Source organism: Dufourea novaeangliae, unplaced genomic scaffold (assembly GCF_001272555.1).
Source record: "Dufourea novaeangliae isolate 0120121106 unplaced genomic scaffold, ASM127255v1 scaffold177, whole genome shotgun sequence".
Classification (NCBI taxonomy): domain Eukaryota; kingdom Metazoa; phylum Arthropoda; class Insecta; order Hymenoptera; family Halictidae; genus Dufourea; species Dufourea novaeangliae.
This window is the reverse complement of record NW_015374070.1, coordinates 3,352,887-3,424,975: the sequence shown is the minus strand read 5'-3', so window position 1 is coordinate 3,424,975 and position 72,089 is coordinate 3,352,887. Positions and strand designations below refer to the sequence as shown.

Below are 72,089 nucleotides of genomic sequence, written 5' to 3'. Positions count from 1 at the left end.
TTGTGAAGAAGGGTATATAAAAGGGTGTTGAGCGTTAAAAGTGTAAAAAGCAATTTAGGCTTAAGAAACCGGAGGCGCATTTATGACCAGTGCCCCCGATCAGAACAATACAGCGATCGAGGCACGCGGGCCCATTATAACTCTAACTTTATTAGCGGTCATCGGTCATAACCTGGGATTTTTGGGACAGCTGCTCACCACGTGTTTGTCACCTGCAAATAACATAATTATATCGGCCTCAACAGCTAATTTCCAGGAATCCCAGGACACCCTGAGAAAAGGAAGAAAAATGACACTCTGTCTCTTTCTACTAGCGCGCCAAATTTCGACACACCCACTCCAACAGCTACAACCAATCACACTCAAACACACCCTCTCCGATACTCACTGCATTCCATATAAAAAGACATAACTCACACAGACTTGTGAGAACACATTCAGACCACGTTCACAAGACATTCACATCACTGTAATATTATAACACGATATATTTTACATCTGGTAAAATAAAAACTCAGTAATACAGCACAAATATTCTATATTCGTTATCTCTTCGATCCTCCGCTCCGAGTATTAGTTTACTCTGAGAGCGCGACACATCCGAACGGTTGACTTCTTAACCGATCGTCACTTTGCGTCGCAACAAAGGGAGAATAATGAAATAGGTAGATTATTGACAAGAATCAAGAATTGATTGGTATTTTAGTTTGCACTGGAAACCGTTGAAACCTGACTACTTTCGTAACTTGAAAATAAAATCGAACCAAACCGACGTTCATATACATATGTAGATACTCCGGACCAACGACGGTTCATTTCCTCCCAAGTTACCAACAATTAAGGACGTCGCCAATATTTAATTATTTCTAGAATCATTCATTATTTATCTCTTCATCTAATATGTCTCTGAAGAATCAGTACATTTAGATCGCGTATATTTATCCGGAAATTTTCAAAGTAAAACCTAGTGAAAAACACTCGTTGTTTTTTCCACCGAAATAAGAAACCGGAAGTTATAGCGAATCAGCCTGGCCAAAAATCTGTCGCAGTATATCCGAGCTGGAACAGAGTTTCACGTCGAGGGAAAGGAGCCGCATCGAGTGGGGAAGGGGATTGGTCCTGGTGAATGGACCGGTCAAAGAGCCAAGCTACATTTTACACGGTGCACGACTTTTAGCGTGTTCCGTCTACTCGCGTCGCATCCGCTGTCGAGCAGTCATCTAGCTGTGTATACACGCGGGTCCCACCCCCACCTACCACCGCAGGCAGCCTCGTGCGCTGCATCCATCTGCCCTTTCAAGCCTTTTATCTCCGACCCTCTACCTGTTCAGGAGAACTTTTACCCTCGAAGTATTCAGACACCTGTACACTCTCTCTCTTCCTTCGCGTCGAAAACCGTCCTAGTTACTTCTTCTTCCTCCTTTTTTTTTTGTTCATCTTCTTCTGCTTTTCGCTTCCGCTACCGTGGCCGTTCCACGGCTAAGAAGAAGAGTGGCAAACACCGTTAAAAATGCATGTCCCCGGAAACGAAAGAAATTCAATTGTCGAGAGGCGAGCGTTGACGTTCACGAATCGACAGACCGCGCACGAGTTCATATACACGTACACACAGAGACACATACATTCCGTTGCCATGACTTGTGTATCTTTCACTTTGATGTTGAGATTGAGTATATACAGCGTTGTTATAGAATCAGTAGGTGCCTTCTGTTTGATTGTCGGCAAAAACAGTCACAGGGTTAAAATCTTCACGCTATGACGGGGGACGAGTGTTATTGTTTTAGTTCATCGTTTTGAAAAGTACCCTGGTAACTGTACCTGTCTTTTGAATAGTACTACGTGTGTATAGAACTTTAAGAAACTTGGTTCTCGAAACTGCTCTGTTGGTGGATGTTTCGTGTTAAATGTTTTGAACACTTACAATATACTTTTGTTAGTTTGAGAAGAAATAGAATTTTTTTTGAAATAGTGTTTCATATGACATATGTAGCCTCGAAAGAGAAATTACAGAATTCTAGAGTTCGAAGGTAGATTGACGAACCAAGGCTACAGTAAATAAGTAATTTCTTCAGTATAAACGAGTAATATTTGGAGAATTCTATTTCGAATCCAATAATTGGGTGAAGTACTTTAATTATGTTAGAGTGTGTCACTCGGTATGTATATTGTATATTAATCGCGAAGTTAGTTTTCGTTATTCTTCTTGTTGTGCGTTATCAATTATTCATTCCGAGTTGCTACTCTGAGTTGTCGTGTTGTGTTATTAAAATCAAATCGTGTTCGTGCTATTATATTTAAAGCGTTGTAGAAGTGTTGTATTTAATTAAAACATCTACTCATTAAATCCCACAATTATTATATTCTTCAACCTAAATAAACGCCCAGTACCTCATAGAGAGTGATGTACAGCGAATACGCGAAATAGCTTGTACGTACATACATGAATCATTAAAGTAATTTGCCTTTGCATTCGCAATGTTCGTTTCGTCAAAGGATTTGAAATATCCTGGAATAAAAGGTAACACGAGCTGCTAGCGGCGGCCTTAAATGATTCAATTTAATTTAATTCATCAACGCCGATCGATAACAACGTCAATCTATCCCACCGTTGCATCGACGCGCAAGCAGAAAAATTCGCCGCATTTTTGTGGTCAATCGTAATGGGAATTTTTCACTCGGCAGAGTACATTTGGTAAGAAATCAGGAAGGTGTATTTTCGAATGCGACTTTCAGTGAATTTTTCGTCGTTTCGTGCTTCGTGCAGCCTGGTTCTTTTAGACCTTTTATTTCGTTCTGATACACGTTCGTTCAAACCTTTCATCGGGTCTGCGCTACGTACGCTATGAGCTTGACCCAATTCCACGGAGCATGATACACGGTACAGGGATGGATTCGTCAAGGAAAAATTATGTGGCATTTCGGTTCGGCGTTTTCGGTGTTAATGCAACGGAACGACAGTCGGGGTGCTCGATCCAGAAATATCCGCACGGAGCGCGAAAAATCCCGAACGTTCTCTCGTTTCCCTCATTCCCGAATTGAAAAACCAGGAATATCGCGAGTAATTTTCGATGCTGCGATTTCATTTTTGTAAATAATTTTCATTCAACCTTGTTTCGATCAAAATGTTATTTATATTTTCTGCAAAAGTGATTAAAACCGTGACGGGTAGAAAAGAAGCGTAATCTCGTATATTTCGTTTCGTTTCTACTATCTTTTTTAAGGCGTTCAAAATACGTTGCTGACAGCGTAAACTGTATCGAATCCCTTTTCCCGTTGAAACAAACTGTTAAAACTCGTTTCACAATTTTCAATCTGTGGAACGAGTTCTGAACCGATTGGTTTGGGGACATTTGTTATGATGAGTAAATAGAAAACCGAAAAATTTTAAGAGATCACTATTCCGCCATTTTGTTTACTTGTTTGTCGGTTCTGCCGAAACTATTCTATAACTGTTATATCTTCTGAAATATTAAAATAGTATTTATGTATGTATTACTAAATATCTAATCACATTTAAAAAAGAAAAAGAGGAAAATTTACAATTTCTCAGCAATGACACAACGATGTGCTCCTGTTATGTACATGTTGTAGCGATAACATGTTTCGTTATACGTTCTCTGACAAGTAAACGATGAACGCTTGAAAAACATATCGATAGGTTTCCGAGAACAGCAACTTGGGTCTCGTTCAATTCCGTTATTTACGTCGCGATGTATATTTCCTTGTGTCATTGTACTCTAGACTGGAATGACGCAACGTCTCAATACTTGTCAGCATGGAGGTTTTTTCCCGATGCTCGCATTTTCCCTTCGCCGATGTTATTCCGCTTATTTCTTATTTCGATCGCGACGAGACTCTGCTAGTAACTAGTGAATGCATGCGCTGCGTGTTTACAATTGGCAGTTTTACGGTGACTTCTTAAAGCTCCGCTTTTTCGCATTCACCGGTTTCTCATTGCTCCTTACGGAATTGCCTTTCCACTTATCGGAACGGCTGCCCTCCACCCCTCCCCCCTTCCTAGCCAGTCGCAGCTTAAAAAGCGACGATTCTACCTTCTGATTTCCCTCTACGCCTTTCTGGTCCAGCCATGTTTCACGAATTCCTATTTCCTGTGCAATACGAGAATTTTCAAACGCGTTTATAATGCCCCGATGGCGTCTACCCGCTTTACATTGTTTCGCAAATGGATCGTTTCCGGTTGTAATAATGTTGCAGATGTGAAAAGTTAAAGTTTAGCTGTTAAAAAAGTCAACCGTTGTTCGTTTCCCACGGGGTATACCTAAATTTAGGAACCAAAACGAATTGTTAATACGCGTGAAATCAATCTCTTTCAATACACTTTTAATGAGATGCATTTGCTCGGCAATTTATTCATAACTTGGAAAATATTAATATTAAGCCGATGAGCAGAAAATACAACGTTATTAAAATTTCATTACTAAAACCGTTTGAGACATTTTTTTTTTAAATTCACATAACTGAATCAAATATGTATGTATCCAAGCGCAAAGTATAAAATTAATATTTTCAACAATTTCTCCTAACAAAATTCCCGAGATGCCTCATTCTTTTCGTATCCCTGCTCCTGCTTCCCTCTTAAGTATGCGCCTCATAAATCCTATAGCGTACCTGTACAGCGTATCCTTTGTATACGCAAAATTAAGGTATGAAAAATTCTACGTGTTTTAAAACCCACCTGATAAATTTCATATCATGTACACTTTGAGCACGCGAGTTAAAGGTATCTATGTATACAAATTCTGCACATTTGAAAAATTCAACAAAAGTCAAGAATTCTTTCACGATGAAAATCAACGTGTCTTTATCCATTAAAGAAGACAGGTGGAAATCGAACGTAAGAGAACACCGTACGACAGAAAACCCGACCAAGGATATAAACTGACGTCCGCTAGTAACCCCCAGGTAATTACTAACCGGCACCAGAACCGGAGGGTTGTCCAAGGGGCAACTGCGACTTGATGTTTTCCCAACCGGGGGGCGGGTCGGTTCGATCCGTGCTCTCTTCGCGCAACGACAATTACTCCGTACCTACGCAAGAACAAAACCAAATGTGATCCCGAAAATTCCGTGCTGCCCAAAGATCCGGATAGGAAGACCGCGGGAGCGGTAACTGCCGTCACTAACGGCCGCACTATACACGGACGGCGAGGGGGGTGCTCGTTGCACCGTGACCACCCTACCTACTCACCGCATTGCACCGCATCGTGCCTCGACGAGAGAAACCCGAGGAAAGGGTGTACCGTTCAACAACCTCCGTGCTGTTTTATCGTTCCTGAACCGTGGCCTCTCTTACTCCTCTTTCGCCTTCGTCTCCACCTTTCTCTACCCCCCACCCTTTCGCCCCTCTTCGTTCCGGCAGCCTCGTTTTCTTTCCTTTTCTTTCCACACCACCAACCCCCGTTTACGTTTTCCCTTCCCTTTCGCCGTTCCATTAGTAAATTTCTAACGTTCATTGCTCATTCGCTTGTTTTCTCTCCCCATCTTGTACTGCTTCCCCTTTCTTATCGTGCGTTTTATATTGCGCGATACTTAACCGGGACTGTTACCCGCTGCATCCTCCACCCTCCCCTCGCATTTGGCACGGCGGAAATCTTTATTTTAACGTGGTGTTATTTGTTGCAACGGAATTCTCGCGGTTTCCTGCTGTTTTATATGGATTTTGTTTATGTTTAATGTTAGCGAGTGGAGAGCAAGTTTGATGGATGTTTACGGTGGTGCACTGGCAGAGTTTGTAAGTAACGTGTAGTTTTTAATGGAGAATTTTTTTCGAAAAAATATATTCTTATGTGTATTTTATGTAAATATTGCGGTGATAAGTTCGCGATTCAACATTGTTTGTTGATAAATTGATATCACTGAGCTCGATGGATGATGGTGGGAAATAAGAATGCTGATGTTACGTGATTTTGAGGGATTTTTCACATCTCAAAGACACCACTAAACTTGTCACCACTGACTTGTCGTCCGAATCTAATGAATTTTTTTTATTTATACCCACTATTACTAGCAATGTCCAATTTATCGGCATCATTGCACAAAATAAGGTTTTAATTTAACTTAAACACATAAAACAGTTGTCATTAACACATCACAAAAAACGCACAAACGAAGATTAACACGAAACATTCTGTCGCCTGCATGTAAAGTGTTATTAAATGTAACAAATGTGGATTTATGTGTAAGCATTTGTGTACTAGTTGTGTTTGCTCTGAATGATAGATGTGTTCTCTGAGTACTGAATGTGTTCTGTCAAATATTTATACGCGTGGTCGCTTGTTGGTACGGATCAGTTTGTGATTGGTTGTATAAATGTACGTGGTGATGGAAATGAACAGTTTTTGTTGGTGCATGTTTTATGAATATGGTAATATCAGGTAGAAGAAGTTGGGCTGGCGTATTATTTTTTCCTGGAAGTCAGCGCCAGGATATAATAAATCTCTTACGCACGTAATATGCAATTATCCAGGAATCCTCGTACATGACAGTTTGCAAACCGTATTAATGGACCAAAACGCGACTATCGTTTCAACCCTTCATCTACCTGGCGTTAGGTCACAAAAGTAACCGATAAGATATTTTTAATTCACCTTGTAAGGTTGTTATTGCAAATAACAGTGGTGCGAATTGTGGTCATGAATATAATACGTCAATTGATGTATAAGCGATAGAATTAGATACAAATAATATTTTAATCTATGTACGCCCGCCTGCATTGGATCGTGCATCAAAGCTAATTATTTTAGTACGATAATTCCGCAACGATTAGTACATACAATAGTGAAGTGTTTCGGAGTCGTTTGGATACCGCGTACGCAACTTTAAATTCATTTAACATACCCGGACAATGAATCATGTTCTCGTAGCAATTTATATGGAAACGTAAAATCAGAATATATATTAACAATTATCCGCGGCGGCGGCGGCTGGCGGCGTATCATTCGCCGGTCAATAAAAGCGCAATCAGAGACACGTAGACGCTGCGGGGGTGGTTATTTTCCGCTCACCGGGAATTTCGCTTAAGGGGGTGGCGATCGTTCGGGATCTAAAAATTTCAAGGGACACGCGGTAAATCTGCCAAATAATTTCCCCAGTTTTCGAAGGTGTTTAATTACCGCAGCCGTGTAATAAATTACAGTCGAATTCCTGACGAAACGGTCCACTAAATGTCTCGGTTCGTGCGACCCGATGAGAAAGATGCACCGCACACCGGGATGGTGCTTTTGATTCGGTCGCGCGCTGCTTGTCCGCGAAATTAAATTCTCCTTTCCCTCTCCACCTCCCCCTTTACATCGACAAAAGGCTTAACCTGGCTTTAAAACCATTTCCGCGGAAGTTTAATTAACATTGACTTGGCTTATTTTTTAACAAGGTTTCGCCGCGTGTCTCTTATTCGACATTGTTCGGCTGTAATCGCGAAATTTCATTAGCTTAAGGGGATTCTGAAATAAACTTCTCCCGTTCCGTCGTTGCGTTTGGCTACACGCGTTACACGATCCCTAAATCTGTCCGGTTATTAGCCCATTATCCAGGGAGCAATCGTGCCGGGAAAAATTCTACGGAGAAAATCTTGCGGCATCGTCTACTTCCTCCAGTTTCTCCTTCCGGTGCACTTACAATCTCGTAATTTTTATGTCGTGCATTATAGAAAGCGTTCCATATATTGTTTGGCCAATCCTCGCTCGACAAGCTGCTTTAATATGATAGATGAAAAAGTTTCGTAATAACTGTAGATTCACAGGTTTTTCTAATTGATTTGTTTAATCTTTGTGTTTTGATCTAAACTAAAATCAAATTAAAGAAATGTACTTATATGCAGAGTTCAGCACAATTTTCTTCGAATAATACGTATTGAAAAGCAGCAGTAGGTATGCAAGATCGTCATCCGGACCTTTAAACAGTTATTGAGATTAAATAATTGTTTGCCAAGTGGCTGCTAATTCAAGAAGAAATATTATTTTATTCTAAAAATTGGATTTTTTATATTTGATCAATCAAAAATGGCGAAGTACTTTTTTATCATTTATTCGTTACTCAAAAATCTCTACCTGGATAACGAATTTGCCCATCTCTGCTTCCATATCGCTTTATCGTCTACCAGAAAACTATTGATTAACTCATGTAATGTAATGAATTATTCAATATCAGACCCTTCAGAAAATATTAAATTATTCTTCTGATACTTTTTTTTGTACGTCTAGTAAAATCGTAATTATTCAATATCAGACACAGCACAGAATATTAAATTATTCTTCTGATAATTTTTTTTGTACGTCTAGTTAAATCGTAAAAAGGCGTCAGTGAAGAATTATGCTTTAACCATGTTTATCACACAATAAAAAGAGAAATTTTCACAGAAATCCATGAGAAGTTGGGTACACCATTCACCGAAAGCCGCCCGCGGCCCTTCAAATGCTCGAGGACCGGATATCGCTCCCCGTTAATTCGACAAGCATAAAAATATTTGCGCGTTCGCAAAAGCAAACTCCTCGTTGCGCGAAGTTACGTTTTTAATTAAAATTCTCCGCGCTAATTATAGCTGTATGTTCCGTCGTAGACCGAAACGACGGTTATACAGTCAGACGATACCGTTACTTTTTATTATTTTATTCCTTTTTTTCAGTCAATTTATATATTTTGCAAGACCGACCCTTTGCAATTTTAATTTCGTTAACACAAAGAGAATAATAGACAAAAGAAGCGAACATTTGGTCTGCAGTCCGCCACATGCGCTCGGTAACCTGGGACCCATCCGCGCCGGGCCTTACCGGGGCGCGCTGACTCGCAGACAATATAATCATAAAACCCTACCGTTGAGAGACTCGAAAATTCGTCGCGGTCAACTCGCACCGCGACCACGTGCGCGATATTTTCCTGACGTCCGCTTCGCCCTGAAGGAGAGGTATTCCACCTCCGCGTCGCGTGAAAAACCCGAGAAATTTGCCTTCCCCTTCAGGGCATCACCAATAAGGAGGCGAGTTTTGGTCACGCCTTCATCAAACTTTGAGGAAGCGCGACGTCACACGAAACTCGAACAGACAGTCGAAAAGATACACACAGTCGAAAAGATACATACAGTCGAAAAGATACATTCAGTCGAAAACATTCAATAGAAAACACTCGTTCGCAAACACTCGTTCGCAAAACATACTCGTTACGACTAGAGTCACACGGACTCAATTCATTCGCATTAACTCGCAATCGAACAATCATTCGACAACATTCGCATCACGATTCGCCAGCTCCAACGGTCGAGCAATTATTCGTTTTTCTCACTAAAGAAATTGAAACAGTTGCCTAATATTAATTTGGCGGGCAACAGTTCGCAACCGGACGCGTACCACGACGGTCGAGCCTGGAATTTACAACTCCAGGCGGATTCGAAAGAGAAATCCACGCGGACGGACGCGACACTGTACAATTCTTTTTTCGCGTGAACGTCAAAATAAATCACAGCGTTCGCTTGTATTTCATCGGAGTATCCCTAACGAAATGCCATTTAGAATCCCCGTGCCTTTTGAGCGGAAGAAGAAAATCCTGAGGCGTTCCGTTATTATCCGTTATAATGATCCGTTGTAGCACAGGTTGTAATTGTCTCGAAGAAGTGTGACAAGATTCATATTTTCTACATGATTTTTATTTTGTGGTCTAGTTCACTGTGACGTACCTATGGTCATTCATGATTTTAATAGTATCGTGAATAATATAGATTCTGAACTGTACATATGAAAAAAAAAATAGTAAAAGGTGGATAGAAACCTACGCGAACATTTTAAATGGAAACACGTCAGTTAAATGTAAATTGGACTGTCAGCAGTTTAAATGTGTTTTGTAAATTTTAATTAATTTCCATTTCATTTCAATAGATTTATAAAATATACATCTTAGTTTTAATGAATAATTTCTTACAATTCTGAAAAAAACCAAATGACAAGGTGTACCTACTGTACATACTTACTTTTTCTCGGAATCCATTACTTTTCATCAAAGCCATCTCAAATAGATATTTACGTTCTGTGTATTCGTTAATCATTTGAACAGCAACGAAATCGATTAAGAAACTTGAATATTCATTCGTTCGAGTAGATTTCTCTAAAGTTGAAATCACTTTTCGGGATTTTGTCGGTGACACATACTGTTCATGTTCTCTGTCGCGATACACTTTCGACCCTGGCGAAATCCAATTCCTGTCATTGTTACGTCGGGACAATAATTGTCTGGACGTATTACACAAGTAGTAAAGCAAATTAGTCGCAGACGTGACTGGCGTATATTTAGATCGGATATGTGTCATTGCGTCAATTGGTTTGCAGCCACAGAAATGGCGCCAGTACGATTTCATTAATTACAAGAGCAAATTGAAAGGTAACGAGTTTGATGAAACACTATGGGGTTCTAATAGTCCGACGAAATATTACATGTGCACAAGGTTCCTGTCATAAAATGAATGTCGAGTTTTAATATAAATACCAATCGGTGACAGAACCGCATTAACTTAACTAGAACAATTAACAGAATTTACAATTGTAGGTATTCCGAGCAATACGAAATTAGAAGTAATTATATCACTAATGAGATCCTTTTAGAACCTCGATACTATTTAGTGATATATTATAAATTAATTCAAATTAGATTTAAACAGATTCACCATTTTACTCGAAGTTCGTTGCAAGTATAGAAACACGTAATTGCACCTCGAAACCGGCTGTGCATTATAATACTTGGACAAATAACTGGCAAGCTAGAGAAAGATACGGCTATTTGCCTTTGGGTTTGTAAGACGACACCCTTCATATTCCTCCTGAGTGGCACTTCCCCTTATCTCTCTCACGTAACACAGAAGTTTCCGTAAGTTGTTGGGGGAATTATGGTGGAAGTTAATACGAAATTACGGCGAACCATTGAATCAGCTTGACAACCGTGCGTCCCGTGTGGTTTCGGGTGCCAGTTTAATAACCGGCCATGCTGTTTGCAATAATGTCTTCCTGGGGAAATACTATCCTAGATACATTCCGTCAGTTTCACGACGATATCGTCAAGAATGAAACGAAAAAACCCACCATCCCGCACTAGAAAATGATTAAAAAACAAGTTTATAACAGAAACTCCCTAATGGTTCCAAGAAATATTAAAAACCGATAAACATTGTTTTAGTTAAATAAAATAAATAAAAATCTCCAAAGTCTTGAAGTTGTCTTAAAATGTAAAGTATTTCGAAATAATCACATTTCAGCTCTATATTCTTCTACGTGAAGTTACATTCTTTCAAAGTTTGCGTTGCCCATCCTGAAATTATCATAAAACATTACCAATTCTGTATATCATCACAGAAAACAGAAATGACTAAGTATGTCAGAATGTTCGTGTATGTAGGGAATACGCATAGAAAAATAACGCAGGGGTAATAAGACTTTAAATTTATCAGGGAACCCATTAGCCGTGAGTTATCTAACGATTTCAGGTGTTGAAATTAATACCTTGCTCCTTAGCTCGAGACTGCCTCATTTTTTATCGGTCCCAACGGCTGCGCACGCAAGATGGCACGGTGGGAAGATCAAACAATTTAAAACCCGATGTATCTGGTCGTAGGTTGTAGGTCGAGCCACGATCGGACGCCGTGATTTTAAGCTTCGTTCGATGAAAAATAGTTACGCCGCTCGCTCTCCGTGCAATTACGCGAGCTTTTCAAAGGCTTTCGCGACGCCCGGTTAACGAGCAAGACAGAGTAATTATCCCGCAATCGGGACGGACTGATAGTTAAGTCCGCGCGAATTGCGCCCCGGCCTGATTGCCTATCGGAAAACAATACGGCGTTACAAGTAGACGCATTACTGCTCGCGGATAATCATTCTGTTTCTCTGTTTCTCTCGATCGCCCCGTATACCCTCGTGAATCGTGATCATCTTTTGCTCCTTCGTATCTTTCAAAAATGTTCAGAAATTCTGCCGGTTTTCTTCCTTGCTTTTCAACGATCAATACAGCGGTATCCGGATAATGTTTCTATACACGTTAGTCATTTTACAATTAGTAAAATCATAAAGATACTTTATATTTATAGTTACATCACGCTATATCCTGTTATATTGAATTGTATATTATAAATATTAATATATCGTCGCTCGAGTTCTTAGCTGTTGTAATTCTATTTTTCAAAAAAATTTAGTTAATCAATGTACGTGCGTCTCATTGAGTTAAAAAATACAAATTCACCATAATATGGAAAAAAGTCAACCTGGAAAAGACGAAATATTCTTACAAGTCTTAACTTCGAAACTTTGAGATTCTTTTTCTTAATAGTTGTATGTCGAAATACTAACAGTTCAAAATTTATATTATTAATAAAATAAAATTTGGTTAAATATTGTAACAGAAAGCTATTCAGTAGATAATATTATAGTGTGCTTGATTATTTCACTATTTTCCCTCTTCCATAATATTAAACTTCGCGAACTTTAAACTCAGTTCTCTCAGTTTAGAAACTAGTGGAGATGGAACAATTAATATTAAGTATACATTCAGTACTGGCAGTTCTAGTATTAAGGAAAAATTCGTATTGTTATTAATTAAGATAATATTAGGAAGGAAATATTATTCTTTCATGAATCAATTATTGTTGGCAGTATACTATCTTTACTCCGGTTTTAATCATTTGTAATTTTAAGACATGAGTCGGAAGTGAATCTATGTTAATGCAATCTAAGAACAGTTCAACAATAACGTAATCAGTTATATTTTCGGATTTTGGTCTGAAGCTACAAGAGTTTGACGGAACTCGAATCCAATTAAATCGCTGATTTACAATAGACAAATTAACTATTTTAAACAGGTCACGAGACAAATTTCGATCAGTCGGTCGACTTCCAAAGCAGAATATTAAATAACGATAATTTTACGACTGAACCGTGAATAGAAGGGAGGAGGACCGAGAGAACTTTTTCGGAAGTTCCACAGCGAGATCAGATAACCGAATACTTTAATACTCCCTCGACCGAAGTTAAAATTCTTATCGGATAAGATATCTCGGCAGCTCTCTCTTTGGACGGCGAAGAGATAAAGGGAAATCCAATATAAAAAGATGAAACGACTCTATAGAACCAAGGGGGTGGGGGGGTTGAAACTTAACATTCAATACCCGTTATTCACAGACGATTCTCTTTTTGCCGTGCACAGACCCGGTTTGTGTTGGTGGAGAGCACGGTGACGCGAATGTGATGGATGAAGCAGTTTAGACAATACAATTTCAATTCGTATCTTTCGCCATTTGGGGGACGACGACGGTTCGATTTGAAAAATGATTGTCAGCCAGGTCGAGTTAGTTTTAAAGCCTGTTGACGCCGAAAGAAAAATTAACGATCGATAACGTGGTACGTATTTTGTCTGTCGAAACGAGAATAACTCTTTACGTAATATTATTGAATTGCAGAAAACGTTTTTCCGTTATCTATGCGATGTCACTCTATCAACCTATTACATAATTAGTTATTCTTTTGTTTCAATAATCTCATCTTTAGTATTCTATTAGATGCTTTCTCTGCAATCTTCTTTTAAACTTCATAGTTTTTTCCTTGTCGCAAAAATGGTCAAAAAATTCCAATTAGCTACTACTAATAGAAACTTTATAATGTATTAAACATTTCTGGATATTCCAGTCTAGAACGAGAATAGGAAGGCATAAGGAGATTCAGTTGTATTTCTATCGAACTGCGCAAAATTTCAGATTGAGTAACAAGTTACATTCCCAAGAAACTCGGGCAACAATATCTCACGTAACGATACTACTATCGTCCATCGAAATTCACATTAAGGCAGCAGGTCTATCGTTCGGAGTTACTTCCGGCGAACTTTACAAGTTCCTCGCGCTCTCGCAAGGCTAAAGGGAACAGGGTAGAGGCTGGAGTCGGGACTTTATCTTAACCATTCCCGTCGAATTCGATAAATCCTATCCCGGCTTTCTTTCTTTCTCACCGGCTGGCAGCCGCTTTTCGCACCTAATCGATGAAGGAACATCGATTATCACTTGTCCTGGCCGACTCTGCAACGAGCCCAGCACATTCTTCCGCGGAGATATCCCAACCGGAGCCTGTGGAATAAACCCTGGATTTCGAATTCTCTCTTATTGTAATAAGCGACCGGGTCCAGAGAAAGATTACTGGCCGGCTTTGACGGTGAATTGGATTATATTTGTCGGCGATATTTCATTTAAACACGCATCGCCCTGTGCTCACTTTGTTATCCCGTGCTTGTAGTGCACTTTGTAAATGTGAGACCGTTACAAAGTCGATGAAAGTATACGTGTCAAGAAATGCGATTTTGAGCAGAATTCTTATTTCCCTCTCGCTCCCTTTTTGGTGTCCGTCGTGTGCATATAGGGTTGTTAGAAGTTAGTACTTAATCTTTTGCTGAGACTTCTCAATAAAAGGGTTAAACTCTATTACTCTGTCTAGAATATCCTTTTTCACTCATTGCATCGAGTGACTTGAGGTTTTTTGTGAAGTTAGTAAGATTAATTTACTAAATGATGTTTAAAAAAACATGTGAAAAAGTTGCAATTGGTCCGAATCTCGAAGAAAATAGTAAATGTCGCTTTTTACAATTTCTTCATCTGAGACTATAATGAAACTTTAAAAAATACATTTCTTAGATTTATGTTTGTTAGTTATATACATGCTGAAAACTTCAGGAAAATCGGTTAACATAGCTATGAGATACAACCGGTTAAAAATGTAAAAAATAGCACTTTTTTGCGTCTTCCGACACACAATTGTAGTAAATCAAAAGATTCTTAAATCTTTCGATGCGTCTCGCTCGTTGTTGTATCAACCAGTTCCAACAAGAGTTACAGCATATGTGTAACTAACATAAATCTTCGAGATGTATTTAATTTCCATTAGAATCTCAGATAAAAAAAATTATGAAAACCGACCTTTACTATTTTCTTCGTGATTCCGAACAAATGCAATTTAAAAAACATTTGTTTGGACACATCATTTAGTAAAGTAATCCTTCTAACTTTACCAGAAATCTCCAGTAACTTGGTCCAATTTTAAAAAAGTTGTTCTATTTTAAAGGATGTACGAATACTTTTTTACCCACTGTATATCGTAATTTAGAGACCAACCGTTTTGATTATACTTTTTGTTACGTAATTCTACAAGAGTCGACAATGCCATTGCCATTCCCGTCGTGATATGTAAGCCCGACAAGGTTACCTTACATCCACTTTTCAACGATATCGTTCGCCGTGCATTCCAGGTTTCATGTCTGAAAACGAGCGGGCAAGTTTCCTCGCGCGCGCACGATAGCCCCCGGAAGTCGAACGGAGAAAGCGCTCATTTCGCCTATCTCCGGAACAGATTGAGTAATAAGAATCCACCTAGCGCGATACCGTGTTCTCTCTAAATGCTCGACGATCAAAGATGCAACAGGACTCGCAGAAACTTCCGTTCGGCTCGGGGATCGAGACATCTCGACGTTGTTTAATCTGACCGGATCACGAGACAGAACCGGCTGTTTCGGGAAGCATCAGCAAAATATAGCGAATAAACACAAACTTTCCGAAGTAGCCTGGAAACAGGATGTCTGTGGTTTCTGCCCCGGTTATAAAGGAACCATTTAGTTTGCGAATTTCCGTTAATATCATCTTGCAGTTACTCTAACCAAAATGTACTCTACACGTTTCGACTTTTGGAAACATCGGACCCGTTTGTTCATTCAATTAGCGTAGAAACCTTGTTTCCTACAACAAGATGCAGTAACATTGGATTACATTCGCTGTTCGGTTTGCTTTGTCTTCTGTGGCGCAACTTTGGAAAGAAATTTTTGGTAGATATCGCGAATAATTGACTTTTCACGTGTTTGAATTGCGTTGTGGAAGAATATATTGGCAGTTCACGTAACAATGTCGTGAATAGAAATATTAAGTAACGAATAAATAAGTGGATTTCAGGATATTGTGATATACAGATCGCTCTCAAAACAAGTAGAAAAATTTAGAAGTATGTACTACACAATAAACTAAATGATTCAAATGATTAAAATTGTTTTTCAATGGTTTAACACTTCCCATTTTTTGTCATTTACGTGACAGATAGCTACGTACATTCGAAAAATTCACGAGCATTCGATACTCGATGATGAAGCACTTTTAAATTACTAATCCGAAATGAATGAGGGAAACTTTTACTCTAAAATGAAACCGATCGGATGTTTACCTTCTGGTTTTCTCAATTCCTATAGAAAAAAAAACGCTCTATATTATTTCGACTTTGATTGTGGCTCGATCTCAGTCCCAACGGAACAGAAAAAAATCGCAAGTAATTTGGCCCCCACGGTTAGGTTGATTCGTTCGCACTGTTCGCAGTACCCTGCTCGCCCCTAATTTGCACGGAACCCATTCGTGGAAACAGTTCGGCCAGAGATCGCAACGTTATTCTTGTTCCATTAAACAGTTCCACTCTAAATAGCCCAATTCGTCTTGCAATTTCTCAGACGCTAAGTGTATTTTGCTACCGCCCCGGCTAGCGAGGCAATGACGATTCTCCTACCGAAAGCCTGAGGGGCCGTTAGTTCGTTCCTGTAACCTGGTCCAAGTAGTCTTGGAAAGTGAGCAGAGGAACCGTTTGTTTCCCGCAATCTGCCGGACGGTAAATTTCGGCCAGAGTGGCGTGCATGGCACGGTAGAACTGCGGGACCGGAATGGCTCTTGGCTGAATATAGGGGGTCGAATGACCTGGCCCTGGAAGTCGAAGAGCCGGCGTAGAACCGAGGGTGGAGAGGGATAAAGAGGTATCTCCAAACCGTGACTTGAACCCTCTCGGGGAATCAGCAGATCTACCAACGACTACAGACTCTGCGGTTTCCGATCCGCGCACAATCCCCGTATAACCCTATCGAATTCCTGCGTTACCGATTTCAGGAACGTCATTATACGGTTCACGAGAAACGTGACCGGTTTACCATGGCTTCCTTAGCGACTTGGTTGATGTTAAGCCTCTTAAGGATAATTGACGTTACGCAACGATAATTCACTGTCTCCCTCCCCGGACCCGTATACCATGTTGTGGGTTAATTACTGTACAAGGAGGATCCTGTGTGAAATGGCAATGCGAAGTCATCGATGGGAGGCTGCTGCCACGTCTCTGTGAACCTATGGGTTTCGTATAGGGAACGTATCCTGCAATCCGTGGAACGATAAGATAGAAGGAAGTGCAGTAGGTTCTTCATTATATTAACCCCTTTGCCTTGCGCACATCGTGTCAGAGACGTGGGGATGATTGTCGAATTGAATTTAGTAAGTTTAAGTGTTATTTGGTACGCGTAAATGGAAGTGAAATTTAGTTTTGCACGAGATTCGTTCCTCTTCTGCTGAACTATCAATCTACTCAGACTTAGTATATATTGCAATGAACAATGATTTTAACGTTTATTCCGAAGCTATGTTACGTTTTATTTTCATCGGGACCTTTTGTACATTACTGTATACACCTCATTAATTCGTCTACCGCTTCCAGTGTTGGCAAAGAAAATATTTTCCTGACTCCTCGTTCCCCCAAGTAAAAGAATTTCATGAAAATAAGTTTTGTCCTCGAAAGAAAAAGAAGGGAAGTCTAAAGAGGTTAATAATGAAGTAACTCTTGACAGTGCAGTCGCAAAAAGAATCTTAAGCCAAGGAATTAAACCCTGTTTATCTGGGGATCTTACTTCTCTTACGTATGTTTCTTCCAGCAATTTTTACTTATTAAATACCTTGGACTTAATCATCCTTAACATTCAACAATTCTGAATATTCTTGTTCGATTTGTAACACGTGTCCGTCGCTGGTATTGATCAGCACGCTTTCGATGTATTTAAAATAATTTCCGTGCCGAAAAGCGATCGGCGGACTCGTTCAAATTTTTGTTTGTTTCTCTTTTTCGAAACCTTTGAACGTCACGTATGAAATAATTGTTACGATCAATCGATGTTTATACGGCAGAGTGATTCGACGCGGCCGTCCGGCGAGGCATCAGCTTTCCGCGCCCCGTTTTATGACGGAATAAAGGCAACACTCTCCCCCTCCGATCATTTTTCAATTACAAACACCTGCTTCGATGAAGGTATTGAATACACCACCGGGGTGACGGGCTGAAATAAAACCAGGTGCCGGCTGAAATATTGATTCAAATGCTGATTTCGTGAGCTTCGCGGCTTATAAATACACGGGGGGAGGGGGAGGGGACTTGTGCAAGATAAATCCGTCCCGGTGCAAAATCAAAATCTACCACTGGGGAAACGGTCACGTTTTATCCGACCTCAACGAGACACATCGTCGTCTATTATCCGGCATTATATTTCGCGTTATTCGACGACGCAATTTCACTGGATTTCACCCTTCGACAGCCGAGCAGATGACAGGGTGGGAAACAAAAAATACAAAAAGAAAGCAGGGAAGATCGGTCTGACCTGCGCGGTTGGTCCCAATCGGATTGTCGACGCGCTATCGGACCCTCGTGACTGAAAATTGGCCAATCGCCAAATATTTGAAACGGAAGACATTTTCCGACAGGTATTCTTCCCCCCCCCCCTTTCTTTAACACGTATCTATGATTGAATCTGAACCCACTTCGAATGAGACAATTAAAAAACAACCAACACGAATTACATATCTGGTCGGATGCACGATCCTTCAAACTTTGTGCATCGTTTATCTTACAAAATCAATAGTATTTCATTTCATGTAGTTTCAATTAAACTGTGAAAATTTCGGTTTTACGGTTGTGTCCTGAAAATATGTTACACACATTATACTATGTCTGGAATTCATTGTGTTTCTTTAGCTAACAAAAGTGTAACAGACCGTTCCACATAACAACAAGCGCATTAGAAAGAAGTAGAAATTGTCCCACGAGTTGAAAAATAACTGTTCACATAAAAAAACAACGTCATAAGAGTAAAATAGCCGCCGTAGTGTATGTAAGTAGTAAATGACCGGTTTAGAAGTGACCATAAGATGATTGTCAGAAATTTAATGCTATTACAGCTGTCTGTCATAATCGAGTGTACTTCAGAGTATATTTCCCTCTAATATAATGCCTTATGTAGGAGGCATATTATGCTTGTGTTTACGGACAGAAAACTACATCGTGTATACAACTATAGCCAAACGGCCAGGAATTCTCTTTTCTTTCTGTGCGTACCGTACCCTTAATATTCAAAATTCTCTTTCACAGATCAGTCTCCGTATCACGAAACAATGCAGATTCCTCTGGGAAAGAATGTCTTCGGGTCTAATTTGATACGTACACCGCATGCGATACGCTTAGCCATCGATGTATAAGTAATCAGAGGAATCTATTACCGGCCGGAAAATGTCACGCACTCGTCGTCGTCCCCGTTAACTCATGTTTATTGTACAATTTACCTGCGCTTCCAGCGACGGCCGCAAAATGTAAGACTCACGAAAGTCTCCGCCGGTTCCTCTGGCATACATGAGCCGCATTCAGCTCGCGGCGCGACTTCAAAGGTAAAACTACTCCAGACTAATAAATAATTAAATACGCGAGTCGTATGGCGTTTCACGTGGACGACATCTCGTTAAAATATGCAGCGTTCCACGGTAGACTTGAGGGACGTGCCGAGTCATGCAACATTCCGACGTCGGCCGGATAAAGAAAGTCACCGCGGGCAGGAGGGTAGGTGGAAAAAAGAGAAAATTACGACGCGTCGCTCATGAAATTTTCGAACAGCGCGCCGATTAACTTTGAACTTCCCGCGCGTTCTTGTACTCCCGAGGCACGACTTTGGCCGCGAGCATTGCCGAATGATCTGTTGCCTAAGACACGGAAACGGAAATTAAACGAAACTATGCTTTCTTCATTAATGGTTTTACCACACTATCAGCCAAAAGTGGGGAGTCACTTGTTGATTTCTATCGGAATCGAATGACCTGATAAATTTTGTATATATTGTACTATTACCACTCAGAGGCGTCATTTTTAAGCGGTTTTTAGAACTAAGAATTAATAGACCAAGGAACATGAAGTTTTTTGTACAACTTTGTTCATATTTCACGAAAGTACAGTAAAATATTTGTGCAACTACCTTCTATATTAATAAAGTTATTACATGTTTTTTGCAGCGTATCGCTCTGAATGGCTGCCAGTGCTTAGATTCGAAAATATGTCAGGCCATCGTTAAAACTGAGACGAAAGGATAAATTAAAAAAAAATAACTATCTTTCTGAAAAAATGTTAGAAAATGTGAGATATGTTCTTTATTATTTTTTTCCCAGATAAAGCTTCCTCGGTTACTTTAAACGTTTTCACCTTTTCTTGAAAAGATCCTGTTTCTTTCAATTCGTGTAGTAATTCTAAACTTTTGGTCGATAGTGTAGCTTAAGAATAAAATATTAACGATATTGCAATTATAAAAATAAGTGTATTATGCATTAGTGGCTTTTTTGCATGAAATTTGCAGAGTGGCTGCGTGATTAGTGCAGAATTTAGGATAAACGCAAGTCCAGTATAATTATTATCATCAAGAACGCGAGATCGACTGATAAGGCACCACTCGCCGCGTTAATGACCGTCTCTTTAATGGTCGTGTGTGCGCTGTTGCTGGCTGCACGCGTGCTGATAGTTTCTATATTATTTATTAAAACACAAATTAAACAGTACTAATAACATGTTTAAAAAGAGATCGTAATGTTGACTTTCAACAAATTACTTTGTATTAAATTTTAAGGTTGTATATATTTGCAAGCACAGCATCGATGTTGCACGAATATTGCAATTCCTAGTTTACATTTTATAACACCGAAATATATATTTTTCAAATATATGAATTTCCCACTAAATTAAAGAAGACCAATATTTATAACAATATTAGACTGACGATCTTTATGCAAATTCGAATTTTTATGAATCAATTTACGGAACCGAAATTACGTCAAAGATTTCGTTCTTTTATTAAATGTTCTTCTGGGTTCAAAGTAGACTAAAGTACCCACTAATCGTTGTGAAAATTTTTACTGCATCGTTTTTTGAACACTCATATTCTATATAATAAATGCATAAAAATCGCAGTCTAAACATCCTGCGTGGAATGTATTTTGTTTTTTTCAGGGAGTTATTCAGACGGCGTTTTCGAGAGTCTTGTGTAACACAGATAAGAAAATTGACACCGAAACGTCGACACATTTCTGCGAATCATCAAGCTTGTTAAGAGCGTAACTTCTCGTGGCTCGGGGACGGCCAGGGGGCGTGGAATTAACGAAACAGGCCGCGTCCGTCGCGAAACTCAATTACACGTCATTAGACGCGTCCCCAGCACTCGGATATAAATTATGTCCTCGGAGTATGCAAGATCAGAGGATAAGACGACGCGCCGGTAGCATTAATGACCACCGGTGCATTAACGGCCGCACGTGGTTTCCCAGTCGCAAAGGCCGCGAAAGTCCCTTCTTATTAAAAGACGAATTAAAAGCTGCTCCATTAAAAGCCGCTCCCCGCAGGACGTATTGCATTATTCATGCCCGGGGAGATCGTGTCTTTGTGACCGATCGGACGACGTACCGAGACAATTTAATTATCCACCGCGAAACGTTCCTGCGTTTAATTAAAGGGAAACGCGTGTGCGCAGAGTTCTACGGGCCACGTGCGAACACAGCCCCTGAAAAAGTGGTGTCTCGTCCGCCCGACATTTCCTGGACGAACCTAACGGGATTGTCAATGTACGCATTTAGACATTACACAGGGTGTTCTGTTAGGTACTTGTGTTAGGAACACGAAGGATTGATTTTACGTGGCAGAATAAAATGAAAATCGACTACGACGAAATTATATTAAAGGTTTTCAAATTCTTGTCAGTGAAAAATTGGGTCCAGGAGCGCTTTAACGCTAGATTACGATATTTCACTGTAAATTACGTTATTATGATATGTCCGTAAAATGTACTACACAAAGAGAACCCTAGGTCACTTGGAGAAATATTTGTATTGACTTTTCGGTGCAAATTATTGGAACAATTAAGGAGCACAGACAGGACAAACGTTAGCATTACGTGCACGACACATAGCTATCTAAGAATTTTGTATTTTAAGATCGTAATTTTTACTACGTTTTCGTAATCTGGGGTTAAATCGAGTGGTCTGTGTGTAAGCGGTTAGCGTAATACACTGGTGTCGTTTAAGAAAACTTCACTTTTACCTGGCAGCCAAGAAACGATGTGTAACAGTTGCCCTTGAGCCTGTACTATCTTCTTGCCACACTTCACAAAAAGTACACACGAATCGTTGCAAAACATTAAACCTGGTTATTCGTTTAAATCCACGAGGAAAGCTACAGCACACACGTTGAATAAACAGCAAGTTAAGTAATTTCAATTAAACTAAAACTCACTGTACTAAATAAGTACTGTACTTAATACTATGAAGAGATTCAGGGGCTTTTTGATGTCGACTAGATGTATACGCGTTGACGACTGTCGCGGGAGTAAGGGAACGTTACCCGAATCCCATGCGAAGGACAGAAAAGTAATAAAAATATGTAAACAGCGTGGGGATATAACACTACCTGCTCTTCGCAGATGTTTGGATTGTACCACAGGAAAGATACATACCCCATGTTTTAGTGTATTTTTTTTTCGGTCGACGCGGAGTGTACGTGCCGTACTGTCGTGTCGTATGTTAATCCCTTATACGCAGTTTATCTGGTTTGAGAAGTTTCTTACCCCAATTTTTGATTGTTGATAACTTTGAAACGAAGCCTCCAACACAATTTCGTCATTCTTTATTTTCTTAATCGTCATATTTTTAATTCCAGACGATGTTATGATCTAATTTCGTTTTAATATTTACAATTACTGTCATGTGAGAGGTAACTTACTATAATTAAGAAGGAATTTAATTCTTCAGGAATTCATGTAATTGTATCGTAACAGTAATAAAATAAAGGATAAAGTGTTTAATTACGAAATGCTGATGGATTTCTGTTGAAGTGCAAAGTGTGCTTACTATATTTTGAATACGTGCACGTATGAAAGACATAATGTTCGATATTAATCGAAAGCCTGTGTACGAGATAATACAGATATAACATTGACTTCATACAATCTGTTTTAATGTAACATAAGTACCTAATATTTGGTCGAAAATTAAATATTTAATAACTGAAAGCACGCCTTGCATACCTATAATCAAAGGAATATGAGTTCTTTATAAATATTGATGTTATTGTTATCAATATTAAAAATCTACCATGCTTCCATATAAGATAATCACTTTATCCGAACGCTCCTATAAATACACCGAACGGACGCGATAATTTAAAAATTCCAGCACTCCATAAATGAATAATAATTATAACGTATCATTTTACCCGGACTACCCCAGTTAACAGAAATTCCGTTGCAGTTGCAGAGAGTGGAATAATTAAAGATTTTTTGTCGCTCTCGTTGTCGAATTAAACGGAACTTTTTTTCGACAAGGCGGAGGCGTGATAATTTTCTCGAGACAATATTCCGACAGCGCAGCGTCCTAGCTGGTCTGGGTATTTTTCTCGAGCCACTTAAAGTGACTCGAAGTTTAGAAAGCGGGGACCGTCCGACGCTCGACCGGAGGAATAAAAATGCAGCTAATTGCATTTAGCAGGCGACGAGCCGATGAAAACAGAAAGAAAAGGTCCCGTCGAATCTCGACGGTTCAGAAACGGTGTCCTTAACGTCGTGAAAAAGTTAATTCAAAAGTTACGCTTAAAATGTCGGCGAGCTCAAATCACACGCCATGCGACCAGTAATAACACGAATCTTCGATCTCTAGACGGCTGTTAATCGTGATCGATGGGACATGCACGATCTCGAATCGATCGTGATTCGAATAAATGTTGGCGAGTTTCGAGTTTTTCACCTAAATGAATGGAAACCTACTGGATTACAGAACACGGACCAAAGTTCCGGTTCGAATAGAAATTTTTGTTTTTAGCTCGCTACCTATATGTATAAGCGTTAAAGCCGTCGAAATTTTTTAATGACCCGCGATGTTCCCGATTTACATAATAAAATTGTTTCATTCGGCGGAATCACGCAGCAATCAGAATTTTTCACATTTCCTGGATATAGGAGAAAAGATTGTACGATGGATAATGAATTTCAATGTTTAATAAGTTTTCCTAGTAATCTATTTGAAATCTTGTAATTGTCTCGATTTGAATTCCATTCGACGTTGGAATTCAAATTATGTGACAAGAATGATGTTTCGGTGATCCTGGGCGATTGTTAATTTTGAGCACCCTGTGTATGTTTAACATAACTTAATAAATAATATAGAAAGTAGTCTCTTATGAATTGTACCTGTTTAGATATGTGGAGTATTCGGTGGTCCAATAAGTTCGTGCTGTTTTGGAACATAGAAGTGCAGTTCGAAATTTGTACTTCATTAGTAAATACAATTTGCACTTCTTGTTACAATTTCTGATATTCGAAAAGTTTGATTACAACAGTTAAACAACGCTTTGCCCTCCTGATTAAAATTCTCTTTATCAGGTTTTTGACTGATCTCTCTGTTACTGGAAGTTTTCCGTGACATGGAATTCCTCCACGACCGGAATAAATAACCCTTGCAAAAGAATAAAAACTAGAGTGAATAACTGTAAAATTTCCCAATCGAATCAGTATAGGTTTTTTCAGACGGTCAATATAATGTGTGAAAAAATATGAATCCCATGTTTACTAGCTTAAACTTTTTTTACTTGTATCCCTTACAGAAACCAAAGTTTGGGAGGAATGTATGTTTGTTATATCAAAAGACTTTTTCTTTCTTCGATAAAAATGGGAAACATAATTAGTCCCAAAAACGGAACAAACATTCTAGACGACGAAATAGGTAACAACTAACAATACTCCGGTCAACAGAGTCGCGACAAAGTTAATTGACCACGAAATATGACGAATCAACTGACCCTATCAAATCGAATTGTGTGTCTAGCCACTTCATCTCTCAAAGAGACGAATTGACAAGGCTGTGTTAACAATCACAGTACAGCAACCGTGTTCGACTAATTGTACCCTATCTAGAGATCCAGTGTAACACTAAATGGTGGATTAAAATCATTGCCTCGCATACTTATGTATCTATAAGTATCGTTACAATAATGGACAATTTTAATTTCAATACTTACAAATGAATTCCAATCACGGGGGCATTCCCGAAAAAGAATCCAATTAGAATTCCACAGCGTTTTCGTTGCACGTTCCCCTTCGGGCTCAAATGATTTAAATCGGCGCACGCGAAACCGGATTCTGGGAAAAATTATGATCATCACGCAGGGCAGAGAAAACAAAAATACACTCGGATCAGCCGTGGTCGGGAAAGGAAAAAATTATGGCTACATTTTTTCGACGGAACCCTTCCACCAGGACTGAAATTCGCGCCGTGCGAATGTCCGGAGCGTGGCGTGGAATTTTCGATCGGCACGAAATAAACTACAGCCCGCCAGGCCGATAAAAAAGCGCGGAAAGCATCGCCCCCGCGCGGACCCAGTTCGCTGTTCGGCTCTGCATTACATTTTGGACGAATTCACGCGGCAGAAAATACATTTCGGAAATTCCAGGCTGCGTGTCGGTGGCATTAACCGTATACACGGGTTTTCGGCCTGTACACACACGCCAGTTTAATTTAGATACCTACACTGCGTGTAATCGCAACCAACGACTATCTTCACAGCTGTCTCGCTAAACGAATTACGGCGAGGACAAACGGAATTTTCACGCGGTGAACGTTTCATTATGTGGTAACATCACGGGCCCCTGTCAGCGTTGCGATAATAATAACAACAGGGTAAACAGAAAATGAGATGTTTAAGGGAAACGAAAAAAATAGAAGGGACGACGAGTTGATTGCGCCGTGCGGTTAATTGTATCACGGCAAAATCGTGAGTTCGAGTAGCTGCGATCGATTTCCTCACTCGAATGATAATTAATCTCGCGCAACGTATATTTAACCTTTACTGTTCCCGATAAAACGCCCCTACAATTAATCTCCCTTCCGTCTGGGTAGCGAAACTTCGCGTTGTCATCCGAAATAACGGACAAAGACGGAACTAGACGGGAATCGCTGGCGGAAGGGGCGGGGGAAACAGGGAATCGAAGGAATTAAAAACCATTTCAAAGTTAGTGCGCCTCCTCGTCGACGTCGTTGTCGTCGTTGTAATTCCGATACCAAAGTGTTTCTCCCTGACTCTACCAGCGGTAAAGGAAAACTTCTCCGGGCCCGTTTACCCGTGGCTGGCTGGCGCGGTACGAACCGACACGGGGCGCAGTAGAAGAGAGACAGAGAAAAGAAAAAAATAGAGTGGAGAGAATCGAGAAGAAAACGGATAGAAAACGGAACGGCGGAAACGCTCTGGGAATCTATGCGATAGCGAGACAAATGTTGCCTTGATCAAAGGGTATTCGAAACGGTTCCAACGGTGAAAAGCGGCGCGAAGATTGGAGAGAAAAGGGCGAGGCAACGGATCCGTCTGATCCGCCACGGAGTTCGACTACTATGGCCGTACCTCACGAGACGTATTCCACTTCGACATGGCATGCCGCAAATCCGTAAAGCTCAAATCCCACGGAGTCCCTGTGGATTTGCCCAGGGGGCGGGAAGGGGGGTGATGGTTGGCAGGGATGGGGGTGGTAGAGAAAGCCTCGAACGATGAAAAAAGAAGGGGGAACGATCGGTCGGGTCCCTCGATCGACGGGAGGGAACAGGGAGAAACGAAAGAGAAAAGGAATTTCGAGGCTCAGACGTCGCGATTGGAAGCACAATTTGGATGGAGCGAGGCCGAAGGGAAATTTTCATCCCCCCTCGATCGATCGATACTATGAATATTCTATATCTCTTGGAACGCGCAAAGTACCTGTCAAAACAGCAATCTCGAGCGTTAATGTCACTGCGAGGACACACGCGTTTGCCGTGCAAACACTAGTACACGCTTTGGGGCCGTGACAACACGAGCCACTTATTTGGGCAGCTCGGTATCGTACCGATGTGATTAATATTTCGCTATTGATCAGTCGCAGGAGGCTCGCGCCTCGTGTCGTTCCGGCCGTTTCTGACTGAAACTTAACGCAAACTCGACCGTTCAATTATCGTCGTTTGACCTGCGGTAAGCTTGAACTGCCCTGGTGCCGTCCCGTTTGTGCACTGTCTCCTCGAAACCGTGACAACGCTAATCTCGTGGAGTCTCGAGTATCGTTCGTATGCGACGTTGAAGATGCAGAGGAACGAATTATTTTGTGATTCTTGTGTCTCCGACTGTTAAAGATGTAATTCATGAATAAAAGATAATCTGTAATTACATGTAGTTGTTTACAGTTGCAGAAATATATGTATAAGGAAATAAACTGTGCGTCGTTGATGAACACGCGGAAATTGCGAGTTACGATTAAGCATCAAAACGATGCTTCGCTCGAGAGGGCCAACTGTTAATAGTCGCAGACAGGGAGAACAGGCTATTAGCTCTTCCTTAGTATATCGTTTAAATTAATGTTTGTGTATACCAGTTCCCCAACTTCAGCGAGCACTTGGACCGAAACAAGATTTCTATTTGCCTTTGCACTGTATTCTGTGTGATGTATGCCGTGTTACTAATGTTTATAGAGTGGATATACGCGGTTCACCGGGTACACGCGCGTGCGCGCGTGAGAAAGAACGCTGCTGCGTACGGGTAATACGATGTTTTAATATCGCGGGGTTTACATTTAAATCCCACGGCGTGGTAATACCTTAATATTGCACACGTAGGTACCGCCCGCGTTGCGCAACGCGAAGATAAAAATAGGACGCAGTTAAATGTACATATTTCGCGTCCTGGGCTATCAATTCGTTTCACCGCGCGCCGTCCTGTAGGGTCGTGTTTGATTTGATCAAGGCACCGAATGAAATTTTTATGAAAAAGTCATACGCTCGATCGAACAATAACGCGTCACGAACTATCGACCGGCGACGAATGCAATGTCAACATTCCCCTCTACTCGCCGTGTTGTCTGATATCGACGCAACATCAAGCCGCCAATTTTTCATCGTAGATTACTCGTGATAGGCTAACGATGTTAGCGGAGCAATTCAGCATTGAAAAGCGCGCAAGAAATAAAAATGATGAGCGGATAAGGCGCGGAATTATTAGCGGTAATTAGTCCGAATTGGTTCACTCGATGGACATTTCGAATATGGACGTTATCGGCTTCGATCTCGTCATAGACAGTCATTTGTGGCGCGAATATTTGTTACTAGAAGATCTAATGGTTTTGAGAATCTATTGTTAGAAAAAAATGTTGAGTTTGAATGTTTATTTGTGACATCGATGTGGTTTACCTGAACTGTAATAATAGTTCCATATCACTGTAATTTTTAATTTCATCAGATTCGTTCTTTTACGTCAGTTGATAACTCGGTAAATATTTACAGTAAGGGACCGACCGCCGATTTCGATGATTTTTCAATACGGTGTCAAGGTCAGCACCTATGAGTAGTGTTGTGAAGCTTTTAGTTAGGGGTCGCCGTTTGTAAAGAAGTTATTATCAAACAAAGTTTAGGTAGATTATTTAGAAGTTTCGCCTTCCCACCGGTTTCGATGCGCTAAAGTCGAAGACACGATATTTTTTGTAATGCAAAAATCAAAATTCCAATTTATCCGTATTTTACATTTATGTGTGAACTTTTCACATACCAGTGTACAAGAAGATGGATTAACAATTGGCCGGTAGAATTAACAAATAGTGCAAACTGTTGAAATCTATAATATAGCTGGATTTCTTATAAAAAAACACACAATATAGCTATTTAAACGTTTTTTCTGCTTCTCATAGCTTCCAACATATTCAGCCAAATGTATTTCACACCCCTAACTTTGAGGACTGTTTTTCATCCTTTCAATGTGGAAAGGAATAACTAAAAAAGAAATAGTTGCATAAAAATCGGTGATTGTTACTTCGGAAAATGTAACAGCTTCAAAACTTAATCTAAAATAAAATTTTTCTATGGGACGTCTATTCCCGATATCTTCACAATCTCACAGTGCATTGCACATAAGAGGGCATCCTCTTTTTATCAATCCAAACCTAAATAAAATAACGAAGACGAGCCACTCTCTCAGAGTTCCCAACAATTCCGTCGCGGTATCTTTCCTAAGCGAGCGTCAAGAGACTCCCCGGTGAATTACACTCGAAAGCACAACCGCGTTTCTCGCTGTGTATCTGGTGCCTGCTCTAAGAGTTCGAACGTTTTAATTACGAGCGTTTCTACTTCACGCTCAACTTATCTTCCACGCGAGGGATGCCCTAAAGTGGCAGGTTGCCAACGAGACCCATGAAAATCCTCCTACCACACGTGTGTTATCGTTTTAATTGCCACCTTGTTACAGGCTAACCCCGTGTTACGTGCGTGGAAATAGAATGGCGTCAGAAGGGGTTCAACCTATCCTCGGGACATTCAGAGACACGTGCCCCTGTCTTCCTTTTACGCAAAGTTCCGGGCAAGATCTCTCTCCCTTTCCAGCGGTTATAATCCCTGGCCAGGTAGCTCGATAAGATCATCCGGTGGAATATACGACGGTGGTGTATAAAGTAATACGCGTTGCTCCAGCGAGCAGCCAGGATCCCACAGCGAAAGATTCATTTAAGGCTTATGAAGAAGAAGAAGTCTTCCTTCGTCTCAGTCGAGCGAGCCAGCCGTCGTCGTTTCTGGCGGCGAACATCGTACGCTGTTCGCGACCTCGCGAGAGGCCACGGAGGTCTCCGAGTAATGGAGGGCCACCGGGCGGCTGGTGGGAAAGTTCGTCGCGAAAAGTTCCGGATATTTTATTCGATGCCGGAATAACTTTTAATATCCTCGCTTCTAGGTTTATAGCGGCGATAGGACGGAGAAAAGAGAAAAAAGAAAGCGAGAGAAAGGGTGAAAGGTTGGAAAAAGTGGGCTGTCGGGAGAGGTGCTCGAGGGGTTGCTGCCCATTCCTTTATCCCTTCTTCTCCATTCTCTTCCACCAGGACCAAACCCTGAACGACTTTTTAGCCATCTCTCGCTCCGATGTCGCGCTCCACCAAGCTTCGTGGAGTTTTAATGAAGAGTTCGGCCTCTTATTGGTTTCCCCTTTAGGGCGGGCGAGAAAGCAACCCGCGCGCGCCTCACCGCTTCTGTGCTATCCTGAAGGCGTTCGCGCGTTTTATTGCACCCTCGGTCGCGTATTTTCTTGGCGATCCATAACGCCCCCCCTAACCACCCCTCTCCATCCATCTGCTCGCCACACCGTTGGGCCGTCGATGCTTAAGTCGAAACGGAGCGGAGATGGAATATTATATACGCGGCTGTAATGTTAACTAGTTGGAAACTCGAGAACCACCTACCACCCCTAGATTGGGAGGGGATGGCGGGGAGGTTATTCCTTACGGGCGTAAGTTTCCTGAAGTTTAGGGAGACCGTAAATTGCATGGGATACATTGTGGTTCGCTTAAATGCGCCGGTGCCCTGATGAAGTTCGGATGTTGATCTTCCGTGTGACCGATTTCTTTGTCGACTACTGTCATCCGTTAGGAATTTACTGGACCACGAAGAAGTTCCAATTGTACGATCCCATTTTACCCGAACCAATTTAATTTCATACGAAAGCATATTACAATTGTTACTGTTCCTTCCGTGTCTCGTAAAATATCATAAAGATAGTTCTTTTGATCCTTCGATTACCATGCAGTCTATTCAAAATTGTTGTCCTTCGGTATTCCTACACCTTCGAAAATTTTTATCTACCCATTTCATTCACTCGCGCTGTTCAACGAAGACGAGAATTCTACGGGTAGAATGTTGGTCACGTAACGGCAAATGAATTCCTAAAATCGTGTTCTGTTGTAAACGCGAAACGTTTTGCGCCTTCGAGCTACGAGGCACGGCTCAAACTCTGGAGGAGGGTGTGAGGGGGCGACGCTTTAACAAATTCGGGATGTAATCGCGTCCAAGTTCCCGCGTCTTCTTAGCCGTTGCTTGGTTACGTAGTCTGGCAACGCGTCTCGGCAACTCCGCTCACGACGAAGTTTCTAATCCGCAAATCGTTGCCTAATATACACACGACGGCTAGGTGAGGCATGCTTAAGAGGGACGGTTTATACACGGGAACTTTCGGACACCCCCGTTTCTTCGACCGTGCAATATTTGCGCGGGTAATTTCGCGACGTTTAAGCGACTGGCACGCTCGATAAGCGAAACGGTATGTTTTCTTTAGTTCGAAAAGATGGAGAGCGACATTATCCGAGCGATTCCGAAGTCATTTTAGAAGGCTATAGTAAGTTTATTATACGATAATTTTATTTATCAGAGAAGCTATTCGAGCGTTCACGTATAGTGATTCGGTGAAATATTAAAATACGAATATAGCAAGAAATGCAAATCTAAATTGATACAGATGAAGAACATTTTATAGATATAGCCAATGTGTAACGAAACGTTGGAAATTTTAATGTGGACGAATACAAAGTATACATACTGGGTGCTCCACGTAAGTGTAGCTATGAAATTTCAGGATTTTCCTTGAACTTTACAAAAAGTTCTGTTAAACGAGAGTTGAACAACATTTAAGTGTCCATGATTCGTTCTACTAAAAAATATTTAAGAAAATTTTGTAGTTTTACTTAAAGAAGGAAAAGTGAAATCCATATCCCCGAAGAAAGTGCAGATAGAGAAGTTTTTTGCTCACTTAAATATAGTTCAACCTTTGTCTGGCAAAATTTCTCGTAAACTTTAGGGAAAACTAGAAATTTCATGGTGAGCTCGATATTTAAGTTGCACAAATGATCTCAGTAAAATCAGATTTTTTCAACCGTGCTCTTAATACCAATATAGCGAAAATGATGTACACATTATGACTGTAGGAGGAGCTGTAAATTTACATTCACTCTGTGTGAGTACATTGTAATTATAATTAGAGTTGAAAGGATTTTTTATAGATCACGAATAATATTCAGGGAAGCCTCGTAGGGCTCTTGGTCGTTAAACGGTAGCGCGGCTTCATTGTTCCGCCGGAAATTATCGCGATCTGTTACGACGTTACCGTCGGTAAACAACTATACACACGGCGGAAAGTTCGCGCGGAAACACGTTTGTGGATCTTTGGCGAGAACCCGCTCGCAAGAAACCTGTAATTATAACTTCGCAGTTGCGTCCATAAAATTGCAATCGTAACCATAAATCGCGGCACTTTGGGAGCCCAAGCACAGGCAAAGGGAATACGTTGGAGCACGCACGAACAGATACAGTTTACACAGTTCGATGGAAACATGACAGCAGTTTCATAGCAGTAGATCCCACGGGAATTTTGTGCTCATGGAGAAAATTCAGTGAATTCTGAAAGTTGCTGCAGGGCAATCGAAACATTGTTTACCGATAGCTTCTTAGCACAGAAGCTCCTAATTATCATAAAACTTAAGTCTTAACGGTGTTTGGATCATATCGTAATACTGATTGTTGCATAAAATTTCTTGCAGTATTGAATTATACAGGATTATCTTCTGTAGGAAAACTTTCATCGTAAAAATCTGAACAGGTACCATGAATCAATATTATTTTACGATCGCGATGCTGTGTTCACAAACTATACAATTAGTTACGTAAATATATATGATTCCATCGATCGTTGTATACAGGGTGGAACACGAAATGGAATTAGTAGACTGCGGTACTTTATGGTAAATAATATTTTTCGAAGTGATTCGTAAATAGTGTAAATACAGATGTAATGACTGAAGTCTCTTTCATTTCGTAAGGATTCTATTATAGCAAGAATAAGGCAGAAAATGTATTAGATCTGATATTAACATTATCGGTCATTACATCGGTACATTCCAGTGAACATTTTTGGTTAATACAACATTATTCAAGGAGAGCTTTAAACTGATTGTGCCAAATATTTTGTCAACCCATTTTTCCAGAGTTTTCAAGGTCACCTTCAGTTTTTTATAGATGAACCTATAATTTTTGCACGCTTATCTTTTAGCGGATACTGAGACGAATTCGGCAAGCATTACAAATAATTTTTTTTCTTCTAAACCAAAGAAACATTAAGCAAATATCAGCTGGAATACACTGGTACAAACGGTTGAGAAACGACTGCTTAGTTCTATTTATGACATCTGCACTGATGGTTAAGCATGCAAACAAATTTTCGATTGACCAGCTAGCAGTAGAATAATCTAAGCTGATCACGTTTCGTGGTCCACTCTGTATTTGTCGTATATTATAATGAAAATGAGAGGAAAAATTTTTGTGTCATTGAAGATCATTTACAGGTCAGTTTATAGAGTTCATTGTTCAATTGATTACCATTACAGCAAGTTATCCTCGACGCAACAATGTCAGAATAATATATACATAATAGGTGTAAGTCTTTGAAACGGGTTAGGTCTGGGGTGATTTGAAACAATTTTTTCCTTAACGAAAAAGTTCTCCAAGACTTTGTTAACGAGATATTAACAAAAAACTCCGACCAATCAGAGCGCGAATATACCGGTTGAGTTCCCGCGGTAGCGTTGGCTACGAGTTGCGCTTGTATTACGAACAAGCAAATCGGCATTCATCGAAGGAAACTGTAGAGAATAGGAAATGAAAAATAAGCGAATGAAACTGAAAAGTTCGATTTTTTTTGCTTACATCTTTTTCGTTTGCTATTCTACGCACTTACCTTCGATGCATTATGATTTCCTTGTTGGTAGGACAAGCGCTTTGCGTAGCCAACGATACCGGGGGAGCTCAGCCGACAGGATCGCGCTCTCATTGGTCCGGAGTTTTTCGTTAATACCTCGTTAACAAAGCCTCGGAGAACTTTTTCGCTAGATAAAAAGTTCTTTCAAATTATCCAGAGAATCGCCTCTTTCAAGGACTTATACTTATTGTGAAACACCCTGTATACACATTTATCTACTTATGAAGCAACAGAATCCTGAAGTAAAGCAGTAAAACGGCATAACTGCTGAACCTAAAAGGGTTTTCCGCCGTCACAGAAACTATACCCTACGGATCCGACAGGAGTAAACAGTTCTTCGGTACTCTGTACGTAATTTCATTTCCGAGTTATTGACTTGTACCGAGTTACGTGACCCGCTCGGTATATTTGTTGCGCCTTTCTACACTGATCAGGTTTACAGTTCTCTAACCTTACTTCGCGTTCGTTTAATTACGGTTTTACGCCTTCCCCTCCCCCTCCCCACTCCCCCACCTGCTGTACGTCTTTCGTTCGGTATTAAAGCAGATCCTTCAGCGTGGCCGTAACGAGAACGAAAGAAACCGATTCCCGTTTCCGTTCGAACGGTTTCGTAAACGTCGTTTCGCGTTCTCTTTTATGCAAATACAAATCACTTAAACAACGTTCGATTTCGTCCTTTTAAATTCACGGCGAAATCACCGGCTCTCGATGTTATTGTTCTCACGAACGCGATGGGGCACGGAAATGTCGGCGGGTAGACAAAGGACGCGATCCTTGACGCGGGCGACTTCCTGTCACCTCGTTTAAGGACGAGTATATTTGCATGGTACGGGCGGGGGGTGGCGGCGGCGAATCGGAATTGCTGACGGATTCATTGTGAATGCGCATTTAAGCCGGAAGTCTTAGTGCGTAACGAACGACATCGTGTGCTGGTGGACCAAAACTCGACGGGGGAACGACAGTGGTTGTGTATGTGAGGGGAGGGGGGCAGAAAAAGGGAGGAACGAAGGAGGGGGATAGAAGTTGTCATTACGCAAATTTAGGGCCGGACTATAACAGACGCGCGGAATTTTACGCTTTCCGTTGCTCGAGAGTTCGCTCGTAAAAATGGAGCCTGTATTAAAACACATTAAGTCCACCTGCCGGCAGTTCTGCCCCCTTCCGTATCTACGTACGGTGTTTTACTACTGATGCCGAAAAATTTAATAAGTTCATGCAAATAAGGCCCTTATGTAAATCTCGGAAGATTTCATGGCTGGCCAGATCCACGGATCGGCCCGTACACATTTTTTTCGGCTGGTCGCCCTTATTACCACGGTGAATTTTGCTGTTGTAACCGGGAAGCTTACTAAAGGCGGAGGGAACGTAGGAAGTTGATCTCGGTACTTAGGTTTCACTGGATTTTCCGTCGTGAAATCGATGTAACGAGTGGGAACCATTTACCGGGCAATCGTAATTCTGTGCAAGTTCCTCTGGTATATTTCAAGCATCAACGAGAATAATGTTTAGTGAACGTAGATGAGGCTTCATTTTTTAAATCAATGTAGTTGAAGAAGAATCGGATATTCTTAAAAATGTGCTGCTATTCTGTTTGAAAGTTCTCTTTCCTTCTTAAATGTCTTTACATAAAACTCAGGAGTCAGGGGTTTACCTGTACAATAAAGAATACATATGAAAGCGTTCCACAGGGTCCGCAGAATTTTCCATAAAAACTGTCTTCCCGGTAGAAGCAAAGATCCCCCGGCAACTTGAACTTCGCCGAAAGTTTCCCATCGGATCCGAGGGTAACCCCGTTCAAATCTGCCTCGTCGAACTTTTCATTTCTCCGTAATATACAATTCCCCCTCTTCAAAAGAAGTTCTCGGTGTGTGAAAAAAATATCAGATCTCAGCACATTCTGTCAGAATCAGTGGGGAGATCAGGATTCTCTTTGAGACGGGCGTGTTCCCTTATACGTGCGTTTTCGAACGAAAACGTCGAAGGGAGTAGAACGTGGTATCTCGGCGAGCACCGAAGAAAAGGAGAAGAGGGGCACAAGAAGAAAAAAATTGGGCGAAAGAACGTGTGGAGGAAGAGGAAAAATAAAGAGAGGGTAATGGGGTAACTTTATCTGCGCTGGCAGAGAAACGCCCTCCCCTCCCGCTTCGTTCGTTCGATTTTGCTCTAGTCACTAAGTTACCTGATCTGCTCTCCATCGTCTTGCGATAACTTCGCCATACCTGGCTAAGGCTTTTCTTAGATACACCGTCCTCCTCAGGCCTCCACCCCCGAACGGAAAGAAAGACGAAGCATAGGGCTTAAGTCGTGAAACTTTCCCAAAAAGCCCCGAACTCCTTCGATTCGCGGGGGTGTTACGGAAGTCGTATATCCTCGAAATGATCCCTGGGCCAGTACTTTCGCGTGACTCCTGTTACTTCGACGAGGAAACAATGCTCCTTGTCGACTCGATGCTGGAATCCTTTCACGCGAGACCTCGAGTCGGACGACACCGTGTCACGAGCCGCCTGAAATAACGGATGGGGACCATTCTTACAGCGTGGTCCAGAGTGTCCGGTGACCAGCGACGTTTCTCCTGGTATCTTGACGCCTAGGTGTGGACACAGAGCGATTCGTATTAATGACGTCTAGATCCGTTCAGATGACACACTATTGAATCTGTCATATGGAGGTTCTATAGTGCATCACATATACATAAAAAGAAATAATATATTACAATACAAAATGTAAGAAGTGATAAGGAATACAGATTCTATTGAAGATCATGCTTAGGTGTTAATTTTTAATTTCTTATTTTTCCTGAATTTCACCTGAGTAGGTACTAGACATTCCTGCCATTTCCATAGTGTTCACTTCAATGGCCTGACATTGTATTCGCCAAGGGAAGAAAATTGGTTGCTAGGGTATCGTCAGCATTCTTTTTGTATCGATTACTTTTGTTTAATTGATGAAATGTCACTCGTCCCAGCATTCGATGCGTTGTTGATTGGGTTCCTTAATCCACGGAAGAGGAAAAAGACGTACACCAATTCCAATCGTTAAACACTGTCAAGTAGAGGGGCGACAAAATTTTCGTATTAACTGTGGCCATCCTTTAACGAGCGTGCACAGTTACTAAATTTCACACTTTTACAGTGACGGTGTTAAAAATGAATCTAAGGTTTCTGGTGCTTGTATCACTCACCAAGAGGAATAAGATATATCTAATCGACAGAGATTTTAAAATTAATCCGTTCGATGAGAAATACTGAAGTTTATATGTTTTCCCATTGGTTACAGATGTTCAATATCTCATTGCAATAAAAAACTCACTTCCGCGGATAAGAGATCGACGTATATTTTCAAATATTTCTTCTATATTTCGTATCCCCTGTGGTCATGCAACCTTGAACGAATGTATTTCTGAACCAATGTTTTCTGTTCACATCCGATACGCTACTAAGGGACTCACTCACGACATCGAACGCTCGTAGATACGAAAATTTATTTCACATTGAACGGATTTATTTTGTGTTCTACGTTGATTAGACATTTTTTACTTAACTCTGCGAGTACTATAAGCTATTAAAAGCTCAGACCATCTTTTTAAATATCCTGTACACACGCAATGATGCGTTACGGAATAGAACTATCGTACTTCGGGACATCGGCTGACGAATGATTGAATGTCTCATCGTCGAAAAGTTTCTTCACGTTCGCGCGTAGATAAACAACTGTTCCCAAAGGCAGTGGCCGATCGATAGAGCGCGATGTTGCGAAACAGATGCCTCATTCGGCGAAGTGGCAGAACGTTGGTGCAACCTGAAATAAAGGGGCTGTCATACTTTTACAGTACGAACGCGTTATTAAATTAATGGAAGGTTAAATCGGACAAAACGGAGGGAAGGTGGTGAGAGGTTGGAGATTATTATTCCCGTTGTTTTCGGATCCATCACATTGCAACGTTTTCCATAATTAATTATATTCACGGATGGAAAATGGAATCGTAATAGCAGCGGAGATTCTGTCAAGCTTTTGTACTCGTTTACCAATAAAAATTAGAAGACGACTTTGCGGCAAATGCTTCCTGGAAAAATGGAGTGCCATGGTCAACTACTGGGTTAATTAATACACAACACATTTAGTCTGGAAAATTGGTTATTCGATGTGTTCGTTGGTAGGTAGACAATGCCAATGAACTGGAGTAAAATTAACTTCCGAATACACCGATGATTATATCTAAAACTTTCCTGTTTCCAGTCGTAATATGGCGTTGCAGTGAAATACATATGTATAGTGTCTCAAATGATTCGTAATAAAAGTTGTTCAAACTAGTTTTCTATTTTATCTGTACTTTTGTTTATCGAATATATACAATACCTATGTGTCGATTCAGAATATTATTTTAACTACGGAATGTAAAACTTATTTTTAATCTAATTTAATACATTTGTGCATTGTATATTTAGACAGTCCTGATCTATGGTTATCAAAGATTCGTTTGAAACAAGTTTGCGAGCACGTAATTGTGTATAATATATGAAATAAAAGTAAATAATCATTTATATTAAAATTACTTACTTTTATGCAAAATGAAGCTGTTGCACTGCCGAACGTATTTGTCTTATATTTTCGAAAAACACCTAGGCGACAACCGTGATAAACACACAGGTGCGAATTCGCACCACCGCACAATTTCGATGTCACTCCTTCGAAGACTAACGCGTAAATGATCCTCGGATCCTTACTACCTGATACTGTATCGGACAGATATATTTAACGTAGGCGAGCGGGATCCACATGCTCGCTTACCTCTAAATACTCAAGACTTGAAATTTTTGCTGGTACAAATTCGCACCACTGAGCTTACGGTTATGCCACCGGTTAATCTCATTGTTCATGCTTTCGAAAATATGGCTGGGAAAGTACAATGTGTAAAAAGTGGAAAGGAAAAGAGGCAGAATTTATTTTACGGAACCACCGCATGTACATTGACGTGTTTTTAGCGACGTAGCATGACGAGGCACTGTGCAAGCTCATCGAAACTTGAAGTGTTCTTTCTTGTTTTACGAGACAGAAAACAGCTTAGATACTTAAGTGGTAATTTGTCAAAGAGAGCAGGGACGAGCTGTAGCGAGTTACACGAGCTAAAACTTAAAAGTAACATCTACCCACGAGCTCCGCTCTGAAATTGATGAAACTTTATGTAATTATAAGACGGACCGACTTGAAAATAATCTTTGGTATTGTTCGAGGATTCGGAAATATAATTTCACACGTTCTCTACCACCATATGGTTTAGAAAACGATCATCACAAACTACTTTATAAGGTCGCCATTATTATCTTCAGTGGAATGTTCTTACTTTCTTTATTCAATGTTACAAGTAGATTGAAGAGAGATAATGATGACATAAAATATAGGGGAATATTGCAAAACACATTCTGCTTCGATCAAGTAAAGTCTGCTGACCTTTTAGTAATTAGAACGTTACGCATAGTGACACTTGGTAGCGAACCTGTTAAGTAGTATGGTGACTACATGGTCAGAATCGCCAGCACAGATGAAGATTATATTTAACTTCTTTGTATTCTTCAGTGTTTTCTAATCTTCACTTCTTTCATTATCATAACAATATATTTGAATTATGTCGAACACATACAATATATTTGGAAATAAAGTATTCTATATTCACAATAATAATTAACATGTATTTTCCTCTTTACCAAATATTAACCTCCAGCGACTCGCTGATGCGTCTGCACAATGCTGACTATTTCTACTTGCAACAGACACTGACGATATTGTGGTCGTATCTACATTATTTACAATCCAATAACTTTACTATGTTTTAGATTATATTAGAATATTAATTTATATTAAATTATTATTAGAAATAAATAGCAATACATCATTGTAAACACGTATAAACGTTAACGTAAGATAAAAGAATCTCGTAATGCAATGGCTCGGAAAGCTAATCGTGTTCGAGAAATAAAAAAAAATTTGTTTTCAATTTTTCCTTCGCTTCTACACGAAACCCCGATTTATGTGTCCGTCTGTAGTTGACTAATTACGAAAATATTGCACAACAACTAATGTTATTTCATTATTATAACGTGACTCTTGCTGTTTATTGCCTTTTAAGTTGGTATACTTTTAGATAGTCACGAATAATCAATTTCACAGCTACCATATATACCATAGCCTTTTACGTAATCATTATATATATATAGTACAAGGACACGAATAAAATTATTATGACAAAATCACGTGTCCTGGTTGTATATAAAAAAAACTGTGCGAGTGAATGTTAATACCGTGAGGGAATTTAAAACGAAGAACCATGAATCAAGGTCTCAAGCTCATTCTTGTACTTGTTTCTATGGTTTTTGTGTCAGGATATTTCATGACACCGGTCCGAGCAGTAAGTTACAAATTCGAATTCACGTACTTATTCGTAACTTTATTAAAATACATTGCGTTTTCTAATAAGGATCCATCGAAATGTGGCGTCTTCTATAGAAGAAGGTGCCGTTTTCCTGAAATAAGAAAATTGTGCGGGGTATGTCAACGTTATGACAGAATTGTACCATATTTTTAGTCAAGTCGTCTTAAATGATTTAATAAACATTTCTACCTTTTTTTATTTATTAGGATTTATGTAATGGGCGTTAGCAGGCAGTTCCATCTCCAAGGAAAAGTTAACTGCAGACGTTCTAAATATCATTGTATGTAATTGGATATAAATAAAAAATAAAATGTAATGGATTGTTGACGTGCTACTGACTCTTTAATATCCAGCCACATTGTTGAATGATCGATATAATATCCAAAAAAATTATTGAATAAATTAACAGTTTCATTTAACCCTTGTACAACGAATGCAGGGCCATTTAAATCCCTCTGTAGCCGTTACCATATTATTTGTAATTATACGTAAATGTAATGTATAAACTTAAATATGCATATACATACAATTTTACGTACAGTTCCTCCTTGAAACCCACGTACAATGGTAATTTCATTATGGGTCAGCCTCAGTCCCAGACCATTCGCCTTCCGAGGGTTAAAGGTCATTTTCCAGATTTATATTAATTTGTATTATTTTAACTTTCATTCAACGTCATGACTTAGAATTGTGAAAGTTCAAATGTAACTTTAGAATATTACTGGCTATATGGTACTTTATTGAAAGATCAAAAGGCTAACCGAATACTGTTTTCATCGTCAACTATTTTGGTTCGGCAATAAATAAAGTAACGCGTTATCTCATAAATTGATGTCAGTCACGAAAATTCTTTTTGTGACATCGGAAGTGATATAAAATACGCGTTAAATTTTTAATATTCACGTTCTCATCTGTGAAGATTAAAAATTTGTACAACAGTTGTACATATATAAAGAGCTGGAATAGACTGTTAGATACAACTTAAACAGACTCAAAAGAGATTCAAAGTAAACATGTCACAAGTAGTCGGGTTCTTTTTCTTTCTTATTTCTGTCATCTGCATGTCAGGATTGATGATGACACCTGCTGCAAAGACAGTAATGGATTCACCGTTACTTTTATATCAGATTTCTTGTATTTATTATTAGAATATTTGTATAACTTATTCTATCTCCTATTTTAGTGTGCTGGGGTATTCAACTGCTACCATCCCTTGATTAGAGCGATTTGCACGGTATAGTGACAAGCATTCAATACTACTCACTGTAACGATTATTCCCTTTATGTCATAGTAGTTTATTTGTACTCCTTTCCTTCTTGTTTTTTTTAGGAACAATGTAAAGGAGTATGATTTGAAAAGGTTTGAAGGTTTCCATCATGGATGTCAGCGTGCAAATATTGCCTTCAAGTGTTCTTTCAATTCTTATTATATTATATTATAATTGGATATTAATAAAAAATAAAATGTTCTGCATCGTTAATAGACTGATACTTTGTTAAATCATCCTTAATGCTTATAATAGTTTATGAACACAGGAACTGTATAGACATTGATTTCGTAGAATCCTTTGAAAATCAGTCGCTTTGCGTCAGTTCTAATTATCGTCATTAATATTAAAAGAAATTAAAATGTTATGTGTTATCGATATGTTTTTACACTGTTATATTCTAATGTGTACTGCAGACTTCATATTGTATAAGATTATTAAAAAATTCTTGATCCTTTTATATTCTGCGAGTTTATACATGTGTAAATAATGAATAAGTGTAAAAGATGATACGAATGGAAACAACTCCATTTATTCTTATTTTAAATGTTCATAAAAAGTAAATTGAAATTTAAATTTCAATACATTAAATTAGTGACTTTTCGATTTAAATTATCGTGCATTGATATCTTCTGGTTTTTGTAAATCGATCAATATTTTATCATCCCATCCTTTCACGTTAAGAAAAGTGACATAAGACCTGCCGGTTATGGTGGTGGGTATAATACCATTATAAAGATCTGGACAAAACACAATTTCAAGGAGGGAATACCTTGGTTCGAAATACACAATAAATAATTTCCTACAATACGTTCAATTATATAGTACAATTTCCTGCTAATGTTGCGGTAAATATTACCAATTATTCCTATACTCTAGGAATTGAAGAAATTTTTAATTTATAGTCTTGGAAAACGTAAGTCCGTTTCTAGGTAATGAACTGTGAATTTTCGAACATTTTAAACGTAAATATTACATTGTGAAAGAAGAGACATCTAACACTATTATTTTATTAATCAAAAAGACGGATATAATGAATTATTGTAATTAGCGTCGTTATTGAAGAAGGTTAGAGTACTAAAATGGAAATGTAAAACTTCATATTTCTGTAAAGCTTTCGAAATTCCATTCGCGGGATTTGCAGAACCATAATTTATTTCTGCAAATCATATTATGTTTGAATATCATTAATGAAATAATAATCGTCCAGTGTTTCGATTTAAAACTGTTTTTGCTAATTACATACGTGCATTCGGTAATTAGCACACGCTCAAAAGATTAAACGGAAATTACAACGTTGGCTTTAGTTAAATATACAAAGAAGACGACAATTAATTAATGGATACGCATTATTTCCGGGCACTTTGTATTCACTACTATCGCGTTCGAATAATGTTAGTCACGGTCGGCTGATTTTCTTATGATAATGTTACATAAAATACATATTATATTTTTATGTATCGACATGAACATTTTTTTATGCGAGTGACCTTGTTCAGAGCTCCCGTATAAAACACGGAAGTGTGAGTGCAAGTGCATTCTGATAATAAGAAACCGACAAAGGAAATTATGAATCGTAGCTTCAATAATCTGTTTCTCGTTGTTTCTATCATTTTATTGTCAGGATACTTCGTAATTCCTTCCGCAGGAATGGTAAGCTAACATTTTCTTTTATTTACGCAGAATGTTGTATCTTCGTTATTTTATTGTATCGCTATCTTTTTAATAAGACGACAATAGAATGTAATTCAATGTATCTTCCAATCGATACGCTTCATAAAAATAGCGTAGACTATTGAAAGTTAATAACGAGTATTGTAAAGTAAGCACGTATTTCTGACTTCCTTGGAAATGAACAATAGTGGCTTACTCAATTGTACACCTAACATGTGGAGTATTTCATTTTATATATGTATTGTAACTCACAACGTGTTCTATTTAAGGATTCACCGAGGTGCGGAACTGGCTACCCTGCAGAATTCTGCGGTTCCCCACTTATGAACGAAGCGTGTCCGGTAATATTACGATTCCGTAATAATATTAATTAAGTCATTCAATTTTAACGCGTTTAGATAACATCATATTCTTGTAATTTTTGGTAGCAAAATATTAATATCTGATCTTTCTTTCTTTATTAGGACATGTGTAGAAGACTGAAAAGGGGAAGAAAATAATTATAGGTATAAAACACATAAATATGATGGTTGAATTAATAATTCTTTGCTATTTTCTGTTCGGTGTAAAAGAATGTGAAAATAAATAAAACTTATTCATCATTAATTCACTCTTCATTTTCATTATTACCTGATTCCATTCAAAGTACGCATTAATTGTTCCTTCAATGAAATGAATATTAATATTCGAACAAATGCATAATTACTATTTCGACATGGTATCCTAATGATACTCTTGCAGCATTGTTTAAAAATCCTTCATTTTCTTCCAAATTCTGCCTGTGGAAATAAAATCTACATTTGGAGTGTAGTTCAGATACTGATCATTATCAAGCGTAAGCAAATCAGATCTTTCTTTTTTACTTCGTACACTATGTTAATATTTTTCATTTGTGAAATGTGATGAAACCACTTTTAAGATGCCAGGACATGATGTAATGTGCAAAACTATGCCTCGGGATGCGATTTGCCTAAGCATAAGGCATAAAAAAATATGCAAGGCACGTCATAATTAATTCTGTTAATTTGTTCTGATCACTATTGTTACTGTAATAAATACAACTGTTCGTATTTTTTGTTTAGCTGAAGTGTTAATAGAAGAATGAGGTAGAAACTCCTGGTAAATGATGCCGCTATCAAAATGACGATTCTAGCTTTAAACACTAACTGCTGTTGCAAATGTAATGAAATATAAATAAAATAAAAAACAGTTGGCAATACAGTGTTGTCATGTTTACTTAAATTTGTCCACTATCTTGCATAGAATATTCAAGAATGTAGGAACCTTTATGAATTAGTTAGAGAGTTATGATTCGAATGCAGTTCTATAGATATACCTAGTGTATTAAAAAAATATGAAATTGATTGTACATTACCCAGTATAACTATAATTTTGTACCTGCAATGTTTGTAATGTCTGCCAGAAATACTACTACCGAACAGTGGACAAGGCCATTTTAGGACCTATCAATACATTGGTCACGAAAACTGTTTACGGTCCACGAGCTATCCTACAAACTATATATTATAATTTTAAGTATTCATATGTCTACATTTATTACAATTTCGACGAGTTTCTCGGTATAAAAGTGGATGTGTAGATGTAGCGGAAAGTTACTGGTAAATCAGCTAAGAATACGACACAAGGAATCATGAATCAGAAACTTCATTGTCTTCTTCTATTTGTCACAATTATTTTGTTGTCAGGATGTTTCGTAGCACCGGTATTTGGTGTAAGCTAATTAGTTTGTTTTACACTTGTACATTAAGTTATGATAATTGATGATGGCTGATTTTCCCTCGTAAAATGTGATTAAAACCACTTTCTAGGTGTCAGGACCGTGCAAACAATTACCTAGGAAGGTGCTTTGTGGCAGTGATAAATACAAAATAATGTGCAAGGTAAAGTCACCGTTCATTCTACTAATTTGTTTTTACCACTATTGTCACTGCAAAACTTATAAATATACCTATTTTTTGTTTAGCTCAAGTGTTAATAGAAGAATGAGACGGAAACTCCTAGTGAACGATGCAGCCATCACGAAAATGAAGATTTTAACTTTAGATATTAACTGTTGTTCAAAAACAATGGAATATGAGTAAAATAAAAAACATTGGCTATACATTGATATTAATTTTTTCTGAATATTCAATACTCTATCCTTGTCTTTATTAAATCATTTCGGCACATCTATTGCATATCTCTGTTGGAATAATTGAACGGAATAAAACGAAATATCGTAGTACAGGTTGAAATTCCAGAAAATTTCAGAAATTCATAAAAGGAATGTACTTTTCTTCATCCATTCGTTCTTTATGTCTAAGAAAATTGTAAATATATTTAAAAAATACGAGGAAATGAAAATATGACTTAATAGTACCGAAATATGATGAAGAATATTATGTTTTTACGTTTGTGAATTAATACATAAATATTTGTATCTTCTACAGTCTTCCTCAAGATCGTCATGAAAATTTTCCGCTTAGTGGAAAAGCTGTCATTAAAATTATATATCATCTCTTTAATGGTTCAGATATCTATATTATACATGCTATAACTTCGACAAGCTTTGTATAAAAAGGAGCAGCGTGTGTATAACTGCAACATAGTCGCAAGAACGTTAAGAATTCAACAGTGGAAATCATGAATACGATATTCAACTTTCTTCTTCTGTTTATGTCTCTTATTTTACTGTCAGGATGTTTCTTTGCACCGGTGACAGCAGTAAGAGAACACGTTTTTTATTTAATTTTCCATTATATATGTATATTAAAATATTCCGTATTTTGAATTATTTCTGATTTTTTGCTTGAAGACACCACCGGCTTGTCATAGTTTACCTAGGAGTCATCTTTGTAGTAGCATGAAATACCGCATGATGTGTAGGGTAGGGATATATTTATACAATTCTGTTTAGTTGACTTAATATTGTCGACAAGGTACTAATTATAATTGTTTATGCATTGTTATTCAGCTGAAATGTTAGGGCTGATGGTGAATTCTATGGCGTGGAAAAATAAAATGCTACCACTGATGACGGCGACGACGGTTTCAGAAACATATTATTGTTGACAATGTAGCTGTAATGGAAAATAAATGTTTTCGCGATATCTTATTGTGTTTCTTATATGTATCCTTTCTAGTGTTTTTAGTCTTGATGGACTTATTCTCCGTAAAATGTGCAGTCTGCACTGTTGCCAGTTTCTCGGGAAAACAGAATTCTTTTCATACTATTAGGCGTATGACCGTAACTTTAACTTGCAATCCAGCAGGACAATATTAGAAATATTGTTTGTTAGTATGTACTGTTCGTAAACGCAGGTAATAACACTTATTATTGCGTCGTAAAATGCAAATTGTCATCAACCGACAAAATCTGCTAGAATATCGATAATCAAACATTTTACCAGTTCACGTTGGTCACGAAAAAGTGTCTTTAAGATTAAAACGGTATCGTACAATGCGTGTATTACGTTTTTATTTCTTTACGTATGTCTTTATCATAATTTCGAACGAGTTTTGTATATAAAAGGGGGAAATGCATATGCAAGTGCAATTCACTAGCAAAAACAGAAGGAATTCGACGTGAGGCATCATGAACCAAAAAATAGGTTTTCTGCTTGTATTTGTTTTCCTAATTGTAATGACAGGGTATTTTGTGGAACCAGTGATTGGTTATGTAAGAACAGCAGTTTATTTAATTTGTACATTTTATTACTGTTATACATAAATATAATGAATTGTTCATTTATTTATACTTTTCTGGTCTTCTTAATTTTTTAATTCTTAAAGGAACCACCGGCGTGCACAAACTTACCACCGCGTCTATGCAGTAGTATGAAATATCGAAATATGTGTAAGGTACTGTCGTGTTATTTCTTTCTGTTAATTACAGCTTACCTCTATTGCGAATGTAATACATGCAACAAGTTACATGTTGTTTTTTCAGAGCAAATGTCCACAGTCAGGATAAATTCAAGTTTTTGACAAATAATGCTTCCATCACAATGAAGCCATTAGTTCCACGTACAATAATTGTTATTGAAATTGTAATCGAACGTTCAGTAAAATAAATACCAGTCATAAAATGCAATGAAAATATTTTAATACATCCTCTTAAATGTCCTAAGTTATTTATGTCTTATTTACTCTCAACTATTGTAACTATATCGTAAATGTCAATTAATATAACGATAAATAAAGTACAAGAGATTTGGTATGAGATACTAATATATAATTCTTCCTGTTTCTTCTTTGCACTGTCCTAATTGAAACTCACTTCACGATTATTGTGTTCTTTCTACTGTTTTCGTTTGTCGACTTGGATACGTAACATCGAAGTTTTATGTAGAAGAGGAAAGAAATTGTTCGTTGAAATTCAACATGTCAAAAGTTCGATGCGAAGAAGCATGCATCAGAAGTTGGGACCTTTTCTCTACTTCTACCTGACATTTTCCTGTCGGAGTATTTCGTTCAACTTACAAAAGAAATGTTAAAATAAGACTTTTTAAAGGAACCCACAGATCAACGCAAATATTCGCAGCGCCAGCGAATCATTCGTAGCGATAAATTCGCGGCGGTACATATAATGAACTCTACATACTATGAATACAAAGATAAATATACTACAATACTACATGAAAAAAGGCGACTTTTGTTCATGCCAACGCTAACAATTTCTGCCTTAAACTTGTATGGGAATTTGTAGCGTATATTTTGCAAGGCGTTTTCTTCACTGTCCCTCTAAATCCGCTACAATATAATAAATTATATAAATGTATTTCCACGTGATAATATTCCTAGATTGACAAATCTTTCTAACTTTCTTGCGTCATTTAATCCGTAGAATTTATTGTTTTCGTAACATATAAATATTATTTGGAAGTAGATACTTTCAGTAATTATTATATTTATCAAATATAACATTAGCACATTATCGAGCTGATATAATCACATCGTCACCTCCACTATATTATCAGTGTCACGAAAGAATCACAGCAATAATGATTCCTATGTAAATTCGCGTGTCACGTATTTCAGTGATAAAACGTTATAAACTTCCACTGATAATCTTTATTGCTCACGACGTCTTATTGTTGATGGAACACTGTGGGAACAATGAAGATAATGGTATGACACTGTCAATTACAAACTCTTCTAATCTTGAACACGATCAGGTCGAAAGGTATGTAAGAATTATCATAAATGCAATTAAGTAATGAAAATATGTACTAGTAATGATGGATATCTCCGTGAACCCCTAAATACTTATTTACGCTGTTAATATATGTGGTTGTTATTATTGAACTGTGAATTTTACGTGTTTATTAATACTTATTAATTATGTATTACAAGAATGTAATAAAAATGATGAATTCTTCCACATGTTTTTTTAGTTTAAATTTCCTAAGTCATATAGAAAATCTCTTGTTGCTTGGTTATACAAAATGTGCTACTGGAAATACATAACCCCGTAAATTGATAACAAAGTCACGAAGAATTGTCTAAACTGATACAATGTTCGTGTTCGAGCATCCTATATAAAGAAGAAAAATACGAGTTTACAATATATTTGTAACAATATGTGCATAAATTCAGTAAAACATGGCTTAAATATTATTCAGACTTATAACAATAAAAATAATTGCCTCTTCTGTAACTTGTAAATGTTCCGTACGATGTTCAAAGCTTCATATGGAATAGTTTCATACATTTGTCGTCGAAATTTTCATTCTTGTGAACATACGATAGATGACGGACTCCTGTGGAGGGATTGCGAAGCAGGACACATCACGAGTCACGAGTCGTGATTCACGACATATTTGTGTTTGAAGAAAATAATAGATACGTGCTCTCATTCACACATTTCACCCACCACTACCATATGCCTGCATGCTGCACGTTGTTGCCCGCTAGTGAGTTTGGCGGGCGCTGAGTTGCCCATCACTGCCCTAGTGAGGCGGAACACGACACAAACCGGACGCCAGCAACCGGAAACGTTCACAGAATGATGTCCAAATGCTCTCTATAATTTCATTACCAGTCCCTAGCGATGCAACCACAGTGGGGGGACGCACAGTATTTCTGAGCTGTGATAATTTCACGTTCAAAAACGTGTGCTCCGGGAGTTTGCAAAATTTCACCCTTCGTAATCAGTCGTTCCAACATCCCAGATCCTCCCATAATTACATATTCATCCGTTGCGAATGTAGCAATGGTTCATTCCGCTTTTTGGCGATCCGCTTTTCCGGGTTTTTGTCCGGTTGGATGAGTTCCGTTCCGTTCCGCGGCCGTCTTTCCGTCTCGTGAGAGTGATGAGGCGAATCGCAACACGGAATAAGGCAGATTACAAGTTGCATGGCCGCCCTCCTAACATCTGCAACCCCCTCCCACAAATTCACCGGCATATTACTTCTGTTTTCTTGAAAACGCCGCTGAATGTACGGCTGCTGGACTTTGTGGGTGGGGGGAGGGGCGTCGCGCTCGGAACGATTTTCATGAATATTCTTTGGGGTTACATTAATGCGGCTTTATAAATATGTATTAAACCCCATGGATTTTACTATCTCCGACAAATTAAGCTTTCCAGCTGCCTTAACCCTCTTTGCTGTTCCGGCCAGCCGGGGCGTTGCCGGTGGAAAGATGCAATTGGAATAGTAATTTCGTACCGCGATCTGCATCACGCTGCTCCTTCAACCCACCGGGGACATTTAATATTCTACACAATGAATTTATATTTTCTATTACTAAGGGTGAGGCGGGATAAGGGATTATGGTACCGAGGTGCTTTTTGACAGAATGAAAGTACTTCCCTCTTCGAGTGAAGATTTGTTAAGTTTAAATGGTTTGGAATTAACGTGTAACGTACGTAGCGATGCTGTACCATAGTACTGTAATATTCAGGACGATAATTTTGATTTCTGAAGACCTACTTTTATGGGCGTAGCCAGGTTATCAATTGAGCTATAAGGGTGGGGGGTGCTGAGGGGGGCTAAATTTTTCTTAAGGTAATTTTCACAATATTATTTGTTCCTCCATACGTCAAACTCCAATTTTTTTCTCCTCTAAGGTAGGGAAAAGGTCATTTTTATCCTCTGACGGGGGGGGGGGCAAGTGCCCTCCTGCCCCCTTGGCTAGGCTTATGCTTACTTCCTTTCGCGGCCCAGCTTCACCGATACTACACATTTGTTGGTAGCAAGTGATAGAAATGTTGATACCATGGGGTGACGTAAGAAAATAAAGTCGGAGCGAAAAATTTACGAGGTTCAAGTGTAATTTATTTTCTTATCTGTGAGGCTACATAGTGGCAATTGTTATAGTTATAAGGGGTCGCATATTTGTATATCGTGATAATATGTACCATCAACCTCTGCTAGCTATGAATTGCGGACCAGTGTTCCTGCGGGATCGAGCCTAACAATTAAAAAATGTATTTGAAACAAGATATAAATAGTGGTTGCAGTAACATTTTGCAATACAATTAATTGTGAATAACGTTAATTAACGTTTATGGTTATGTTTTGCTTTGTCATTTTTACCACACTTTGTAAATTAAATTACGGTTAATGTTAATTAATATTTCAGACACTCGAATAATATCAAACGTATTACATACCGCTTCAGAGGGCGCAATATAAAACGCCACTATGGCGAGAGCAGAAAGAGCGAGAATAGCAAATTTCATTTTTTGGAACATGTTTCTTCTTGCAGTTGTTGACTCCCACAATATGATTGTAAACATTGTTTTATGTATATATATAGAATATTTTAATAATAAATAAGTTCTTCGTGACTGAGCTATCAGTTTCATAGCTAGTAAACTTCACTTATGGCAGCAGGCGTACTTATCATTATTTCTTAACCCTGAGTTGAACGAATTCGGTTTCTGGTTTAGTCTAATTCTAATTCCTTTGCCCTTGATTGGTTCAGTTTGGTTCGCTTGGTCTTTATATAACTCAAGTGACACTTCTTTGAATTTTAGAAAAATGAAGTAACAACTTATAAGATTGCAATAACAATCGATAAACTTCCCAAAAGATCCAATTAATCTCCATCTGAATATTTTAATATATCGTAACACCTGTTCCTTTGACATATTCCGCGAATGTTCATTCGAGAATGTTATAAATATTGTAACACAAATTTTCAAACATTCCATGCTACAATGTTTTGCGAAGTCATTCGAAAAAATTGTCAATTTATTCGAGCAAACTGTCGTAATTTGTGCCACCGAATGTAGAACGCGTATTTTTGCAACATACGGGCTTCCATCAAAAGTGTCAGAAAAGAACGACAGCAATAATGTATTCCATGCAAATTCGTGTTGTCACGTATTTCAGTCATAAAACGTTATAAACTTCCACTGGTAATCTTTATTGCTCACAATGGCTTATTGTTGATGGAACACTGGGTACAATGGAGATAACGGTATGACGCTGTCAATTGCAAATTCTTGCAATCTTTAACACGATCAAGTAGAAAGGTATGTAAGGGTTATGATATATGTAATTCATGATATTTTGCACCAAATGATGGATATCTCCTCAATCTAATCTCCTCTTTTTAATTTATGTGATGAGTTTTTCCATTACTTATAAACTCTGAATTCTATGCATTTATTTATAATTATTAATCATGTATTTAAAAAATTTACTAAAAATGATTGATTCTACGAAATGTTTTCTTAGTTTAAATGTGTTAAGACATATAGAAAATCTATTTTTATTTTAGTTATGTAAAATATGCTACTGGAGATACATTGCTTCGTAAATTGATAACGATGTCGCGAAATTTCTATCAAACTGATACAATGTTCTCGTTCCAGCCTCTTATATAAAGAAGAAAAGTATTGCTTCGCATCAACACGTCAAAAAATTCTAACAAAGGCAACATGAAGAAACAGCTAAAGTTATTTTTCTTTCTTATAACCGTGTTTATCTTATCGACACATTACATTACGTCCGCTGTAGCAGCGAAAAGGCCTAGGAGCTAAATAGATAACTTGTGTCTATACATAGAAATGGTCCGTATAATGACCAATATAAAATTATGAACTTTATCAAATTCTGGTATCATAATATTCATTCCTTGTGTAATTTTCTACTATTTAGGCATGAAACCGGGAGGTTGTATCACCGGCATTCACAACAAATAGAAGTTGACGACATGGGCACGCAAACACAAATTTAATTTTTTAATATGCTTCTAATTCTTTATATTATGTACCTTTATTGGAAATGAAATAAACTGTACGTCAACCCCAATATGTAATGCTTACTTCCCTCTCTGTGATTCCTCTGTATTTCTTTATAATTATTATATGTGCATATAATTATTATACAATAATTAATGTATATGCCTTATAAAAATGTGACAAAAGTGATTGACTTTTCCACATTCTCTGCGTAGTTAGAACTTCTTAAGTCTTAGAGAAAATATCTTTTCCATTATACCTAAATTCTGAACTCTATGGACTCATTATTATTTATTAGTTATGTACTACAAACATATGATACAAATAGTTTAAACTTCTTAAGTTATATAGAAAATCTCTTTTTACTTTGGTTATGTAAAATGTGCTACTAGAAATATATTGCCTCGTAAATTGATAACGAAGTCACGAAAAATTTATCAAATTTAGGCAGTGTTCATGCTTGAGCGTCCTATATAAGGTAGACAAATATTGGTATGTGTTAACAAAGGAAAGAATTCCAAGGAAGACAACATGAAGAAGGAACTGAGCTTAGCGTTCCTCGTTCTGTCCATGATTTTCTTGTCGACATTTTACATTACGCCTTCTGAAGCTGAAGCGATCCCCCCTAGAAGACGTAGGAAAGGATAATTAACTTCTACGCATAACAATGGTCAGTATGGTTATCAATTTAAAATTATGAACTTTTTTATACGCTCCTGCCATAATATTTATTCACCTGTTATTGTTTACTATGATGTTTAGGCTTGAAGCCGGGAGGTCATATCACCGGCGTTTATTGCACGCAGATGTTGATGTCATTGGCACCCAATACAAACTTAGTTTCTGATTGAGTGTAACAATTTACATTATGTATTTTCATTGGATATAAAATTAGGTGTACATCGGCCATAATATTGCTTTCTTCATTCTCTTCGTGCGCTTAGAGTAACAGTAAGCAATGAACGGACGTAGTGATCTAATTATAAGACAGTACTTCGAGAATAATAGGTGTATATCTCGATATATGATCGAGATCACAATCACACGTGTCAAAAAACGTCTATGTATGTAATATTCAGTTTCAGGTGTCATTTTTTTTCTTTGCTAAATTGAGATTTGTGATATTTGCAAACTTGTAATTCTAAACTCGAATTCATTGCTAATTCTTTGCAAGGAAATAGATTTACTCGTGAACACAATTATACGCGAAGAAAATTTGAAAAATGTAACAAAAAGTGGATACATAGTTATGACATTAAATTCCGTTTACCATTCTCACAGGGCACGAGGGAAACAGATCGTTTCCACGTGTTTAACATTTCATAAATTGGCGTGCACGCGATCCAGATAAATAAATTCCTTCTTGCTGTTTTACACGCAACGCGAAGTATGTCGTTCGGGTCTATTGCCCGTGGATCGACGAATGATAAAAACCATCGATAAATAAAATTCCCCTCGTAAAAAAGTCGGATATTAATTTTCGTTCTCGAATAGAAACTGAATTCGAACCGGAGGTTGTGTAATTTAAAGTCCAATAAATTCACTGTCGTCATTTTTATGCTTTTATTCGTTATCCACATGTGAATAAATTTAATGAAACACGTTCTGCGTATTACTTTGATAACGTAAAGTGCATAAAACTAGAAGATTTTACTACACGCTCCATATAAGGTATAAATTTTGAGGAAAACATGTTCTGCTTGTTATTACAAACATGCGCGTTGAATTGGATTGAATAAATCAACGATGCAACGTTAACTCTACTATTCATTAAAATATAATTGAAATAATCACATTGGTTTACCTTCTCTTCTGGATATATTTAAATCCAAAATACATACTTGAATTTAATTTAATATTTAAAATTATTCTTTTATGCACATTAGATAACGGAATATCGATGTCACTCTATTAAAAAAAGTATTTCTCAGTAAATGAAATAGATTTGCGCAGATAATGTATCTAAAGTTTTGTCAAAAGTTATGCACTAGACAATCATGTTCGACTATATCTAGGAATACACCTGCCAGGGTGTTTAACATCTACCGTAAATAGGACAAGTTCAAAGCATTAATGGAATATTGGATTCCATGGAGTGTATATGTCGACATATTAGTATGCCGGTGACATTCATTGATCCTAAAAGGCGGTTCGATTACTGTACCTAAATACAGCACTTGTAGGTACATTTTGTACATAGTATCATTACAGTGCGTACACATATAATCTCCGGTGAATATGACTATGATAATACATAATACTATTTGATTAATTCACCGATATAATATTAATTAAATTTAATTAATTTGACATGGTACCATATTAATTAAGTTCTTCCCAATTTACTATAAGATATTCAATGACAAGATTAAACATCATCTTTTCCTATTCAATATTTAGTTTTACAGAAACCGAAACTCTGTGCTCAGTAATTACGATAATGTGCTGTTACAACACAATTAGTCCTCGTTCTCTAACAACCTCCGTCGTTATTAAAAAAGGAAAGGGCGTGAATATGTTCTGAATTTAAATTATGTTGTTGGACTACTAAAATCTATGAAGAATTACTTTCTGGTAGATTTAACATACCGATTACAGAGCAAATTGTACAGAATGTGGCGGTCAAATATAGTCGACGTCTTTTTACACGAATATTTTTCGCACGTTTCCTCGGTACAAATGGTCAGCGTAAACATGCATATGTAATGGAAGTCTCGTAAGAAAATGTGCGAGCAAAGTTTCGCCTTTAAAACCAATTAAGCCAATGTAAAGTTCAGCGCAATGTGCCGTCGTTGGTTCGACGTCGATGTCACGGTTCGAAGTTCGAAGTAACCGGTAAGTAAAATGGTGTGGGGCTCGATGCTGCAGGGACAGCTTCGACGAAGCTCGATCGGCATAATCGAGTGAAATAACAGGTGCTCACAGCAAATTAACAAGTTTTTATGCGTTTAGTTTTCCTGTTATACCAGCGCGTTGGGTCCGAAGCTGTTAACTGTTCCGAATTTAATCGTGTCTCATTATACATATTGCCATTACAATGACGCTTACGATGTCCACAATTGTCACGTGGCAGCCAATATCGATTCAAAGCCGACAACTGTTTAACGTCTCTTAGTTACGACATAAAAGTTATCAATAAATTCGATTAATAATTAATTGCCTCAGCGATAGTCAATTAGACGACACTCGAAATTGTATTTAATCTCGAGATTATTGTAAAGTAATTATTGTATCCGCCGGATTTTTATGAAGATTAAGCACGGAGAACGGGGATACGCGTAACAGGCGGACCCCTAAATTGCGATAAATCTTCGTTATAAACTTTTACTTGACTTCAGTTCGCTAATGAAGGGTCATTATCCGGTGGATTCATCCGGTGAAATTAAATTTTCATAATTAAAGGTACATTAAGGGACCGGCAAAACGGACGAAAGTGGGATCTGAAAAATTCAGTCACGGTAAACAAATAAAATAATTGAAATGGAAGAGGAAGGCGGAGCGAGAGGAGCAGAACTAAAAAGTACGACGGGTACCGTTGCTTGCGCTTGCGTAAACCGTGCCGGACGGCTTGATGGGACGAGGATATCGCTTGAAAAATATTTCACGTAATCTTTTTAATAAGTCGGTTGACCTACCGAACTCTATCGCACCACGGAGAATAGTTTCGTTCATTTTAATCCGTGATAACTCTGATTGAATCGAAATTCTCTCGATTTTTCAATACAGCAAAACATTAATAAATGCATCCACCAGATTAAATAATCACACTTTTCCTCATTCGAAAAATGGCATTCTATTTACCCAGAATTCCAAAGTTTTAGATTTACTCCGGAAATTTTTTATCGGCAGGATGATCTTTCTGCAAACCCCATGGGGAATTTTCGTTCATTGTTAATGACGTCGATCCACCATCTTGCTGTTCCTACGCTCATTAATATTCCGAGTAGACAAGTCGAAGATTATGTCTACGTGCCGATCAAGCCCTCGTGGATGGTTCCATTTATCGTTCCCGGTACGCCGGCATCGATCGTTAATTTCATTAACCGGGAAGTAATGGAAAAGGAAAATATGATAATGAAAAACGCCGTAGCAGAATCGTTAAATTACCTGTAATGCTATTATCTCGGGACTGAAATGAATTTTTCTGCCGCGGGTGTACACGCGGCGCGATTTTAAACGCGTTAACGGTTTTTGGTTCGATTGAAATATCCATTACCGAAAAACATGCGTGAAACGGGCCCAATAAACAATGCAGCTCGTTAAACGACGCAATAAACGTCGGTGAAGATATTTAAATAATAAACCCTTAAATACATTAATATTTATAAGCATCAAGACATCTGGTCTGTATCAAGAGAATGTCCCGTTTTGTACTAATTACACATATTAAACAACTCTTGGTACTTCATAGTAGCATAAACGTTATCCACCGATCTTTAGGATCCACTAAACAATATTCATTGCAAATTTTCAACAATTAATCAGTTATTCACCATGCATACCATCCGAGATCTGGATATTTTCTTAGCTCCGATTTATCTTTCGACTATCATACTAGGATCATAGTATCTATAGTATATAAGAAACTCGGATTCATCCTACGTTATGCAAAGTATTTTAATTGACTATTGTATTGTACGCTAGTTAGATAATTAGAATTTACCACTACAATCTGGAAGAAATTAAAGTATAATTGAACGTGTTCAATATAGATTTCTCAGAAGAATCAGCTGTTTTATAGATGACCCTATGCAAAATCACTAGAGATTCTGTTCTTGTTTAAGATCGTAAATAATCGCATGGCTTGCCCAGAAATACTGGAGAACATTAAATTTTAATTACCCACGCGTAATCTCCAACTCATCCTTTGTTTGACGTTCAATATCACAAAATCAGCCACGGTAAGTTTAAACCATTAAACCGCTTATGTATAATGGCCAGATACTCTTGATGAATCTTTCGATTTGTTTTACCTCTGACTAACAATAAGCGCATTTCGACATAAATTATTAACTAGTTTCAAATAATTATTTTATATTTTTGCCATTGTTATTGTATTACTTTGATTTGTTTCATCTTTTATTCGCGTGTTCTTTTTCTTATTCACGCTATATATATTTTAAAATAAATATTATTATTAATTTTGTAAAAATATTCTATAAGTGTCCTATTGAGCGGGAGTGCATGTCCATATTAGAGCAAAGATTATCTAACAATTCAGTGACAACGTTTTCGGTCTAATTATATTTTCGAAATATCTTGTTTGTCTGGGGCAAGCTACATTGGGAATACTGTTAAATATGAATAGGTCCCTTGGTGTTGAAATATGACCGTAACGCGAGCGAAGCTTGCCGTCACTTTGGACGCCTCTTGGAAATTGCAAGAGGTATCGATTCTCAGAGTGGTCCACCGCGTACAAAATGAAATTATTTCGTTAGCGGGAAAAATTGCTCCTTAAAAACCGACTTCTTCCACGTCCGGTAGCTTAATAATCGAGACAAATTTAATATCGCGTTCCCTGCTCCCTATATGATAAAGATCAAAAGCATGACAAGTGCCATCCCAGCCTGGGATTTTCATTACACTAAAGCGCTGCCCTTTGTTATTAACACATTATCGCTCGAGCACCTGCCAACGAGCGAGGATTATCTTGATAATGCATTTTCTCTATAGCTCCCACCTGAATAACGTAACACCTTCTCCCATGAACTCGAACATTCTCGCTCAGACGCGTCATCGTTCATTATATTAGTAGTTGGCAATAATACTCTCTCAGATTTTACATTTTCTGGCCAGCTTGATTTGAAAAACAAAAGTGGATTTTATCGAGCGATATGCTAGATATATCATACATATTTTCGACTGAAACTCTTTAATAGTACTTTTGAAGATCTTTGAATATGTACTTAGAAATTAGTGTTTACTATTTGTCTTGGAGATATTATTTCAGGAATAAATATTGTTTTAGGTTCCTCATCCTGTATCGAGAGGGACTGAATCTATCCATGGGCTTTGTTGTAAAGTATACGATGCTTCTGTACTGCGAGATCGTTGCAAGATAGCCGCCGGTGGCAGCTCATTTTTGTGTTGCCAAAGGCAAGATTCGGAACGAGGAAGAAATTAATATGAAAGGATGATAACGAGCAAGAAACGATAGATGTCTGCCCACGTTAGCCTACGAAAATAATAGGGATAACAACAACCTTATGTTGTAGAAAACTGTACTCCTACATTACTGTTCTCCTAATCATTCATGACAATTCAGCCTGAAGGAGCCAATTAGAGTTAACGCTAACGAGTGGTCTTATAGCCATCTATCCTACGTATGATTTTATACAACGAACGATTTCAAACTTAAAATTAAAATGTGTTTCGTGATCGTATCTAAAAAAAAAACATTAAAAAATATCAATCGAAAAGATTCGAACTACCAAACGAAATTCTCATAGTAAACGTATTAAATGCTTACTCGTAATTATCTTTCAGAGGAGCGGTAAGATGCGTTCACCTGAGTATCAATTACCAAAGCGACATCGGTTTGTTCGAGCGTACAACGGGTCAGGTGAAATTGGCGGCCGTGCTTGGCAAGGGACGCGACCAAATCTAATTTATACAACGTTGTGTTGGACCGGTTGGGCTCTCTCAATCTTTGGGCACGGTTTGCTGGATTACAAATCGTTTCGGTCGGCGATGCAGACAGCCGGTGGCCCTCCCCACCTCCGTTAGACAGGGGCAAGTGTAAAGGTTTACGCTTGGCCCAGAAACGCAGCAAGCAGCCGGAAGGAAGACGGCCCCCGTGAGTAGCAAAATGGCGTCAGATGGATGCCCCCATTAATTAGCAGCTACCTTAGAGTTCCTCCTCGGAGCTCTATCATTCATTCGAGTCACTCTTGTTTCCTGCGACTTATCTTTCCTCCGTGCGTCAAATCGCGTCTCGTTTCACCTGAATTTATACCCAGCGGCTCTCGAGGAAGAAGCTGTAAAACACCTCGGCCACGTCGGGAGGGAAAATTAGAACGCGACAGCGTTCCACTGTTTGTTACGCTCTGGGGTTCCATCGTTCGAGATTTCGAGCACGTTTATCGTTATTATTAATAGACGTTGGTTACACGAGACAGCTAATCGTTCCATTGGTCGTGGAAGAATGTTAATGAGACTGACTCCGAACGAAAGAATGATAGATCGTAACCAAGCGCGATGAACGACGTCCCAGTCTCGGTTTCGATCGTTGCTACTCGGAGGGAACTAATGAGACAGAGATGGTCGTGATTATACGTTCTCTGTACGCGTCTGACGAATGACAGGATTAAATTGTGCAGTATGAAATGGACGCATCAATGTCCTATGAATGGTCATCGAGCAAATGGGAAAATTCTTACCGAACGTTCGAGTTTACGCGACGACGTTTGTATAATGTTACGGACGCTCGCCCGGCAGAGATTCCAATTTTCTTGTCCCGTTGAATATTCCATTTCGGCAACGTGTACATCAGGGATATTCGACTTTCCGGTGGTTTTCATTGCGTGTCAATTCCGCTCGCCAATCTCGTGCCTGATTCATACATAACGAATATCAAATCTCGCTCTGTCAGCTCATTTTTCGTTCGCTTCGCGGTGGCCGTTGAATGTTTTATTAACGGGGTCTATCGTGTCGAACAAATTACGCAAATCAGCTTGTTCGAGAAATTTAATAAACCGAAGTGAATGTATACCGTTATGTCGGGTGATTTAACTATAATCGAGATAATAACATTAAAACTGATGATATTTCTGAAAAGCTTAATTTTATTATCAAATCAGAAATCACACTTATCTAGGGCAGAGAGATTTAAATTGAATCAAATCGAATACCATAGATTGCGGAACATCGTATCTAAGGTACCTGAGACCCCAAACTTTGAAACCTCCAGACCCAAGCTAGGTCCTAGATTCCTTTCATTTGGTTTCATTTGTCCTAGATTGATCTCATTTGGGGTTTTTCATTCCGGGCTGAACCAGGTTAGCCAAAATTAAGTATATGGGACCGAGATTAGTCCAATCAAAATTTTCCAGTCCTGAATAGACAGGTACATTATTTTAGTATCTTGCTTTCAAGTTGGTCCAAAATGAGTCTTTTCGTGCTAAATCGATCCTCGCCTGTACCGAGTGTACTCTGCCGGCACCACAACTCCCGAAGCATTATAGCATTTTCAATGTTCTACTTTCCTTGTAACGTTTATGGTGATCGTACTTTTACGGTATAACACCAAAGCGTTTCTTAGAATACACAGGTGGATGGCAGCGCAACGCGCACGTATTCATCTGTGTCTTTGATCACCAGCAGATCGCTTTGTAAACCCCGGGGCCATACGAAATTGCTCGCCGGTTTAATGAGATTATTTTATAATAAATTTCCATAACACTCGCCGCAACGGCCCTGTTGGCCACATGTTAGACGGCATTATTACGTAAACCTTCGGGGCAGTTTCGTAACTACCCTATGTTTATTTAATAAGGCCGTTGTGTCTCTTGTTAAGAATCAAATATCGTTGCCCTTTGTATCAAAAGGGGCCAGTAATGCGGCCAGGACTCGACGCGATGGTATATATACATCTATCCCGCGAAACTTTTGCATAACTGTCTTCCCGAGAGTTCATCGAGCAAATTGGAAAATTTAATGAGACCGAGAACCCCACCTTCCCCCTCCGTCATCCTTTCCGTCCTTATTCCATCCCGCCGCTCCCACGACGAACCGTCTATGAATCTCTCCGCGTCTCTTTGAAATTAATTGTACGTAATTCGATCCCTTATGTTACCAAACCTTCGGAATCCGTCTAAATCCGCCGTGAAATCTAATTACCCCGATTACGCCAATATCGGGCCGAATATTCGGCTGTACGATTTTCGTCGGTGCGCACGCGGGAATCGGGAGTGGGCACACGAGGAAAACAGAAACACAATTGGCAATGATAAACGGTATACGCGGAGCCGAGTCACGAACCACCATCGCCGAGCAAACGTTAATTCTCGGTCGTCAGCGAATCGGTAATTAAAAGCAAATCACGGGTGCAGAATCGACCGTTTACGTAGAATGAATATTTCATTCCGTTCCTAACTCCGATTTCGACGTGTTCCCGTGCCGCGTGAACGCGGCCATGCTCCACGGTGAAGCATTTTAAGCCGCGTCGTCCCGCGCCGTGACGGAATCGTTTCGCGCTGCGCGAACGTTTAATTACTTCTATACTCCGGGTTGGTAGCCGATCAGATTTTATACCCGGTGGACGTTTCTGCGCACGTACCGCGGCGCTTCTGTGTACACAACCCACTCGTATTATTTTTTTTTTTTCTCCGGTCACGTATCGAATTATATTTTTATTCGCCTCCGGTTGTGTTGCGATGCGTCACGTCCCATAATCTCGTTGTTCATGTGTGTGTGTGTATATGTATATGTGTGCGTGCACGAGTACGGTCAGTTTCTTCGCAGCCGTGATAGCCTGTAGCAATAATTCTTGGACGGATCATCCTGCCGGACTATTAATTCGTGCCAGATTCGCTTTGATCTATTACGGGCGCACCATTACAAAAGCATTGTCGTGTGCCGGGGAACTGGCCACGATCGCCCCGGTTCGGTCGAAGATATCGGAATTCCTGCGGTAGGTCGGTTCGATAAAATTAATACCGCCATCAAACGTAACGTAATTAAAATGTAAATTCAAGCGTGAATCATGATCCCCCTTCTCCTTTGGTTCTGCTCTTTGCTCCTCCCAGTATGGATCGCGTTCCACTGGTTATTGTTACGCGTTAACCGTCGCCGGACTTCGTATTTGAATCGGATCGCGACGACGATATCCCCTGCCTCCCTCGGAAAAAGTATCGTGAAAGGGTTGGAAAGTTTAACGAGTCGTGAATTAATGGACGTATCGAAGTTACGGCTTCCCGAGTCAGGGTCGTCGACGGACACAGGAAGCAGGGGTATCGTGCGTTCTCGAATGCCGGATCTCTCGTTTTCCCGGATCGTTGGGCTTGGCTATTGAACCGTTCGAGCTTTTGTCATATTTTTTTTCCCCCTTTCAAGCATTTCAGTTGAAAGTTTCAGTCCTTTATAGTCCCTTGAGAATCGTAAGTTTGCGTTACCGTGTAAGTGTGCGTTGCTGGAAGCACACTAAAACGATTTCTGGAGCGCTCTTGGGCGGTTCCTTGTTTTCGAGGGCGCAGCAAGGTCCGTGCGCGTGGACCCTGGATTTGTGACTGACGTTCACGGCGTTTGGAAATACCTCGAAGACTATACCTGTGTATTTACCGACTAATGGAAAGGGGGGGAACAGTTTTAGCGAATACCCTAACCATTCGAAATTTGTTGTTACACGTATTATACAAGAATTCATTACAAATAAATAAATATCCAAATACGTCGGTCACGTGTCACTGTAATTACGTTTTATAAATGGTAAAAACGGTAAAACAATAAATTAATTGTTACTTATATGTATAACGGAAATTGAGGTAAACGCATCACGATCGTTTGTTTCATTGAATTGATCGTATTTGAAACGAACGATCCGATAATAATTCGCATTGTCGTACACATCGGGTACACCGCTATGGCGAGTATTCGCATCGTGTTGGCATCTTCGTTTCCCGTTATTTTAATTCTGCTACGTTCACCGGCTCATTCTATTTGTTCGGATGCAAGTAAAAATGCGGAGCGCGATGTTCTGTGTGATTTAATGTTCCATTTTGTCCGGAATTTACAAAGGGACACAATATGCTCGCTGATTTCACGCGAGTTTCCGTTGCAGTTACTTTATCTCACGTGTGCACGGATGAATTTAAATATGCTGGTTATATTATATAAAGCTGTCCCATAGTCGTGTAAAACCTCAACAGTACCATAGGCAAACTTTATGTCGAGAAACTAACCTATAAAACACCGTAATTCGATTAATTGCCACATTGTTTCGCGTTAATGCATTCCTACCATGACATCGAGTTAGACTCGCTGACATGAAGTTCTGTTCGAAATTTATATCGAACAAATTCAACCCGCGAAATTAACCACTGAAGTTGCCAGAAACTAATTAATACATTTCCCGTCAGTTTAATACATGGATCTAATTAATCAGTTGAACATTGTAAGGTTGTAATTAATAATATTCATTGATTTGTCATCGTTTCTGCTGACTATCAGTATAATAACAGTGCCTTCGTTAGATTGACTTGTATTCCATAAATAAGCGTACGAACTGGGAAACCTTCAAATATTTATCCCACGTAAGGGCGTATATCGGTAATCTCGTTAACTCTAGGCTAGTTTCTTTGAACCGAAAAGGGGCGCGAACTCGACAGGTGAGTGACGGTCGGTCCATTTTATCGCGGATCGCCACCCGCCGACCTTTTCCACGGACCTTCGCGTGCAACGATAATTAAAGGTGCCGTCCGACGCAAAATGTTGGAATCGAGTACACTCCGGCCACGTGGCGGCCGGAAATACATGCTTAACAGGCGTATATAATGGATGCGCCGCGGCCACGAGTAATTTCGCGTTACGGAGATTGATCGCTTTTGGAAAGAGTCGTTAATGATTATCCCTCCCGCCGTGATTAGCGTGCATCTTCGGGTACAATGAAATGCAAATCTCGCCTGTTCCTCTTTAGTTTTGCCCGCGGTTATGAATGTACCCTATCGGTATACGGAGGGTAAAAAAAGATAGAGATCAAATTTATGTGGCGTGTTGGATGGGTTGGATGGTTAGAAGATTCATTCGAATCAATCTGATTTTCCTTGATTCGTTTTAATGGATTTTGTTTGAGATTTTAATACAAACATAAAGATTTGATCGGAAAATTGTTCTATTAATATCATGAAATGGAGGATAATGAACTATCTTTCACTTATTTTAGGGATATATAGATTGCAGATATTAATTCCTATTTTTATTAGTTTTTGTTCCTCACAGACGACACAGTGTAATAAACTATTGCGAAACAAAGTCTAATTGAAGTTCAACATTCTTTCAACCGTATTAGCAATTATTTTCGGACAAATAGATTTTGCTGTAATATTTGAATTAGGGATACTATTGATATTACATTAAGTAATGAACACCTGTTTTGCCTAATTTTAGTTTTCTTATGTCGACCAATCTTCGATATACTTTCTAAGTGATCCCGTTGAAAGAATGTGTTTTTTTATTTAATATTGATGATTATTAAAGATTTTAAAATCTTTCGAAAAATTGTACCTCGTACCATCTTGGAGTGCACAAAATAAAAATATATCGATGTTCTCAGGAGACCGTTATGTTTGTATATAAAGTCTTCGAATACTTTTGCCCAGGTAAATATAGATAAAGCTTATTTTGTAATATGTACATATGTACCATTGTGCAACTTTTATGAAAGCTAGCAATGGACTAATAGTAAACATCCCGCAGAACAGAACGTTTCTAACATCGCCGTAATAACAAAGAAAAGAAAAACGTCTTTCTCTGAAATCATTTCTCCGTCAGTGTATATGCAGAAATCACAAATATGTCATCAATATACCTTCTACGAACATTTTATGAGTGTGATTCTTTCAAATCCATCCATCTATCCATTCATCTGTCTTCATTTCGCGTGTATCATTGCTCAGCGTTCGCAATCTTTCTCAGCGCGATCCGTTACGAGGCGGACTCGCTGATGACTCACGTACTAGGAAGTTATGAGCAGTCCTGACAATGAAGTAATTACAGTTAAGCGATCATCCGTATTGTCAAGTAGTTATCAGGAAACGTTTTCAATGACTCTGTTGTCGCAACGAGATAATACCCGGCCCATACACGGGGTAACTGGCAACTTTGCTCATTGTTCGTGTCATCGATCGGCCTCGTATCGTACGTTTAACGAATACATGTGTATCCAGCTACTGATGTTTCCATTACAACCTTGCGAAAGGAGGGTGGGGGGATTATCGCGGCTTCGGTGAATTCTATCCGTTACACGCCAGTTAACGCAAACTTTGGCGGAACCGAATTTCCGCCGAGCCGTGTTTGTCGATTACTTTTTCCACCCGGATAACTGTTTGCCGACTCGCGTGTCCGTAATAACGCGGCCGTTGTCACTTTTTAAATCGCGTTCGTTTGAACGATGAAAAATTCCCGTAAGATCGACGATACTAGTTTCCATTCAACCAAGATATATTAATTGTTCGTCTTCAATGTTGTCACTTCGATCTTCAATTTGTATAGTACCTGCGTGAATGAATTAATTGCGTGCTACTGTGTTCTCTCATTCATATACATAACACTCGAACAACTAGCGTTGAATGTATGCTAAACTAAATTATACATTATATCAGTATGAATAATATATAATGAAATATAACAGAATACAGTATATGTAAAATGTATAATAAATGAAAAGTCAATATTCCGACAAAAGCACATTTATGATTTCAGTAATAATAAAATAAGAAATTTTTGTTGTTGGTTGTTCAAGTGTCAAAGAAGACGGAAATTATAATTTATCATAAAGTTATTTATTACTCATAATAATATTCCGTATAATTTATTCCGTTTAAATGGAACAATCAGAATTACACGATTCTATAATTTACCAGCATCCAACAGCGCAGTATTTGATTCCATATTGCTCAACTTGTATTAAACGTATTAGTTTCCCCAATGTACCGGGGTTCAAAGGTTACTCCAACATTTATTGAATACCAAGCTCCGAGAATACATTCACTTCGCGGCGAACTCTCAAGGCATTTTATTAATAGGTATACCGAATTGCTCCCGGTGCCCTGGTCCGGGCTTATTAATTAACAGAAACGACAATACCGATACAAGGTAGGTACGTGTTCCCTAATTCTGACGATGGTTGACGCGCAACGTACCGTGTCAACTGTGTTACAATACTAGGCAACGACTTGCGCAAACACTTAGGGTTGATCCCGTAGCGTACGTTTGTTTAGTTACATTCCCGTGCACATTGCCGCGCGAGAAAATAGTTGCTTATGCCCGCATGTTCCCTCGCCGAAAATACACATGCTCGATTATACCGAGCGTTAAACGTGACAAGGTACGGGTGCAGGTAATTGCGTCACGCTATTACATTTAATTAAAAGTTCGCTCCGGTAATGCCACCGAAGAAATCCGATTGTTCGAAGCTTGCTTGATATAACGGCGGGGGGAGGGGGGCGAAGTTGCGCCGAGTTACGCGAGGCAAGTTACAATTAAGCCCGCGTAAGCGTTCCGTAACGATGGAATCGTGCTGAGGGAAAGAAAAGAAAAAAAAAGAAAAACCGGTCCAAGAAGTCGCTGTTCTTCCACAATTGCCAGATTCAGGTCAACTTGGCATATTTCGAGTAACCAGCTTTTAATTTTCAGCTTGGGACAGTCATATTTGCAGATCAATATGCGATACAGGCAACCCCCTTATAACACATTTCCATAATATGGTTATAGAATCGGAGAAACCCTCCCTTCTAGCAGCCACCTTGCTATCGACAGATAAAGTATCTCACAATGGTTCAGAATGCTATTTTAAAAGCTCAAAAGCTTAATTCGAATTATTCGAATTAGACTTTAAATGAATATCAATATCATCAAGCCAACTGTTCCACTTCCTTAAATATTTCAAGTAAGATTGATCACAATTTCCCATTGTTCAATAACTTTTCTGCAGAGACTTTTGCACGAGGGTTTGGATAACGAAACGATTTTCGTCGCCGCCAATAAATTTGTTTATCAAACTTTTCAACTGTATAAGAACAAATTGGTGCACATACGTCGTCTTTCGAAATATTAGTGTGCCGAACTCAAAATATGTCTCGACTATTTAGACAGATAGAATCTATCTGCAAAAACATTGATATTCATATTAATAACGTAATATACATCGTAATAGTCCCTCGAAGCCAACAAAACCGGTGGTCTCACGAGTTATATAATTCGAGCTCTTAAAATATATTGATAGCATCCCGATGGTGATAACAGCCAGGGGCATCTTTGCGGACAGTGAGAATCAACCTTTAAGCAAACTTCAGCTCGTTAAATCGAACTGGATCGTGAAAACAAACATCCGAAGGAACTCAGTCGTCGAGCACACCCGCGTCATCGTTTCGCATACCCCCGCGGTCGGATGCCAGAGACGTTTCTAATCCCGCAGACTGATGTGGTAGCACTTTCAAGGCTTTTCCTCGTTTGCAAACGACAGTCCCTCGTCCGGCTCAGCCGTTGCTGTATCGACGACGCTCATAATGGGTCCAGGACGGTTCCTAGACCCTATTCTATTCTTGTTGGTCCTACGTTTCTGGATATTCGCCCCAACACCGTGGATTCATGAATCACGGAAACGGAAATGCATTTCATAACGTAAATAAAACCGCGGATGGGGGAAAAGTAGTCCGTTGAGTGGCTTTTAAAGACTTTTTCATTTCTCGCAACCAAAGGAAATCCTCCTGCGCTGTTCGGCGACGCGTTCGGTTGTTTCCCGTTCTTTTTTAATTAGCGCGATAACGTTTATAAAGCAACAAGATCTCATTTCCCCGCTGTGCACTCTTTCTGCTTGTTAATAAAAATCTCGAGCTTTCGCTCGCTTTGTGGGATGCTATGATTCAACCTTAATGGCTTAAAGCAACGCGGTGACTAACTTCTTTTTCTCCTCGATGTTAAAGAGAATTTTTTCTATACTTGAACATGCGGGTTTAAGTTTTTATTATGCACCCATTTAGGTTACAGATTTACTGCAATTATCGACGCGGTGTGTATTGTTAACAAGCAATTGCAGTAATTGTTATCAAATTCGTGGTCCAGCCACTAGTCTGTGCACAGTTCCGGATTGTAATATTAATTCATGCTGTTTATGAATTCAAACATCGAGTGGCCGCAAATAAATCAAGTATTAATGTCAATTTTCTGCGCGAGGGAATTAACTGTTTATTTGTTGCAAAGTGACCCACTGTGTTGTGTTTGGCAGGCGCTAATGGGTTCACGGCAATACACGTATGAATAAAAAATGATTCTTAAACGTCAATTGCATTGTATTGTATTATTCAATTCGGTTAAATATGGAGTCAGTCTACAGTGTTGTGTTTGTTCGGCAGTAATGGGAACTCGACAATACACGTGTAAATAATAAATTATTCTAAAACGTTACTTGCATTGTATTATTTGATTTAATTAAACATGAATTCACCAGTCATTATGAAGAAACTTACATGTTACACAGTAGAACTAATTCAGAAGCATATCGATTTAACCGAGTTCGTTAACAATATTAAAGTCTTATTTGCTCCCCTCAGTTCCTTAACATTTCAATGCACAATTTGCAAACATCTCTAAGAAGCATAGATTCGTATTCTAAATCTAAAACATTAAGTGTACCAATAACTAATTCACTATATTTCTAATTTGGTGGCAATACATTTCAAATTCAGAATATATTTCCAATCTTCAGTTTATTGTTAAAATAAGATATGTATTGGAATCGTTTCGAAATAAATACCAAGTTTCACAAACAATAGTCTACTACTTATTGGTACGCCAAGTACAAGAACACCGTGTATCGTGTACCGTAGATTAATAGATACCTGACTCGGATAAATCCTGAAAATCAATCACAGGATATCACATTCATAGATTGGTCGTGCACGCACGCATACAGATTTGCTTAAGCGTTAATGCAAAACTGCGGTTTAGGATTAACAGAGACAGAAGGAAAGCGAAAGAGAGAGAGAGAGGCATAGGCCGCGGTGGCGTCTTCTAATTAAGGCTCCCGGCAAATCACGTACAACGAGCCCGTGAGTGCCTTCGCATTTGAATCGTCGGTCCAAGGAGCGCGCCGCCGCTGTAGAAATTCATGATGATGAAGGCCGGCAGTTAAAGAAATGAAAACTCATTGAGTAAAGACGTGCCGTGCGAAGATCGAAAACGGATGAGTCATCCACGGGTCCCGAAGGCAAGGTACACGAAGAAGGCGCCTCGGAGTAGAAGGTCGCGGTACCGCTGGTGCCGCTGACCTTTTTCCGTACCCCTAACGTTACCCGGCTCGAGGAATCGCCTATTCCTTGTTCTTCCGCGTTGCGCGAGCACACCGTCGCGTCTTCTTATAAAATATCCACGACACCCAGCTGCATGCCTATGCGAAACATCGCATAATGCAAAAACGTCGCCACGATGGCTTAATGCGCATGTCGATATGCCAGGGCATTACGTTCCCGTTACGCACCGTTCCCCTGTCGGTGTATACACTATTTTGCAAATTTTTCTTTTTTTCAAGGATAGTGTCAGGTATAGATTCTGTGAAACGAGCTTTGATATACTGTTATGTAGTTACTTGAAAACAAGCTGTATTTTTATGAGCTTCATACGTGTCTTGGCGCTGACAGTTTTTTTAAAGTATTACTCTTAAGGTACATATGATGATTATTAGAAGTTCATTTTATAGAATTCATTCGTTGCAATTAATTTTTATATATTCTGGGTAAGCTCCTCCTAGATTATCGTATACAAAATTAAGGCTACTGATTTGGTTAGAGTTAAGGTGAGGTTAGTTAGATTTACGAAGTGACGTTTGAACCTTTAAATATTTTAAATTATTATACATAGCTGGGATTGTCCTAATTATTTAGTGAATATTGTATAGGAACCTCAATTTTTGAACTGCACTGTATATAATATCCGTATGCCAAACCATTTGGAACTACTGCTTTAGTACTCTTGCTCTAGTTTCCAATAGAATTTACTAGGTATAAGCGGGTCTAAGTATTTTATCATTTTTATTAGTATGTCAGAGCCCATTTTGCATCGAATAGATAGTCATCTGTTTTATGTTAAAAAAACACGCGAAGTGTACGATTGAAACAATATTAAATTGTTATACTTGCCGATCTGTATTTATCTGTCTCTATAAGAAATAATGTAAAATGAAAGGTTTCTGTTTCAATTTTTCAGACTTTCGAAAGGTCCGATTTTCAATGGTACTCTTTGACGAAGGGTGCAATAAAAAAAACGGTGAAACTTAAGATAATGAGGTCAGTCGTTCACAAGGGTTTCAGTTTCCACTCAGAACAAACGCAGCCCATTGCTTCAAAGCGTCGCGATTCATTTAACTTCAAACGTTCATGTAACAGCCTTTGAAAAAAAAGAGTGTTGAAACACTTGTCCGCAAACTGAATGTTTTATTAGAGCTGCCTGCGATTCCGTTACTTCATTTTCAGTTCACAGCGTTGCCCGTTCTATCCAGATTCCTTGCGGCCACTTTTAATTTACACAAACGAAACAACAGAAAAATTAATAGAACCATGCGACATTTTAATTAAATTTGCCAATTTTACTTCGTACAATGTATTGGAAAATATCTTACTTATATCTACTTGGAGTTATCCAACGTATGCTGTTTCTGACATTATATACTATGTTCCTCACAATTAAATATTGACTGTACACGATAATGTAAGGTCAAAGTAGTTGTCATATGTAGATACATCGAAAAGATTTACATCTTTCTTTCCCCAGATGTTATGTGTCAAACAGTTACGGTAGCGTACATTTGCAACATTTTTTTTCTCTCGACACGAAGACTGAAGCGTACCGCAGGGAGACCAACGTCACCCCTGTCGCTCGTAAATCGATACCAGAAAGAAAAATAAGGATACCCCCAGACAAGAGAAAACTCGCACGGAACCCGCCAACTTTCCTGTTGTCTTCGTCGCGTCACGATTCGCCAAGCGTTCATAACATATTTACCTGCGGTGTTCATAGCGCGCCGTCGTGTATGATCGTGCGCGACGTTTAACGAGGTATATAATTTCGTAAGAAAGTTTCCGCGCGTGAGGAACGATCCCCAGTTAACGATACCATTTCCAACGAAACGTGGATCGTAACGAGCAACTTGATACTTACAAAATTGTACTAGTTTCTTTGTTTTTGCACCTAACTCAGGTCTTTACTAATGACAGGAATGTTTGTGTTAAAAAAAAAAAGGGAAAAAGAAGAAAGGAACAAAATGGACGGAAAGAAAACAAGAAGAAGAATACTCATCCAGGGCGGCGGAAAGCACATGAGAGACCACGTTCCAGGGACGCAGTTGTTACTTATTCTCATAATATGCAGTTACCACAGCTCGCTTCTAAAGCCGAGTGAAACTTTGATGCCATTCTCCTCGAAAGAAGTTGTGTACATTTTCTCGCACAAATTTCGCGGCATTTGCGCGGCCTCCGGGGAAAACCATCGGAGAACACCGACTACGTTTTCTGAACGGGAATAAGATTGTATATAATTTTGTAATAACGCACGAATGGGCTTCGCTGGAGAATCACGGGTTGATATAGTGCCTGTTTAATACGGTGCACCGAACAATTGCGAATAATTACAATGTGATATATACATGATGATTCTACGTGAACAAATACGTTGAAAATATGCAATAGAATTTTTTCATTCGAGTTTTCGTTCTCGAGAGAATTGACTTTGGAAGTAATCTGAAACGCGTGTCATGGTAGTAAGTAGAAACGGAATGCAATGGACAGACACGGTAGCCAAGTACTATTTAATTGCACGCGTTTTCAGATTGATATTCAAAGTCGATTTTCTCGAAAACGAAGTCTCAAATGAAAAAATTTTATTCTACATTTTCAACTTACTTTTAAACATAGAATCACATTCTTTCGGTTTGTATCACCAGTTCCAAAACACCATATACCACGAGTGAGGTATACAATTATCGTCCGTCTGCCTATGCAAGTATTTAATTTAAATATGTGAGAATTCATTATTTTGTTAGATGAGGTCTGAATTTCAGTGTATATGTAGTAAACAAGTTTTATTTAAACGCCTCCACGATG

General features: G+C 38.8%; 8 long non-coding RNA genes across 8 annotated transcripts; 7 read left to right on the top strand and 1 right to left on the bottom strand.

The window, feature by feature from the left end:
- The first annotated feature begins 39,993 nt into the window (after window positions 1-39,993).
- On the top strand, window positions 39,994-40,425 carry LOC107190393. The gene is made up of 3 exons (XR_001516254.1): window positions 39,994-40,122; window positions 40,192-40,260; window positions 40,353-40,425. It is a non-coding gene; the product is annotated as an uncharacterized LOC107190393 (long non-coding RNA).
- A 713-nt stretch (window positions 40,426-41,138) lies between these two features.
- On the top strand, window positions 41,139-41,627 carry LOC107190388. Its single transcript, XR_001516250.1, has 3 exons — window positions 41,139-41,243; window positions 41,330-41,380; window positions 41,477-41,627. It is a non-coding gene; the product is annotated as an uncharacterized LOC107190388 (long non-coding RNA).
- A 1,341-nt stretch (window positions 41,628-42,968) lies between these two features.
- On the top strand, window positions 42,969-43,694 carry LOC107190390. Its single transcript, XR_001516252.1, has 3 exons — window positions 42,969-43,067; window positions 43,358-43,429; window positions 43,553-43,694. It is a non-coding gene; the product is annotated as an uncharacterized LOC107190390 (long non-coding RNA).
- A 1,027-nt stretch (window positions 43,695-44,721) lies between these two features.
- LOC107190394 lies at window positions 44,722-45,201 on the top strand. Its single transcript, XR_001516255.1, has 3 exons — window positions 44,722-44,820; window positions 44,918-44,989; window positions 45,073-45,201. It is a non-coding gene; the product is annotated as an uncharacterized LOC107190394 (long non-coding RNA).
- Window positions 45,202-45,692: 491 nt separating this feature from the next.
- On the top strand, window positions 45,693-46,199 carry LOC107190386. The gene is made up of 3 exons (XR_001516249.1): window positions 45,693-45,812; window positions 45,904-45,975; window positions 46,063-46,199. It is a non-coding gene; the product is annotated as an uncharacterized LOC107190386 (long non-coding RNA).
- A 458-nt stretch (window positions 46,200-46,657) lies between these two features.
- On the top strand, window positions 46,658-47,181 carry LOC107190391. Its single transcript, XR_001516253.1, has 3 exons — window positions 46,658-46,767; window positions 46,881-46,949; window positions 47,038-47,181. It is a non-coding gene; the product is annotated as an uncharacterized LOC107190391 (long non-coding RNA).
- Window positions 47,182-50,343: 3,162 nt separating this feature from the next.
- Window positions 50,344-50,803, bottom strand: LOC107190389. Its single transcript, XR_001516251.1, has 2 exons — window positions 50,704-50,803; window positions 50,344-50,501 (listed from the first exon to the last, which is right to left on the bottom strand). It is a non-coding gene; the product is annotated as an uncharacterized LOC107190389 (long non-coding RNA).
- A 1,993-nt stretch (window positions 50,804-52,796) lies between these two features.
- Window positions 52,797-53,193, top strand: LOC107190382. The gene is made up of 2 exons (XR_001516247.1): window positions 52,797-52,951; window positions 53,044-53,193. It is a non-coding gene; the product is annotated as an uncharacterized LOC107190382 (long non-coding RNA).
- The last annotated feature ends 18,896 nt before the right edge of the window (window positions 53,194-72,089 follow it).